The sequence below is a fragment of the Oxyura jamaicensis genome, chromosome 1, assembly GCF_011077185.1.
Source record: "Oxyura jamaicensis isolate SHBP4307 breed ruddy duck chromosome 1, BPBGC_Ojam_1.0, whole genome shotgun sequence".
Classification (NCBI taxonomy): domain Eukaryota; kingdom Metazoa; phylum Chordata; class Aves; order Anseriformes; family Anatidae; genus Oxyura; species Oxyura jamaicensis.
Genome location: NC_048893.1, coordinates 94,994,732 through 95,055,679, shown reverse-complemented (window position 1 = coordinate 95,055,679; position 60,948 = coordinate 94,994,732). Strand labels below are relative to the sequence as shown.

General features: G+C 42.2%; 3 protein-coding genes across 4 annotated transcripts; 2 read left to right on the top strand and 1 right to left on the bottom strand.

Moving 5' to 3' along the window:
• The first annotated feature begins 1,484 nt into the window (after window positions 1–1,484).
• MAEL (maelstrom spermatogenic transposon silencer) lies at window positions 1,485–13,714 on the top strand. The gene is made up of 12 exons (XM_035315259.1): window positions 1,485–1,700; window positions 2,359–2,442; window positions 4,474–4,576; window positions 6,388–6,543; window positions 7,067–7,108; window positions 7,726–7,853; window positions 8,860–8,914; window positions 9,433–9,574; window positions 10,792–10,854; window positions 11,739–11,871; window positions 12,125–12,203; window positions 13,081–13,714. Exons 1-12 carry the CDS (start codon window positions 1,569–1,571, stop codon window positions 13,194–13,196), a joined length of 1,233 nt encoding a protein of 410 aa, XP_035171150.1. The 5' UTR covers window positions 1,485–1,568; the 3' UTR covers window positions 13,197–13,714.
• A 7,592-nt stretch (window positions 13,715–21,306) lies between these two features.
• Window positions 21,307–34,465, bottom strand: GPA33 (glycoprotein A33). Its single transcript, XM_035315260.1, has 7 exons — window positions 34,183–34,465; window positions 29,766–29,917; window positions 28,655–28,865; window positions 27,942–28,100; window positions 25,546–25,659; window positions 22,601–22,724; window positions 21,307–21,957 (listed from the first exon to the last, which is right to left on the bottom strand). Exons 1-7 carry the CDS (start codon window positions 34,214–34,216, stop codon window positions 21,876–21,878), a joined length of 876 nt encoding a protein of 291 aa, XP_035171151.1. The 5' UTR covers window positions 34,217–34,465; the 3' UTR covers window positions 21,307–21,875.
• A 1,784-nt stretch (window positions 34,466–36,249) lies between these two features.
• STYXL2 (serine/threonine/tyrosine interacting like 2) lies at window positions 36,250–51,538 on the top strand. Of its 2 annotated transcripts, none has more exons than XM_035315256.1 (6): window positions 36,250–36,402; window positions 37,007–37,136; window positions 39,233–39,327; window positions 39,897–40,128; window positions 40,853–41,070; window positions 43,202–51,538. In XM_035315256.1, exons 2-6 carry the CDS (start codon window positions 37,024–37,026, stop codon window positions 46,027–46,029), a joined length of 3,486 nt encoding a protein of 1,161 aa, XP_035171147.1. In that variant the 5' UTR covers window positions 36,250–36,402; window positions 37,007–37,023; the 3' UTR covers window positions 46,030–51,538. The 2 variants fall into 2 exon arrangements, with proteins under 2 accessions (XP_035171147.1, XP_035171148.1); XM_035315257.1 differs by having other exon boundaries at window positions 36,258–36,402; window positions 37,004–37,136.
• The last annotated feature ends 9,410 nt before the right edge of the window (window positions 51,539–60,948 follow it).

The following is a 60,948-nucleotide window of genomic DNA, read 5'->3' as shown; positions in this document are numbered from 1 at the left end:
ACTATGACAAGTCAGGATCACTTACTTTTTGAGAGAGATTGACAGAAAGCTTAAGGAGGGGAGCAACTCATCCTGCCTATCAAGATGACGCAGATCAGCCTCTATTTTATGTGAACTGTGGCTCAATATGCAAACTTTCAGTGAAAGAATCATGTCAATGAGATAGATGAAAGTCTGCACAGCTTTCCCAGTTTTGCACAATATGAGTTCCCAAAGTATTTTTTAATAAGCAAGTGCTAGTCTGCCTTTCCAAGCATATGCATGCCCTCTCACCTCCTCCACTCTTCTGCTACAAATCTCAAAACTAAACCCAGTCCTCTGGTGTGAAGCTGGTCTTCACTTGAGAGCCTCCACTCCTGTTATCTGTCACCCCGCATTCTCACCCAGAAATCCGGGCCCTGGCAGCACTTTGAGCACTACTGGATGTGTCAGAGCACGCACATCACCCTGACCTTGTCTCATGGAGCACCGGCTCCTCCTGAGGTCACTGTCAGGGAGCAGCAAGAGCCGGGCTGCTCCAGGAGGAAAGGCAAGGCAGGAGCTCAGGGCAATCCTGCAGGCTGCAGGGCAAGCACCTTGTCAGCAGTGCCCATCCCTACAGGACAAGCTGGTGTGCAATAGCAGCAAATGCTTGCACCAAGTTCTTGCAAACATTCGAAAGGCAGGCTCCCCACCCTCACAAAGTGGCAATATACTGATTTTTTCAAATGAAAAGGGTCATACTCCCCCATACCCTCCCACTCTGTATAACGTTATGTATTACATTTAGTAAAATCCTTACAAAGAGTCACTACGCTCATTTATGAATATAGATGTTTGCACACGTATAAATAGAAATAAAAGAAACAGAACAAGAAGACTTGGATTACATATGCGTGGCACCAGGAGATGTATTTGGGACGTAGAATACGCAGAGATCATTACTTACTACTGGTTGCAGGTACTTCCCCCAGGCCACAACAGGCCTGTTACTACACCACGCTGCCAGGAGGCTGCACGAGTACGGCTCCGCCGGGGGAGTTTGGGCCAAGGGCTGGGGGTGACCCCAGCATAGGCAGAGCAAAGTGCATGGCGGGGAAGCCTTCATTTCCGCACAGGAACGCAGTGCCATGACCAGACGAGGACCGTACGTGGTCGCTGGCAATAACAGACTGCATTTTTATTGTGTTTCCCCCTCGGCAGATGCCGGAAGACCTATGGAACCGGACATCAGGGAGAGGAGCGCTCACAGCCCCGAACGATGCAGCAGAAAACAAGCCATAACAAAACAAAACGCCACCCGCCACTCTGCGCTGCTGTGGCAAGGCACTAAGCCCCTTGGCCCCTCCTCGCCCCGCTGCCGGCCATCCCGGGGCTGTCACCGCCTCGCGGGGGAGCGGCTGGGCATGACGGCCACCTCCCCTGCCCGCCGCCCCCAGGCGACGCCCACCGCCCCTATAAGAAGCGTGTTAGGAACCCACCCCGCTCCCCCAGCAAGCGCCAGCAGCGAGGGCAGGCCAGGAGGGCGAGGACAGGCCTGGAGGCTAAGGCGAGGCCGGGAGGACGCGGCCAGGCGGGTGGTGGCGGCCATGTCGTGCCACAGGGGCTCCCGCAGCCCCTACTACTTGTTTGCCCGGGACCAGCTGCCCAAGCTGCAGCAGCACGGGCTGCCCGTGGCACGCGTGGTCGACGCCATCCCACACTGCGCCCAGGACTGGGCGGTGAGGGCGAGGGAGCCGGGCTGAGGCTTTCTTTTAGGGGAGAAGGGCTTTGGGTTAACGCTGCTTTGTTGGAAGGGGGTAGGAGGGAGGCCCGCTGCCCGAGTTTCGCCCCAGCACCTCTTGCTGGTGGCAAACTGGCACACATGAGTTGATGGTGGAGCGGGTGGTGGTGAAAGCCCAGAACGGTACTTGTGAGAGGGGGAGTTAGCTGGTGTCCCAGCTGCTGTCTGCTTAGCACAACCTTACCTCTTCAGATGGGTGCCTTGCACGGCTCTATCTGATTTCAGTTAAGAATTACTCTCACCGTGTCCTCCGCAGCCGCAGAGGAGAGGACATCTGGCTTGTGGGCAGTGGGTGGTGGCACCCTTGGCTGGTGAGGAGGAGAGGTCTTCAGGAGACCTCTGTGCTGTGACAGAGCCAGCTTGCCCTCTTCTGAACTTCCTCCAGATGCATGTGCTCACCAGGTGTTCTGAATCAAAGCTTGATGGCTTTGTAAGGGAGAAAGGTGCCCAAAATGCTTCACTTGATGACACCAGTTAGCAATTTTTGCTAAGTATTGATAGCTTCCCTTTGAATAAGGGTGTGTTACACACACTTGGTTTGTGGAACTACTAGAAGGAAGTAGTAAAAACTGCTTAATGATTTGCTTTCCTTCAAGTTGCTGACAGAAGAGGAAAAGATGGCATATAATGAGAGGGCTCAGAAGTGGAAGAAAAAGAAATCACAGAAGACAATAAAGGAGGTAAATGCTCAGAAATGACCACCTTTCGGGAAGTGGTGCTTGGGTTTGGCAAGGTGGGATGCTGTAGGAGATTACCTGTACTCGTAACGTCAAACTTTTGGAGATTATGGCTGATGTGGTAGCCCCAACTGTTGTGAAATTTAAACAGAAAATTGTTCTGGTGTAATTTGCTGGTGAGAGTACTCTGTACCTCTTTAAATAACCACAGCTTGTTCTTCTGTACTTTTTTACCTACTAAAATGTTGCTCTCTAACAGCTTAGTTTAATGTTTAGCAGTATTTTGCAGTGTCTGATTTAAAATGTGTTTTATTTATAATACAGTAAATTAGGATGTCTTTTAGTCACAGGTTTGTGTTATCTTTGCTTTGTGGATGTCCTCAATTAGGTCATTCTTGTCTGATGGCCTGAAAGTAAGTACACTTTACAAGCAGCTGATTTGGTGTTCTTCATGGGCTCAGTGGTGGACCAGGTCAATGAAATGTTACAGCCTGCACACACACAAAAAATTGCTTGCCATTAGTTTTAGATTGGTTTGATTATGGAGAAAATAGTGGTGAAGGACAAAATCTCCATGTAGGAGTTAGTAGTTAGTTTTCTGACAACAGTGTTCATGTAATAGTGCTCTCCCAGCAGGTCCCTGAAGTTTTCCTTGGAGTTTGAATTATGTGAGGTGTCAGAAAGCTTATTTTATTCCTGTCTTGGTTGTCAGCATAAAAACTTGTATGCCAAAGCAAAGAGCCTGATTCAGTATGTGGATAATACTGCATTTACTTCTTCATTCCGTATTACTGCATACAGGCCATGAATTACTGGTGAGGGTAAATCTTAGGACATGAAAGTGCTAACGTGACAGTAGAGAGAATGGTAGGATGATCGTAGCTTGGAGTAACTAGTAAATTTGGATTAGTTGAGTTAGTTAATTTGGGCTAGTAAGGAAGTGTTAAGCAATGTCTTCTCATTTGGGAGCCTGCGTGTATAGGAAAGGACTTAAAACATGATCATCATGTTATTTTTAGCAAGTGAGGGATGTATAATTAATGAAGTTCAATGTTCATATATAATGGAGAGCAACACGAAACGACAACTAAGTCATAAACGGAGACTTATGCATTTCATTCCACAAGAAGTAGCATTTTAGAAAGCTTTAATCAGGAAAGGAATAATTGCTTTACTAAGATAAAGCACATCATCTTCATTGCCTGCCAGTGCAAATACAGGACTGTGCATTTGAAATTGTGATCTCATTTTATTACTTGCACTTGGTTATACAGGAAACTACAGCTACTTTGCATAGTGAAAGGTCTTGGTCAACTTTTGGAGATGACCAAAGCTTACATGGGTGGGACTAATTCCTCCTTTTAAATAGCTTAAACTGATAACTGAGAGCTTGTCAGACAAAGATGATTATCTGGAATTTGAGTACCTACATATGGATGTTATTCACAATTTGGTCCTTGAATGATTGAATCCTGGAAGCCTGTCGTGTATCTAGGCAGATTCCCAAATCTCCCTGCCTTCTTAAAAGCTTACTGTTTGTGCATGAATGTGCAATATTTCACTTAACAGGCCTGTGAGCCCCTCTCATTTGCTTTGTACCAGAGCAGTCTGATGAATTGAGGCTTTACTGGGTTTTCATGAATGCCATTCCTAGTCAAAGACAAATAATGTACGTGGCAAACTTCTTCATCAAGTTTATGTATTGCTTGAAATTCCTGTTGGAAGACTTCCTCCTGTGCAACAAGTAGTTGAACCTAACAAAATTATAGTTTTTGTATTTGTATTACATTTTAATGAAATAGCTGTGGTTCTCTCCAGTTGTGAGTTAGCCAAGGTACTAAGACAACTATCCTTTGTTGGAAGAGAAGTCTTGCCGTCCCAGTCTGCAAGTACAGAGGCACTTGTACATAAATGACAGACTTGCTCCATCTAGCCATAACTAGTAATGGACAACAGATGTTCCTGTAATAGAAGGAGGTGAAGGATTTTATTGGGAGTTAGTAGATTGATTTTTAATTATTTCATCTTTTCCAGATGCCTAATCTGGATCATCCAGTACCTGGCTGTCTGACCACTGTGATGCACAGAGTCACTTCTTTTCCTGATGCCTCTGCTATGTCGTGGAAGAGTGATCAGGGTATACAGATCTTACAGTAGTTGATTTTGTTAGATAAAAGCTTGCTTTTTATAGATACTTTGAATGGTACCTATACAAAGGACATTTTCATTATTTTCAATAGCTCTCTATGTCAAGTGTGTGTTTATTTTTAAAGTAATGATGTAGGCCTGCAGAAAAAATAAAAAACTTTTTCATTGCGTTGAGAGAAGTCAGTGCAAATGTCCTTCTGCCTTGCCTGAAATAATTCTGTCCTCTGGTGTTTTTTTTCTTCAGCTTAATGGGTGTATAGCTACTAATACTATCTTTACAATTCTTTCAAGACTTTTAAGAAAAAGATACTCAGACATTTGCGACTTACAAGGCTAATCCAAGTTCAGAATAAAGGAATGCTTCTATCAAGTTCAGAGAGCGAGAAGTTGTTAGATACCAAAGCTCAAACTTGGTACAGGTGTTAGAGAAAATGATGACCTGGCCTCTTTGTGAGAGTAAGAGTGGATATGTACTTGGTCAATGCTTTTATAACATCCTGGCTTATTGAAAGAACTCCTGAAGCCTAAACTTTTCTTATCTTTACCTTGGCTTCAAGTGGATGTTTTAATTAGGTTTGAGTAATGAACACATCTGCAATATTTCCTCAACAATCATTTTTTTCTGAAAAATGATAAAATGGTAGTGCTTACAAGGTAAGTTAATCAGCCACTTACTGCAAGTTATTTCTGTACTGTTTGCTTATGTCTCTGCTCAAGCTTTTTACTTAAGAAGTCTCTTGAACTGTTCTCAATATTTTCATCGTTATAGAGGGTCAGGAAAGAGTAGCTCGAGTTAAAAAGTGTAACACCTGTTAGTTTCCTCTCTGCCAGAATCCATGCTCCCCTGACACTATAATGCAAATTTGAACAGGTTCATCGTGGTGACTTGGACTGACAACTCATCGTAACTGCTCTTATTCCCTTGAAAGATAAGGGACAACTGAGATGCACTTTATGATGCTGCTCCTTAAATATTTCTCAGTAAAAGTCCTGCATGGTTGCCCATACCTATATCAATTTTTTGATGAAGAAAGCAGTTGCACTCAAGAGGAGTTTGTAGAGATTAAGACCCATACAAGAGAGCACCAGAATTCAAGTTTAGGAGAGATGGTGTTGAATGCCATAAAATCTGGCCCACAACATCTTTTCTGTGTTAAAAACACAGATACCTCACTAGATGATATGTCACTATATAGTTCTCCCTATATAGTAGAACAAGTAAGATTTTTTTGGTAAGGGGCAAAATGTAAGCATAGGGATTAAATAGATATTTTAAACTTCAGTGGGAACATTGCATGGCATTCATTGAAGATTAAGCTTTAAGGTGTATTGTATTTTTCACAGTAGATGATAAAATTTATTTCTTATGCTTTCCTTGGGTATTCTTACCTTCTTTGGGAGCTCATTTAGTGAGAAGTGATCCTTAGTAGAGTTCTTCCCATCTCCTTGTACTGTAGGTTAGTAGCAGCCCACTTAACCCATCTAACTTAATGAGTTGAGCTTGCAATGCTGCTTTCCAATTAGCAGCATTTGTTTTTAGGTCTTATTCACCCTGTAGGAGAATAAGACCATCATAAAAAGGAATAGTCTACCAATATGCCCAACTCTTGCATAAGTATCAGTTACCTTGTCTCGCATGTCTTTCTCCATCTGTGTGCTTCACTACTTTGCTCAGTTCTATGACAAAGTGCACAGAAGCTTTCTCTGGATGAGGTGAGGCCAGGATGGCTTGCTGTAACCTCTAGTGATTCTTCTGAAAATGTTTTTTTCAGTTTCTTTTTTTTTTTTTCCTCCTATCAGCTGTGGTTGCAGACATCTTCTATTTCCTGAACATTTACAGCCATGGCAAGCTGCCATCCCACTGTGACCAGCGCTTCCTTCCTTGTGAGATTGGGTGTGTCAGGTACTCCCTACAGGACGGCATAACGGCTGACTTCCATCACTTCATAGATCCAGGTGATTTCCAAGGAAGGGTAGACAACAAGGAGTTCATCTTCTGCATTAAGAGGGAGGCTTTCTAATCTGGGCAGCAGCAACTGACACTAGATTTCTGGTATTAAGACAGGTTTATTTCTTTGTCTATAAGTGATTGGACTTCTACGCACAATATCTGAGCGGTGCTGTTTTCTGTTTGTTTCTGAAGATGTACTTAAGTGCTAGGACTGCATGAAGCTTCAAGGAGGGTAGAATAAATCCAGAAGGCACTTCTGATGTTTGTGATTTATATTTCATGCAAGGAACATTTGTTTTGGACCTAAACAAAAGTGCTATACAATATACTTTTTTTCTCAGATACATGCAACTGAAAATATATTTTTTTTCAAAAATAGTTGTGGTACTTGTACAAGGCCACAGGGGAAGATGAAGCTGTTCCGTTCTCTAAATCAAAATGTGGTGCGTAGTTTGGAGTTAAGGATCTGTCATTGTGGTGCTGGATGATGGTTGTTCTTTTCCTCCCCTCCCTCGTACTTTTCTGCAGAAGTACCACCACGTGGTTTTCGGTACCACTGCCAGACTGCCAGTGAGTATCAATGGGGAGAAAAAGTGGTATGCAAGGGTGTACAGTTTGAGACTTGGCTTTTCTGATCTGTATCTACATGTTTTGTACATCTCTCCTTCTGGGAGGTCCTCTTTCCTGGTTTCTCTTTCTGGGAACTTAATCTCAAGTTTTGACGAGAAAGAGGTGATAGAATAGCTTGTTGCGGTCACTTTGCATGTTTCTTGTATCCACAAATGGCAGAGCTCTTGACTGCCTTGTTTCCCTTGTGACTCTTAAGCGGTGTTTATGCATTCCAGCTTGATTTTGTTCGTACACTTCCTCCCCTTTTGTGCAGAAGGAAAAAACTTGGCCCATGTTACCCTATGTCAAATATTTAGATAATGGCCTTTTAAGAGGGAGTAAGTGTGCGTGTCCGCTCACAGCCCAGACCAACTAGTCTTCTGCTGTCGGAAGCAAGGTTTTGATAGTTTAATCACAGATATCACAGATGCTCCCTGTAGAGCAGAGGTGTGTGTGTGTTTGTGTGGTGTTTGTGTGTACATGCATGTATATAAAAAGATACAAAGGGAGGTTGGGTGGGACTGTATTGTTTAAAGAATGGTTTCTCATAACTTCCCCCCCCTTCCACCCTTCATTAGGCGATGCCACTCATAAGATCCCTATATCTGGATTTCATCTTTCACGTACCTGTTACCCAGTTGTATTACGTGAACTTCTTGAGTTTGCCCAGCCGGACGGAGGTGGTTGGCCTCGCTTTTTCTGCAGGGTATGGTCAAGGTCAAAGTAAGGCACTCTAAATCGAAACCTCTAAATTCTCTTCCACTGGATAATCAAGGGAGAGACTTCGCTCTAAACCATAACCAGCGTGTTGGGGGGGGGGGAAGGGGGATTTGAGTCCTAGTATAGGAAGAAACAGTCCCATTTAAGAATTTGAGTGATTTTTAACTTACGGTTAGTGATTACAGCTTTTTTCATTAACAAAAAGCAATAGGGAGCCTGAATAAGCAAAATTCCTTTTTTTGTTTTTCTCCCACACCCACCCACTCACATGTACTCCCACCCTGTTTAGGAAAAGAAGCTAATGTTTTTATAAGTCAGAGACTGAGTTTTTTGCCTTGTTATTCTGTCTGGCTCTAGTCTATTGATGAATATCTTCCATGGTCTCTGATACTGTTTTGACTTAGATATTAAGGGTTTTTAAGACTACTTAAATTGATTGTGCTGAATAATAGTCAAATAATTTGGCTTTTGTAGGGCTATTTTCACGTTTTAATGCCTTTTTTTTTTTTTTTCCATGAGAATACCATAAATCTTACTTTACTTGTTTCACTGAGTTGCCAGTGAGTGAAACAAAACATGGGGGTTCAGAGGAGTTTAAGCCTCATGATGAACATTTCTTGTTCCATTCAAGCCTGATGTTAATTCATAACAGGAGGAGAGGATTGAGATCTTGGGTTCCATCCATAAATACAGGACTCTGAAGAAGTGTGTGTGGAAAAAATACTATACAGCAGTTAGTGGCAATAGCTGTAGCATGGGTTAACTGTCAAGTTGTTCCCAAACATCGGTCAAATTTCTCCTGAGGTTTGGTTGTAAGTCTGCCTTGGTATTAGATTCCAATTCAAGGGAATTTTCAGGAAGGTTGTACACAAACATGGTCTTTTTGTTTTGGAGGTGACTTTAAGGTGTAGCCAGAAGTGTTGCAGATGTCAAAACACTGTACTGTACTTGTATATAGTTCTTGAATGTGACTCAAATTTTCTTTTCTCTAGTCTGATGACAGATTCCGAATAACCTGGTGTCTTGAACGAATGGCTAGTGTAGCAGGTGGGAAATAAATCCTTTTGGGCCGTATTATGTAATCATGAGTTTGAGTCTCAAAGTTTTCATAAAAGCTGGTACTGATAGCTAGAACTACTTGGTGTGCTACTCCCTCTTCTTTTCCTCCAAATAACTGCTGCGTGGTCAGTCAGCTAACTGGGTAATGAGCACATCCATGGAACAACACACTATTTCTTGCTTGGCCAGTTAAAGGAGCAGCAGAGTCGGTGAGACTACTGTGAAGATGTGCGTGGTAATAGATGGGAAAACTAACAGCTTCTGAGGAAAGGTGGCCTGTAGGTAGGCTATGTAATTATTGAGGAGGAGAAAATTGTGGGAATACAGGGCCTGCTTTGCTAGGAAGCCAAATGTTAGTAATACTACTGGTGGAATCATTTGAGGTTTACATGAGCTTTGTGGTTCAGAGAAGAGCCTGAATAGTGAACAAGGACTAGCTAAAAAGTGGGTGAACGTTCTGCTCAGCTGGATGTTCTGTTCTGACTTGGATCTCCTCTGAGCTATAGGCATTGAGAGCCATCTGGAGCTTCTTACTGTAGAAGACCTGGTAATAAAACTGTACCAGAAGAAATATCAAAAGGAGCCATCCAAGACTTGGGTGTGTAGAGAGCTAGATGCTGTCTTGTGGGATTTTTCCAGTAATACCAGGTATGTTGGCTTCTTTTTTTTTGTGGAAATGGGTATTATCCTGACATGTCTTGGTGTCCTACATACAGCTTATGCACTACTAGGCTAAAATCTTCAGCAAACTTCTAATCAGAAATGCTTCTTATCACAGTGTGACTCACAATAGGAAATGTGAAATCCTGTCTTTCCAAAAAAAAAAAAAAAAGTGTGAAGATTGATGGCTTTTAAATGCTGAGTCTGGGGCCTAATTTAAAGGAGGGTTAAAAAAGGGAATTAAATATATTGTGGTACTCAACTGGAAATCATAGAAGTGAGAAGATTCAGAATCTAAATTGTAATAGGATGGGAAACTGGCTGTTACTGTACCTCATGCTGCAACTGTAACGAAGGCCTAGGTATGCATACTAGTGGCAGTAATCAAATTCTTAAGCTTAAGAGTTAAGCTGGATCTTTCTTCCTGAAGGAATGCTCTTTATACAGCTCTGGAATGCACTTACTTTGTCAGATCGGTGTTTAGTTTCTTCCCCGCATGTCTTGAACAGAATTTTTTTCTCCTTTCGGATCCTTGTGTTTCTATGAAGAAATGATAGGTAGGTAGTGGTGTTGCAGGGGAATGTTTAGCACTGATGTAGTTTACTTAGATACATACCTTAACTTTTTCCTCTTACTGTTTTAAGAACTAGTAATATGATCTAGTTGTTTTTTTTTAAATCTACTAAAACTTATCCCTAGTCTGCTGATGCTGTGGATTTTGAGATCACTTGTCGTAAATCAGTGTCGCTCTTTACATTAGTATTGTCAGGCAGCTTTCCATTTCCGTGAGTATCTTCACAGTAGTGGGAGACCTTTTCAAGAATGGAGAAGTGTACTTTAAAACACACATTTGGAGAAGGAGGTGGGGTTGTTTATACTAAGAGGAACTATCCCACTTTAATGGGAAGCTTCTAATGGTCATCTTTAAATTCCATTTATCTCATAGGATTCTCTTTTCTTCCTTTTTTCCTCCCACCCCAGTGTAAAAAAAAAAAAGCCACTTAAGCACGGTTCTTGACTTCACGTAAACCACCTAGATTTTTGTTACTGAATGCTGATACTATGTGAAATTTAAAATGTAATATATTTTCACTGAGACAAAAGATAACATCTTGAATGTTGGCTCCTCTTCCTTCTGACCATACCAACTATTTGCATTGATTAAAGGTACTTCTGTAATAGACCCGAACTTCATTTTTATGTAGGTGCAGGTGGCATGAAGAGAACGGTATACTTTGCTGTGCTTTGGCATCTTGTAAGAAAATTGCGTGAGTATTGTACAGGACTTACCTACAGTATGACAACTCTTCATTTTGTTATAGACATGTGCTTATTGGCTCTGGCTTTTCTGACTGCTCTGAGCACCATGGTTCTAAATCTCAAGCTTCATTTAATCCTTCTGCCTCCAGGTCTTTTCTATTTGTAGCTTTATTTTTTGTTTGTATATTTTAGTAGTGTGCTGTATTAGCACTTCAATGTAATGTAATTTCTGTGACAGTAATGTCCATCACTTGGTTTGTATTTGTTCTGTCGCTACCTCCACTTGCTACTGGAGAATCGAGATAAATGCTATTTATGTTAAAACTTGCTACTTTTCTTCAGAGGTTTAATAAACTTCTGTTTGGTGGGAAATTCTCAGTTTATTTTAGTCCATCTCTGCTTTGGATATTTTCATACTGTTCTAAATATAATGTATCTGCATAAGCTTACCTAATCTCTAAGGTGTGGGGGGGGGGGGGAGAGCAAGTAAGTAGTTGTGGAAACAAATGCAATTAAAAATATTGGTCAATAGTAGTAACACTATTTGTGAGAAATAGTAATGAATAGTCTTTTTTTTTTAAAAAAAAAAAAAAAAAACCTCCTGTTACATATTGCTATGCCTTGCCAGAAACTTCCTTTTCACATTAAGTGGCTGCATTTGTTAGCGTAAGGAAGCAGTTGTGTTAATTTCAGGTGTAGTTGTAGAATAGGCTGATGGTCTTGGAAGGATGCAGGATCACTGTCTAGCTGCTGTGACAATACCCTGCCCTCTGTCATCTCCATGCATCACAGTCTGGCTGCTTTTGTTCATTGAAGAGCTCAGAATGCTGTGCTTCTGTAAGCACTACACTCCTCTTAACAAAGCTTTTCTTGATTCATTTTCTTGGTCAAGTTATTGCATCAGTAAATCTTTAGCTGGTGTGTATGGAGTCTCACTGACAGCCGCTCATCTACCTCTTCAAGACTGCGATTCCAGTGGAAATAGAAATATCAATTGGGTAATACTGGATGCTGGACGTTTTCAGGTCAGTTTCTTTAAATTAATGTCCTGTGTTATATCTAGTTAACTTGGGTGTTTTAGACAGAACAATCTTGCTAATTTCAGAAAATCCATTTTCGTTTTGGATGCTGTCTTCTGTGAGGCAGACTGAGAGAAGAAAATCTGTAGCTGAGCCATTTTTATGGTCATTTTTGACTGTAACTCCTAGGTATCACGAGTAGTTGGGCATATTTCATTTTGGAAGACACATCTATTTTTTTGCATGTTTATTTCTTCAGAAAATGAAGGCTGAGAGTTCTGGATATGACAGACATGCCATTTCTCCAAGTCAGGATCAAGAACACATCCCTTCTAGTTGTGAGTTTCAGATTTCTCCATTTATAAAGGGAAAGGTTATTTAAACTTAATTTAATTGCTGCTTTTTCAAATTACTGGGTAGAGAAGATGTCTGTCAGTGACGTAAAGGGTATTCAGCTCTGCATGAGCTGAGTTTATTATATAGAGAGCGTACCGTTGCAGATTTCATTTAACTTGTGAAGATGAAAGAACTGCCCTTTTCTTACTGGACAGAAACTTACGGTCAGAAAGTCTATCCAAACTTAGTTTTCTTTAAAAATGTTGCTATCTGACTTAAAACCTCTCATTTTCCTGTTACGTGAAGTCCCTTCTTAGGTTCTTAGAGGTAGGGGCATCTTTGTCCCTTTGTAAAACACCGTATTTTGCTCTTAAGTCATGCGTGCAAATTCAGTTGGTATCTGTTGCAAGTATTCTGTTACAACAGGGCTTTTAAAAACTGCTCATTTAAGGTCATCTTTTTGGAGCTAAGATGTTTCTAATATTATATAATGCTGCTTTATTATATAATGCTTTTTTTAATATTATATAATGCTATACTGCTTTTGCATGTGCACTCAATTCATTTGGGCAGTTCATGGTTAATCTTCAGGGAGGAACAGAAAAGAGTTTTCAAGACAAGTAAGAATTCTGAGTTTGCAGCTTATTTTCTGCATAGAAAATACATGCTGAATTAAATGCTGAAACTGTTCCCATTATAAACTGCGAGATCATGGACTTGATGTTTTTGGAGGACAGAATCCCTGTCTTTCATTTCTTGTGTTAGGACTCTTGAATACATTCAGCTTTACAGCATATGAAGGACAATTCCAATTAGGATAATTAGTTTATGCAAGCTTTGAGGGCTTATTTCATTTGTAAGCTTTATTTAATTCAATAGGTGATTCTCTGTGTGACATGAAGACTTCTTTTTATGGAAAAAGTACCACGCGAGGAAGAGGAGTTACTCGATTACTGGAAAGTACATCTGATCTATACAAGTCCTTCAACAATTGAAAATCATCTTTACATCCAGGACAGCTGCACGTTGTTTTTCTCATTTCCCTAAGACAACCAGCAGTTTCTCCAGACTGCAGTTAGTCATCTTATGTGCAACCCTTGACGGTTCGTGTTCTTGTTAGAATGATAAAATTGTTATTGAACGTTTTTAAAGATCTTGTTTATTACATACAGCAAGACATTCTGAAAGAACCTGGCAGTTTCATCCTCTAAAAATAAATGCCATGCTAGTTCTGTTTCTTAATGGATGGAGTACAAATTCAAGATTAAATGCACAATTGTCATTTGGTTAGAAGAACTCTGTAGTAGCAAGTGTGACTTGTAACAAGTGCTTTATTTCTTCTTTAACCTCCTTCCCTTCTTCTGTATGTGGAAAATACTGTCTCAGCGTATAACATTCCATCTCCAAAATGTGGTGGAGGGGAGCAATGGAGGTATGACAGGATGCTATAAGGGAATTAAGTGTAATGGTCTCAGAGGATTGTTCATAATCTGTCTCTTCCACCCATTAAGAATTTGAGCTAAAAAAAAAAAAAGATTTTCTGTGAAATGTGTTGGAAAAAGTATTGTGGCAATTTTATTGATCTGATAGTTCTTTTGTAGGCACAGTATGTATCAGGAACACGGCTATTTTCCCCTTTGCACTGGTTTTCAGTAGTTAAAAAAAATGTCCCTTAGACTCAGAAGGAGTGTAGGTGTTAATGGTTGGGTTTAGTGGATTTATTTTTTGTGTTTGCACAATTTTGTTTGATTTTTAGGAATGTCGAAATCAAACATACATTGATCAGCATATGCAATCTTGCAAGTTTAATAGAACTGGGACAGATACCAGTCATAATTATTTGAGGGGCCATAAAAACTGGGAGACTGACATATCGTTGGGAAGTTAGATGTCCCATTTCATGGAGATTCGAGTCTTGGACAAGCCCCTAAAAAGTTGTCTACTACCTTTAAGCAACTGATTCTCAATCTTATTTTCTGAGTTGTTTTTACATCTTGTTCCAATGGAGGTCCAGTTGTGAAATACTATTTCCATAGCAACTAACTGTAAGAGGAGATTTCATTCCTTGTAGGAACTGAAAATTAGTAGTTCATCTTTTTGGATGATAGGCAAAAAAAAAAAAGTGGTCAACACATTTATGAATAATCTCAAGCATGCTGATCGGTATGTTAAAAAGGCCAATTGCTGGTTTAGTTGGAAACCTGTTAAAGTTGCTGCAAGGGCATTTGAGGGCTGCTTTCCAGTATTACAGGATCACTGAGCCATTTTGATGACCCCTACTTAAGAGTTGGTTGTATCATTGAATTTTCTTGTATGATTCTGTATTTCCTTGCTTTGAGGCTGTTGTTCTACCTGCCAAACTTCAGCAAATTAAGGACAATAAACCTTGAAGACTGAGATTTACCAGTCTTAGAGGCATCTGGAAGCCTTGTAGCAGGGTCAGAGTGTCTACTTATTAGTGGTAAAGGCTTCTCTGCAGTGGAATATGGTTGAGTTTAAGTTTTGTAATTGACAGCCATTCCTGCATTGACACATCAAAATGTACAAAACTGTAACTTGGGGATTATTTTCAGAAGTCAGTGTTGCAATAGAAGTTTTCCATTTCAGCTCTTAAGAAGAGAATCTTAAAATACTTGTTATTGTACCAGTACAAGTATGCAGACGTATAAAAGCTTTTGCTACTGTGCTTCAAGACTGAGATGATGCATCTGACCAGAAATGGAGAAATAGTCTGTGTGTTCCGTGGTGTCTATACCTTATCACCTGTAACATAAAATAAATCACCTGTAACAAAATATGCATATTATGATTGTTACACACTGTAGACAGTGGTCTATAACTAGGGCAGTAACTGTATTATTGTAATAACCAACAATCTGTGGTGGTTTTTTGTAATGAAAACTAAAATCTGCATAATGAGAGCACTACCTAGATGTAGCCCATTTACTATCCTCTTTCTGTTTGAGGAGAACCCTGATAGCTACTGGATAATGGCAAGTTCTTTCATTTTGGAACTCTACTTCTCTGGCTGTTGAACAATTTGAAACTTCATCTTTGTTTTCTTGAAAAATAAAAACTGTCTAATAAGCAAAGTGCAGTTATACTTCTCTCCTTTAGAAAAGTAAAGATTAGGGAAAGATGATGATTTAAACCTTAGCACACTCCTTATGTCAGACATAGTTGATTCCTGCTGGCTCCAACGGCCCTACTGCAGGGCACAGCTGTGCCTCTGGGAAAACATACTCAGAAAGGCAAATTGCTGCACAGCAGATGAGGGTCAGGGGAAGCATGAGAAACAATCCTGCAGCCACCAAAGTCAGAAAAGGAGGAGAGGGAGAAGGCGTTTGATGTGCTGGAAGAGAGATTCCTTGCCAGCTTGTAGAGAAGGCCATGATGAAGCAAGCTTGCTGAAGGTGCACTCCAGCCCAGTGTCTAGACTGTAAATGAAGAGGTAAATAGTATTGGAGTCAGTAGGAACCCTCGATGGATTGGCCTTCAGCTGGACTTGGTGACTGTGAGCCTGGCAGTTCAGCTTGTTTTCTGTCCACATCATGGTCCACTTATCTGCTCTGTACTTCATCCATTTGTCTGTGAGGATGTAAGGACAGTGGTGAAGGCCTCGCTAAAGTCAAGATGAACATCCACTGCTTTCCCTTGTCCACCAAATGCTTAATACCACTGTAGAAGGGAAGGCTGCCAGGTTGGTCAGATAAGATTCCAATTTCCACTTCGTAAATCCATGGTAACTGCTAGTTACCTTCTTGCTTTTCACCTTTGGAAACAGTTTCCAGGTTTACGTTTCCAGGTTTACTTTCCTGATCGCTTTCTCAGGGATCAATGTGAGGCTGACCAGCCTGTAGTTCCCCCCATTTTCCTTATTTCCCTTCCTGAAGATGGGAGCAATACTTGCTTTCTTCCAGTTGTCAAGAACCTCTTTTGGTCACAACAACCTTTCAGAGATGATTAAGAGTCGCTTTGCAACAACACTGGCCAGCTCCCTCAGCACTTGTGGGTGCGTCCCATCCGATTTGTTTAATTGTACCCTACCGTGAACCTCCTCCACTGAAGGTAAGTCTTTCTTTCTCCAGACTCTTGCACTATCTCACAGACCTGGGATTGCTGGAGTTCTCTTACCAGTAAACATCAAGGCAAAGATGTCCAGTACTTTGTCCTTTATGACCAGGTCCCCTTTTCGATTCAGATGTACCAACAGAAGCCCTTCTTGCTGCCCTTTGTGTCCTTCAGCAGATTTAGCTTTGGGGGGCTTTGGTCTACCTAACCCCATTCCTGTGTGCTCAGACAACATCTGTATGTTTCTCCCAAACCATGTCTCTGCTTCTACCTTTTCTATGTGTGTTTTTTGCTTGGTTGGTTGTTTTTTTTTTTTTTGTCAGGGTCTCTTTGGTCAACCTTTGTTTGTTTTCCTGTTCATCTTGGAGGAGGTGATACTTGAAAAATCAACAAGCTCACCTGGACTGCTCTTCTCTCCAGGGCTGTCTCCTACGGGATTCTTCCAAGCCGATCCCTGAACATGCTGAAGTCTGCTCTCCTGAGATCCAGGTTTGTGATCCCGCTTTTTGCTTTTTCCTTTCTCTTAGGATCCTGAACTCCGTAGTCACGGTTACAAGTTTGCCCCCAGAGTTTGCATTCTTTCTTGTTTGTAAGTATGGTCCAGCAGAGAGCGCCTCCCCTCCTTAACCCCTCAGTCACTTGTAGCACGAGGCGCCTTCCAGTTGACTGAATCAGGTCTAATCTACTTCTTCCTGATCAGACTGTTCACAGCATACACCCACTAGAATGTCAACCATGTTGGTCTGCCCTTTAATCCTAACCCAGGAGCTCCCAGTTGGTTTATTGTCCATCCCAAGGCAAAGCTCCATGCATTCCAGTTGCTCTCCCACATAAAGGGCAACTCCTCTTTGTCTTCAAAGTGAGAAAATATACTAGGCAGTAAGAGATGTGTAGGTTCAACACTTGTGCCCATTTCAGCGTCTACATTATAACTAGTTATGTTATCAAAGAGGGTGTTTGCTGTATCTAAAGTAAGATTGCTTTTTATAATGCCTTTAGCAATATGTCAGTCTTCAAAATCTTAAAAGGCAGAAGGAGGGTTGTAACTTGGTGGGGACTGTCTGGGTGGAGTCTGTCAAGTATCAGGTATCGGGTTTTGCTGTTCAGGCAGATGTTAGACTGGAGGAAGCAGTGCTGTAACCCTTGTTCAAATGCCACGGTTCATAATCATTGCATGGGGCACGTTTTTTGTCAACTATCTAGAGTAAGGACCATACTGAGACATACACGAATCGAAAACTTGCATGCGTTGCCAGGACTCTGGTTCTTGAGCCATCGCAGTCAGATGGAGTTGTGCCAAAGGCCAGACTCTTGCAAATAAAAACTTGTGTTGGGTGAATGAAAACCTGTATTCAAAGAAGCCTTGTCCGTGTTGCTTTGCAAACTGGCTTTAGTTGTCTGTTCCTGACTTTTGTTTTTAATGAAGAATTAATACGGAGAGGCTGTGTTTTTGACCTCTTAGTTGAATTAAAAAATGTTAATCCTTTTCACCATCAAGAATTAAAATCTTTCCAAAAATGTGACTAAAGTAAATATGTGAAACTGAGTGCTTAGTTCCTGGCTGATAGAGGTAGATGGAGCTGACTGTGAAACCTTTAACAGTATCTTTCTATTTGGCAGAGTAAATGTAATGCAGTGGGACAGGGGAATAACAAGTTTGTTATATAGTTTCTGCCCTCTTAGTGTCTTCTGTAGGTTTACTGTCCTTTACTTCTACCCTATAATGAGACGCTGATTAATTTTTATTGCAGTGACTCAAGTAAAATGAAGAAATCAGCAAACACTGTTATTAGTCTAACCCTGTATTATCTCTGTTCCCTCATTTTTTCCTTGGTTTTGTCTTAGAAGCTCCCACAGGCTCCTCTAATTACAATTTTCAAATAATTCCCCATATTCCCTAGTGAACAGGTGAAAGGCAGGAGAGAGAAGTTACGAATTCCCTTATGTTGGGCTATAATAAATTTAGTACTAGTCCCAACGCATCCAAAATTAATCTTGACGGTTTGCTCATTGTACTGTGAACTTCTTCAGATAGAAGACTGCCTCAGTGTCTTTCCTGGAACCGATGATACAAATAAATAGAAAAGAAGTGCTGTTACTCTAGCAACAAGAATTGTGAGATAATTAACTCTTGTCTGTCTGATCAGTTCTGGGTTGTGCACTGTTCTGAATCTTGTAATAAGCAGTGGTGGCCTCTGCTTTTGTGACTGTAATACTGGAGCTCAAGATCTTGAGAAGAGTGAGGAAGGCAGTGAGAGGTATGCAGGAAATGGGTAGGTGGAATTCCTGGGAGACAGCTCTAAAGAATAAAGGAGTCTCGGAAGACTGGCAGATCACTGAGGATAGCATCTTCCAAATGCAAGAACAGTTCAAGAATATGTACTTTGACAAGGCTCTCAGTATGGTATGCTTGTGCCCAAGTTGGGATGTTTCATCTTGGTGGACAACAGATGACTAAAAATCTGTTTGGGCTCTGAAGGTGATGGTTAAGAGGTCGTACTCTACGTGGAGGCCAGTAACAAGTCTGGTACTGCAGGAGTCTATACAGAAGCCTGTTGAATGTCTTTAGCAGTGATGTGGGGGAGATGATGGTGTGCACTCTTACCTGTCAAAGACACCAAACTGGGAAAAACAGCTGATATGCTCAAGGGAAGGACTGCCATACAGAGGGACCTAAACAGGCTGAAGGAATGGGCTAATAAGGAACCTTGTGAAACGCAGCAAAGTCCAGCGCCCAGGAAGGAAGAACCCCTTGCAACAGTATAGACAGGACTGGTAGGAGACCGGTAGGAGAGCATCTCTGCTGAGAAGAATGCCCAAAACTGAGGGGAACAAACAAACAGGGTGTTTGGAAGGTGAAAGGGAAATAGGAACAAGGGTGTTGATGAGAATACTTGCCTTGCAGGGTGTATCAAAGGACTGGGAATATTGATTCCTTATCTCCATGCTTCTGCTGTGTTCTGGTCATCTGTGTCTCCTGTCAGATCACTTAACTTTTGTCCCATCTCTTTGTCACTCATAAATCATAGCATTTTGCTTGCCACATTTAGTAGACCTTTGAGTTACTTGGAGCAGTTCTATTAAGCAGTTGCAGTTTTCTGAGACAGTACTCACTTTTAAAAGAAAATGTGATAAAGTTCTGGTTGCAGGGTGATCCAATTTTTCAAATTGCATATGAGGTTTCTCTCCTACCTACTTTGCATTGCTAGACTGTTGGAGTGGACTTGCTTGCTCCCTTCACACACTTCATTATACAAGAAGTGGCTTGTTGCAGATTGCTGAGGTAATGTCAGGAGGAAAAAAAACACGTAACTTTTAAATATCTTCGTAGTATGCTTGCTGAAATAAATCTTGCTAAGCAATGATGTATCAAAATCTTACTGTGGCTGTTCTTCCCACTTGGGGTAACAGATCTCAGCAGTCCTACGAATGGGAGAATTATTTTGGAGCACTTCAATTCTTGTATTCTTTTTTTCATGCATAGATAAAGCTTATACATTCATATTCTTCCATGTGCAAATTGAACACAAATAAATGGTAATATACCATAGACTGTATGGATTGTCACTCTTTTTCTACCTATTTCCCAACTTTTGAGGGATGTCAGTATCAAAGTTGAGTATGAATACATTAATTCTTGGGAATTCATTAAATGCTGATCACTTTTCCCAATCTTCTCCATAAATGTGTTAGCGCTGCTTTAGTTTTCTTTAAAGTTCTGGGTATACTAGAGGCTCTTAGAGCTATTTCTGCTTCAAAAGACATGTAAGTCACAGAAAACCTTGGAGTAAATTAGGAATTTGAGTATGTAGCATTCTGATAAATACACAACTTTCAAGATACTAGTCTTTAGAAAAAAGTATGAGAAGCAGTGAAATATCTTAGCCCTCTCTCTCTGTGTGCTCTGTTTGTCAGGGAAGAACTGAGCTTAACATTGCAGAACATAAGTAGCTCTTCTTTAATGGTTGTCATGGTTAACTCTCACTTTTTCATTGCTGATTCTTATGGAAACTACTTAGGATTGAATTCATGTTTCTGGGGGGTCGTCTTCTGTATTTTGCAACTTTGTTTTTCTAAATAGCTTAATGCAGGTTTGTTAATCTGAATTTTTCTTTACATTGAAAATGATCAATGTGCAAATGTTATTTCAAGACAATTAAGCTTAACATATCCTGAGAGTGAAAAATATGGAATAGGTAACACAGTGTTAAAATGTTCTAGAGGCCAGAGCCAGTTTCTGGCTACAAATACTACTGGTAACTGTCATGTCTGTTTGCTGGACTTCCCAGTTAAGGTGCTTGATGAGAATCCATACTATTATCCCTCAGCAGAAGTCTTCTTCAGCTCAGGGATATAGGTGTTTGTGAGGGAACACGGAGTGGTGACTAATGTCTGTAACAACCATAAAAGAAATAGCTTTTGTTTCACAGTAAAAACCTGTTACAATGCTAATTAGATTATTCATACTATACTTTCTCATTGTAAAACAGAATAAAATATGTATCTTTTTTAATTTGTTCCTCTATTTCTGCATCTTGTTTTTTTACCTGCCTCCAGCTTCTGTGTGCAAAACTTGTTGGGTTTCTTTGGTAATCTGTATTTGCAATGTTCAGTCATACACTGAGCACAGGAAAAAGTTCTCAGAATGCTTTGCTGAGTTGTGCTTCAGACTGTTCGCTGCCAGAGAGATTTGGGTTTGTATGTACTCTGTAAAAAACACGCCTTCCATATACATGTTCTCACACTAACAGTTTTTTCAGAAGCCACAGGCACAATAGACCACTTGACTCACCAATACAACAGTCAGCAGGAAAGGGTAATGTGATGAGATTTAATATTTAGGAATTCTTTGAGCTGGAATTCATAAGTTCAAAAATCTGAAAGTATGCAGGCTCGTAGACTGTTTCCAGATCTTTTCATCTGTCTGTTCTGAAACCGTCTAACTTTTTTGAAACTCAGCAGCTTACTTCTGTTACCTTAGCCAAGCCATTAGTATATATTGTTGCTTCGAACAGATTTTGATCGGTCATCTGTTTTTTTTCCCATATTTTTATTCATATGTGGGTGTATAATATATACAAAGAACACACTTAATAAAATGTCTTCAAAAAACAGCTTGCTTCAATCTCACATAAAATCATTTCTATACCAGACAATGCTGCAAGCTGTGAAACTTACATAACAGCATAAACAAGACCACCCTTTCTTGACAACTTGCAATTAGTGACCTTGAAGCCTTCTGTGGCTCTAGGGATAAAGCAGCAACTCTGTATCCAAATAGACTTAACTGTCTTCCTTTACAGAAAGGGGGAAGTCAAGACTTGATTTTTGCATGAGTGGGTGAAGCAGATCTTCATATGCATTATTCTGCTATGAGGTTATATATTAGTACCCATGGTATTTTAAATAACTCCTTTCCAGGGAAACAAGGATATTCTCTTCCAGGAACTAGAAGACAAAGCCATTAGCTTTTACTTAATTATTCTAAAAAAAAAAAAAAACAAACCTTCTTTCAGTAAGAGAGAGGGATTCGCTTGCTTTTCTACAGTGATGTCTGTGCCTCAGAAAAAAATGAAGATGGCATCGGCCTCCCTCTTCTTTCTTCATTCATCTTCATTATCATCTTTTGCTCTCTGATTCTCTGTAGGATTTCTCTGGGAGAATTCATTTGCATCTTTTGTCTCCCTAAAACATTATTCAGGAATAGGGATGTTAGTTAAAGGCAGCCAGAAATTTTTCTGAAGAGATTTTGCATTAAAATAGTTTTAGATTGCTCTAAGCTGATCTAGAAGTGTAATAAACCAAACTCCATAAATTGTCTTGCTGATGATGCAAAAGGTGTGTGAGCTACTTTATTTTTTTTCCATTAAATATATATAAAGGATGACTGGTATATCTTTTCTCATGCCATTCTTCTTACAGCAGTCTTACTCTCCTTACTCTTTCCTTACATAAAGGAAAAGTTTCTGTCTTGGAGTGATATTTCTGAACACAGAGCATGATGGTGATTTAGGCTAGCAAGGACAGATACAGCTATAGGCACTAGGAGAAATGAGAAACAATCGTGATTTTGTTTACCAAGTGGCTGTGCATGCCAAGGTTTGGATGTTTGAATTCTACACCAGAGACCACAAAGGCATCTGGTGATAAGGGTATATTCTGTGAGAAAAGATGGAATCACTAGGGTAGAAACAGAAAGAAGGAAAGCAGCGCATACTTTCCTTGGTGACTTCATTTCTACTGTGCTCTCCACTCCATAGGCTGATAACAGAGCGAGAATGTGTACCCTTCGTATGTTCCATTCAATTTTCTAGTGAAAGGTACTTACGTCATCTCATAGTCGGTGTTCTTGTCCCCCCGACAGCAGCAGCAATAGGCTATAATACCAATAACTACAATTGCAGCAACAGCTCCTCCAATGATGCCAGCGTAAAGGGCAATGTTCATGGATGCTATAAAGGAGGAGAAATAGAATCACTGAATAGCCTGAGTTGGAAGGGACCCATAAGGATCATTGAGTCCAACTCCTCTCTCTAGACAGGTCTACCCAAAAATCAAACCGTATGTCTGAGAGTATTGTCCAAACACTTCTTGAACTCTGGCAGGCTTGGGGCTATGACCACTTCCCTGGGGAGCCTGTTCATTGCCTGACCATCCTCTGGGTGCAGAACCTTTCCCTAACCCCCAGCCTGACCCTCCCCTGTCCCAGCTCCATGCTGTTTCCTCGGGTCCTGTCGCTGTCCCCAGAGAGCAGAGCTCAGCGCCTGCCCCTCCGCTCCCCTCCTGAGGGAGCTGCAGGCTGCCATGAGGCCTCCCCTCAGCCTGCTCTGTTCTGGACAAACCAAAGGACCTCAGCTGCTCCTCATACATCTTGTCCTCTAGGCCCTTCACCATCTTTGTAGCCTTTTCTGGACACTCTCTAATAGTTTTATGTCCTCCTTATATTGTGGTGCCTGAAACTGCACACAGTGCTTGAAGTGAGGCCACACCAGAGCAGAGCAGGACAATCCCTTCCCTTGACTGGCTAGCAAGGCTGTGCCCGATGCACCCCAGGGTATGGCTGGTCCTTTTGGCTGCCAGGGCACACTGCTGGCTTCTGTTCAACTTGTTGTTAACCAGAACCTCCAGCTACCTCTCCATGGGGCTGGTCTCCTACATCCTGTATGTATATTCAGGGTTGCCCCTTCCCAGGTGCAGGATCCTGCACTTGCTCTTGTTAAACTTGTTACCTGCTGTAACCCCATTTACTATAAACCTTTGTGCTCAACCCATCAGCCAACTGTTCACCCATCACATTATGTATTTGTCTAGCTGTATGCTGGATATTTTGTCCAGAAGGATACTGTGAGAAACAGCATGGAAAGCTTTGCTGAAATCCAAAAAGATTACATCAGTGGGTTTCTCTCAGTCAGCTAGGTGGGTAACCTTATCTTAGAAGGAAATTAATTTCATTAAACAAGACTTTCCCCTAATGAACCCATGCTGGCTGTGACCAATGACAGCATTGTCTTTCAGGTGCTTTTCAGTAACTCCCAGAACAATCTTCTCCATAATTTTATAAGGCACTGAATTGAGACTAACAGGTCTGTAATTATCAGGGCCTTCTTTCTTGACCTTCTTGAAAATCGGAACAGCTTTTGCCAGCTTCAAGTTGACTGGGACCTTGCCAGATTCCCAAGACCACTGAAAAATAGTTGATAGAAGTTTCACTGACATCAGCCAGCTCTCTGAGTACCCTGCGATGAATCCTGTCAGGCCCTATAGACTTAAATGCATCTAGTTGCAGCAGCAAATCCTGCACAGATTCAGCGTTGGCAGGGAGTTTATCATTACCAGTCACAGTTCTCCAGCTCAGGCCTTTGGGGGTCCCAGGGCCCATCATCAATGGTGAAGATGGAGGTGAAGAAGGCATTAAACATCTCTGCTTTGTCTATGTCCCTATCTGTGAGGTGACCATCCTCATCAAGTAAAAGACCAACGTTATCTCTGGATCTCCTTTTGCTGTTAACTTATTAAAAAAAAAAAAAAAAAATGTCCCCCACAGCACTGGCCAGCTTCAACTATAATTGAGCTTTGGCTGCACAAATTTTCTCCCTACAATGGCAAAGAGCATCTCTGTAGTCCTCCTGTGTTGCCTGACCTTGCTTCTAGCATCCATACACTTTCTTTTTCCACCTAATCTCTAGAAGATCCAGGCTTAGCCAGGCCAACCTTCTGCCCCACCTGCTTGACATTTTGGAATTGCCTGCATCTGTGCTCTTACGAAGTAGTACTTTAAAACTGACCAGCACTGATGGACACAATACCTTCAAGAGCAGTTTCCCAGGGGATCTTACCAAGTTCCCTGAGCAGCTTGAATTCTGCTGTCCCCATATCCAGGGTTGAAGTTTTAGTGGCAGATCTCCTCCTACCACCAAAGATTTTAAATTTGACTACCTCATGGTCACTGTGGCCAAGACAGCCACCAACCACCATTTCACCCATGAGAGCCTCTCTGTTTACAAGCAACAAATCTAGAAGGACACCTTTCCTAGTCGGCTCCCTAGGTACCTGTACCAAGAAGTTACCATCAATGTGTTTTAGGAATCTCCTGTACCTGTTTGCATCAGCTGTGTGGTATTCCCAGTTTACGCTTGGCAAGTTGAAGTCACCCATAAGGACAAGGGTGGCTGATCTAGAGGTATCTCTTAGTTCCTTAAGGAGTAATTCATTGGTGTCCACATCCTGGCTAGGTGGTCTATTGTAGGCTCCCACAATGATATTCCCTTTATTTGCTTGTCCCTTAGTCTGTACTCCGAGGCTTTCAACCGTGTCATTGCCAACTGCACGCTCCATACAGCCCAGCCTCTCCAACATATACAGTACCACCACCCCGCCTCACCTGCCCTGCCCATCCCTTGTGAAGAGCCTGTAACCATCCTTCATTAACACCCCAGCCACAGGACTCTTCCCACGAGGTTTTGCTTATGCCAATGATGCCATAGTTCTGGGACTGGGCCAAGGTTTCTGGATCCTCTTGCTTGCTCCTCATGCTATGTGCATTGGTGTAGAACCAAGTGGTGCTTCCCTGTTCAAATCTAGTTTAAAGCTCTGTCGATAAGCCCAGTTAGCTCACCCTGGTCATTAGCACTCCCGTAGGGATGCTTTTTAGGATCGCCCCTCAAGAAAGCAGAATTTTATAATTTTGTTTACACTGTCTTTGCTAAAGCTTTCACGTTTAGATTGGATACATCCTCTGGTACTATTCTTCCAATAAGCAACCTAGTCTCTTACGTGGCACAACGCTGACCGTCATGTTGCAAGATTCCTGTCCCACAATGTTTGTTGAAGTGCAGATGTAAAAGCCAGATGTATCCGCCGAGATGTTCTTCAGAGTTATTTGTTCCCCTGTTGCGAAACACAAACCCAGTCAGGAAAAGAATTACAACAGGGAAGGAAATGGGAACAGCAACCCTTCAATTCTAGCCCAGGAAGGCAGGAGCAATGAGAAGTTATTAAAGCTGATGGATTGCTCCATCTTGCTCAGGAGTTTCCATGCTAGTCTCTAGGTTTTAGTGTGATTTGTGGAAGAACAAAGTGTGCTGTTTTGATTACAGGGAATGTGGCATTTGAATGTTGTTTTTAGAAAGAAAACTGTAGGTGGAGGGGAAAGAAGTATGTATGCTTAGTGAAAGCTTTTTTTTTTCAGCAGGTAAATGGCCAAGAGCCCTCTTTGCCTACAAACATAAGATTGCACAAACCAGTGGTCTGTCTTTGAGAAGTGCCCATCCAATGAATTAACTTGTAAAACAGCAAAAAGTCATTAAATCCTCCAGCTCTTAGGATTTCTGATTTTAATTATCTAGCAGTTTTCTAGTCTGAGAGAAGACATTCAGGCTGTGAAAATAAATGAAGAAATACAGTGACATGGGAATTCTGTGATGCTAGACATTTCCTATCCAACTTAACAGAGCAGAGAACCATATATTAAAACTTAGCTCTGTCTATCAGAGCAGTCAGTTTTTGCTTGTCACATCTCTAGCTGACACTTGTGCAAAGAGTCTGTGCTTTTTCCTTCAGATCTACTGATAAAGGTCCAGATTCCTGCTCTAAAACCTAAAGGCTCCAAAAACTTTTGAGGGGCTTTCCTGTTATTTTCTCTGTAATCCTCGGTTCTTTCCAGCTCTTGGGTGGGACTGGGATTCTGTTTAGTCTTTGCTGACGCCTAGTGCCAGATAGTAAAAGAGCATGCAAACCAACAAATAACAGACTCCACGTGCTTCGTTTCTTAGTCTCAGCTTGCTGCGGAGCTTGCATCATTTTATTTATTTATTTATTTGTTTGTTTATTTGTTTTTTTCCAGTGTGACGTTTATAGCTCTCAGAATTGCAGTCTGTTACTGTAAATCCTCTTATATTAAAGCACAAGTAATTGACTAGTGAGTTGAATTTGAAAAATGCATGTCAGATACCATCAATCTGGGAGTGGCTCCTGAGGGACTTCTGCACAGTGTGCAGCACGAGGACTTGCGTAGCACAAAGTCTTAGCATATTGTTTGTAGTGACAGTAGGGCATCCAGCCATCAGGGGGGCGGGAGACAGCAGGCATGCTTACTGGACAGCAGTGCTGTGATGAAAACAGAAATAGTGTGGAAACGGCTCAGCATAGGCTCCTGTCCCAGGAAAGCACAGAATGAATGCAAGAGTGGGCAGACAGTTGTTGCTTTGAGAAGGCAAATCACGGTGTGTTCAGGGCTGTGCATGATGCATTGGCACCGCTTAGTGGCCAGTCAAGTGAATAAGGTTTGTGTTTCTGTGTACGTTTCATATTTTGCATAATTTATGCAAGAATCACTTGGTGAGAGTTGAATAGCCTATAGTCTGATTTTATTTAGTTTACCTCCTTAGCAGTGCTACAATAACTTAAACCAGGAATGGTAGGTTCAGACACATACTCTGTCTTTCTGGCATTGTATGTATCAGGAAGAAGGGAAGTGGCTTGAATTAATAAATCTGAGTCCTGTGACACTGCTACACTTTAAAGGCTATTAAACCCTTATTTCTGTGTGAATAGTTCTACCAAAGGTCCTGTTATGGAAATTCATATACTTTTTTCCAGATTCTGACTTAAACCAAAAGCAAATAAAACTTGTGGGCTTGTGTGACGGTCCTAAAGAACTGGAAGCCTCTTTTATTCTCAAAGGAGAAATGGTGCAACAGTTTCTCATACCCCCTTCCTCTACGTGAGGAGTCATCTCTGGAAGGAAAGCAGCTTTCAGAGCAAACTTTTTTTTGCCTTCACACTAGAAAGTGATCTGGTCATTGTCAAGAGAGAGGAGATATAAATACCAGTTAGAAAACTGGTTGTTATTTCTCATGCTATCCCACCCTTACATCCAGCAAGTGAGAAGTAATTATTTCTGTTCGGTTCCAAAATGAGCCGTCTTTCTTGCCAGGTAAGAGCTGAAATGAAAATCTTAGTGACTGCTGTTATTTCAAGTAACAGTTCTTTTTGCCCTGCTAAGTTAATGAGGTGTATATGCTGCCAAAAAGACAACTTCTTAAAATCCTAGTCAGAGAACTTCCTAGAAAACAAATTGAAGTTTTTTTTTTTATTATTTGCATTTCAAAATCTTTCCAGTCCTGAACTACAGAGGGCTCAAAGACTTGGCAACTTAGAAATTCCCATACCTTTTGTTGTTTGTAGTACACGGGGCTCATGTTGTACATTGAAGCTTTGCCAGCTGTATGTTGGTTTTGGAGAGCCTTCGTGAGAAATGCAGGTTAGATTGATTGTCTGTCCATATTCTGCTGTGCCCACAATCTTGCATTCTGGCTTGGATGGTGCAACTGAAGGAAGGAAAAAGCAGGAATTTTGTTACTCAGGTGCAGTATTTTGTTTCAACCCATCTCCTGCATTTTTTTTTTCTATTCTTGATGATCAGAAGCTGGCCATGCACCTACCACCTTCTTCAAGGAACTGAAGTGAACTCTTGTCCCTAATTTTTTTGTCCCTTCTTGACACTTGTCAGCCAAGAAGAAATTGTAAGATGCTTTCTGAGGTATCTCTAATAATGTTGGACAATTCACCCTTTGATAACTTGAGTGTGACAAGCCACAGGGGGAGTGGGGAATGACCTGTAATGAGGCAAGGGTTATCAGGAAAGTGAACTATGTAACTCTAAAAACTGTATTTTCTGCAGTCAAGTATCTAAGGGAGTCAGGTGCTTTAAGCCTTCCAACCCACTACTGTAGTAGTAGGAAAAGACCAAAGAGAATTGCAGATTATGATTTACTGGGAAAGGTTTTTTTCTGTTAGAAAATCTGTGGTCTAAGAAACAGTATGGACATTAGAAGGATAGTGGATTATCTAATGGATCTGTTTTTGCCTCCATCATGCTTACTGAGGACGAAAAGACTTGTGAGTGCAGACTGCCGAGGAGGGTCATTCCGTAGACGAACACTGCATACATATGTCCCATTGTCTTCCATGGTTACTTCATTGATGGTGATACTGATGTCCCCGCTCTCTAAGTTACCAGTAAATTGTATTCGGTTTTCATAGCCTTTGCCATACTGTACAAGTCCATCAAAATACCTAGTGACAGCATCATCCTGTCAGAGAGGGACGGAAGCTAGTCAATGTTAGTTTCTTCTGTGCAAGTCTATAGCCTAACTGCATGGATTAGCCTGCTCTTAAAATAAAAGCAACTTGGAAAAGAGCACCTTAAAACTGCCCCAGGCCGAGAGAACCTTGGAAGTTCAAAAGAGTCAAGCTTCCTGTCTGGAATCCCCTTCTACCTTATCTGGTCAGAAACAACTGATTTCTTTTGCTGGGTTATATTTACTTTCCTCTCCATGACAGGACACCATGAGACTTTTCTGACATCCATATGTCAATCAAATTCCCCTGTGATTACATACACTCCGTTGCTTTCTTCCAGCAAGGATCTTTGGTGAAGAAACCCTTAGCAGTTACTGCAAGGAGAGCTCCAAGTGCTGCTTCTCCTCTCAGTAATTCCCAAGAAGCTGAGGAGAACTTTAGAAGTGTTTTTTATCTTCAAATACTCCCTGTGAAAGTAAGAGATCTCTCCATGTACTATTATCAATAAAAATATTTATAAAATATCAAAGATATATATGTAGGTATACTACATACGCAAAAATATACATAGCTTTTTCTAAAGCATCTGAACATTTCATCTATGTTAATAGATGGTATATACAGTGATGTATATATGTACATAGAAGGTATATACAGTGATGTATTCTCCATATACAGCTGCAAGACCAAGAGAGAGGGAAAAGAAAGGTATGGGTTTGCCTAATACCACGCAATAGATTTGCATTAAATTGAATCAAGATTCAGAGTTTCTAATTGCATAGTGCTGAGATTAAAAAGTCTTGAAGGAATCCTTTTCTTCCAACTCACATTCCCACAGTCCCGTTTCCATCTCTTCTCCCACCCCCCTATTAGATGCTCTATCATATGTTTCTTAATACAACTTGATTTACCGCACTATTGATTTTCTTCCAGACAACAAAATCTCCTGAGATGACGGAAGCACCAGTATTAAACTGACAGCGGAGAGTAGCGTTGTTCCCTCGTGCCACCTGTAATTCCTTGGCAGGTGTTTCCACAGTAAGGGTATGAGCAGTCACCAGAACTAGGAAGAGAATACATTCTTTAGTCAGCAAAATTAATGGCATCTGATTTTCACGTTTTGTCTCTTTGGCTTTCTTACACGCCACAGTAACCCACAACTTCCCCTCTGATATCCACGACATTCCCCACTGAGCAGGAGGCAACATATGCTGAGGCTGATTGTCTATAGGAAGCTGCCTCACAGATTGGCTAAGAACTAAACTGTGCCTTCTTTTTCTCACTTCCCTCTTCTTTACCTGTGGATTTATGAGCCCACTTTCAGCGTGACTGACATGGTTTGACAGGTCCTAAATGTACAGAGGGAGACCGATAAACAGATAATACAGGTGCATCAGCACTCTTAAGGATTCAGACAAAACTTACAAATTGATAATGTCAAATTTCAGGGAGCAGGAAAACTGTCAAATAACTTCCACCAAACCAAGTTCATAGAGAAGTGACATTTTGTGCTAGAGAACCAGAACACATTCATGAAATGCCCTGAAACAAAACAAAGCAAGACCCAAGAAAGCAAAGAGAACTTGAAAGAAAAAAAAAAAAGGTGTTTAAAAATGAGTAGGGTGATAGCCACCTTTCTCCAAAAAACATCGCTCCTGCCTGTGGAGTACAGGAATAGCAGAGTTGCGTAGAACAGAAATCCCTCTGGGCCCTGGTGAAGCATGCAGGGTGCAGTCTAGGTGTTTATTGTATGCTGTATTCCTTTTGCCTTGATGCTTAATTCATCATACTTGAGCATTAGGTAGCATCAGCTCTTAGCTATTCTCAGAACTTTGCTGGAGGTTTTCCTCTGCCCTGGCCTAGATGACCTTCACGTCTGTGGGAACCTATGTTTAAAAACACCTGCTTTGTCCTCATAGTTTTTGTTTGTTTTTTTTTGTTTTTTGTGGGGCACTAAAATGAATCATCTGAAAACTAAGCCTGAAACTAGTTAGGTGGGGGGGAGCGAAAGGGAACGCTGCTCAGAGGCACTCCCATGACAAGGAGGAGCAAGGTCCAGTAGGGAGGAAGGTGGAGGAGGGCAGAGATGTATGATCCCCTGAGAGGGGCATGCTGTGGTGGTGATGGTTCGCTTCTGGAAGAACCAGGCTGAGTCAGTGTTCCCCAGAGAAGATGGGACTGAAAAGGCACCAGCAAGCCTTGGGTCCACTCAGCCATGTCTCTGTCCAGATTAGATCCATGAGGAAATGTGCGTGAGGGAGAGAACAAAGGACGTCTGGATTCCACTTTGAGTTGCCCATGGATTGTAAATACATGCTTTTTTACAAGAGGTGATCACAGACATGCCTTAGGTCAACAGCAACAAGCCATCAGCAAATTCAGCACTACAGATCATTGACTACAGCAGCAGTGAACTATAGTGTCCATTAAAAAATAACAGTGTAAGGACCCCAAAAATTTTGTTATCACTGTCTTAGAGCAACATAGGTCAGCTGGCACTGGGACCTGCTCCCCCTCAGAAGGGCAAGAGCTTCTGTAACAGCTACCTGGATCCAGTCTGTTCCCCATGGCAAATGGCCCTTCAAGCCCCCTGTTAGAAGTGGCCTATCCTGTCAGAACTGCTGCACCTTCCCTCTCCTGAGGTAGGGTGGATGGGAATTACCACAGCAGCCAAACTCAGTGGTGCCCTGGTAAGAAAAGATCTGGCCACTTGGCCAGGATGCCTCTAGCTGAAGTTGCCACCTTTGTGTGTTCTCAGCTCTCAATTGAGTTGTTCTGTGGGTTCATGCAGTTAATTATTAAATGTTCATTTTAGTTTCTTCCTCTGTGACATAGCAGAAGTGGTTTCTGTTCTCTCAGGGACTGATTCATCTATAGCTGTTGACAGCTATAGAGGAGAACCAGCAGGGCAAAGTATTTCCAATGTTCCTTTATTGCAGCCACTCCCAGGTTCTCCTCTGCTCTGGAGCAGCCAGTACAAGGGCGGTGTTTCCATAGCCCCAGGTTTTTTTTCTGTCTGTTTCTAGTGATTCCCTCTGCTTGAGAGACATCTATAAAAGCCATCTTGTCGCCTGTCGCGACTGGATAGAGATGCTTTCCTGCATTTAGGTGGAAAGTATCATAGTCTGTACTATGAAAAGGAGCTCAAACCAATTTCCTGATCCTTTTGTCACAAACTGACTCCAGTAGGCCGGGGTTCACTGACAGGTCATTAACTCAGCCCTGAGGCAGAGAAGAAACTGCCCAGCCCTAAGGCTTCAGTCAGAAGTGCTTTGCCGTCATCAAGTTGGATGACCGAAATCCTACAATAAATTAGATTTGGTTGGTTTTGTTTGCTTTTATCCCCAAACATCTTCAGTGCAGAGTCAGGGAACATCGATGTACTGGAGAAGCAGCTGATAACAAGCAAGATGACTTATTTGTGTGTTGCTGTCATCCTTGTGCCTGACATCTTCTGATGCTCTCCCATTTTTCATCTATTATATCTCTTTCTTGCTCCCATGTTGCCTTTGTTACATCTCCTTTTGGCTCTCAGGAAAGTTTCATGGCTTCATTCTGGAGTGCCATTTACTCGCACTGATTTCTTTCCATCCCCTTCTCACCACATTTTACTCCTTCACAAAGTCACCAACAGCCAGCTAGTTACAGTTAGCATGTCTAAAAATTGGGGTTTCTTTATCAAAGTTTGATTTTTTTTTCCTGAGCTAAAACAGAGTCTATTCAGAATACAGCTGAAGGATCAGGATGGTCGATTCTGAAAGAACTTCAGGAAAGGAGAGGGGACCAATAAACAATAGTGCAAAGGAAGAAGACAATCAAAGCAACATGTTTACTTTCACATTCACTGTTGAATAAATATTAATACATAGTATAAAAACACACTGAAGGGCAATTAGTAGAGCTGAAAACAATTAAAGGGATATTTTGTTTGCTGAAAAAATTGAGATTCTAACCAAACAAACTTATTTTCACTGAGTTGCCTTGATTGATTAGACTAGCGAGGAACTTAGGAAAAGTTGAAATGTGTTAATTCACTTTTAAAAGGAAATACTCTGATTTTTAACTTCCACTGAAAAACTTAGCTGGAATTTAACTCCAAAGTGGGAGAGTAGAAACCTCTTAAATGTGGTATTTGCAGTAAAATTAAGTATTTTGTTTGATTCAGAATGACCGTTTGGGATTTTTCATCCAACAAGGACACAGTATCAGTTATTCACACAATCGCAGTGAGAAGTTCAGCAGAAGTTAGCCTGCACTGAGAGCTTGACATAGGTCGTTCAAGGTAGCTCTTGCACCCCAACACTGCACTGCAAAGTGCTGTGTAGTTTCTCTGCTCTGGTCCACTGCAAGAATCTACTATAACTTCTCCAAAAATTGTTCACAGGCCAGTATTTTAACAGTGAATTATTGTTTGAGTCCTGCCCAAGCAGGCAAGAAGAGCCTCACACAACATACATATTTTTGCACCAAAAGGTTTACCATCCGTAGTTTAGATGGCATGAAAGATGAGAACAATTAAAAAGGAGAATGAATACCAATGGTGTTATGCAATTTACATATTGATCGCCAAATTATTACTCAAGTCATGTTTGTTATATATGGAACACAGCCACCTTTTCTAATTACATTAAACCTCACGAATTTCTTTCTTGTGGGTTTATTTGTTGAAGCACAATTTTCAGGATTTTTGATTTCCATGTGAGTAGCTTTTTTAGAAGTCTGCAAGATGGTGTATAAGCATTTGTATGAGAAGACAACAGGTCAAAAGCAGTGGAACTTAGAGTGCAGGTTCTGCAAGGCAGGATGAGAAAGGGCGAGTCTGACGAAGGCCAAGGGCGAGCTGGCTGATTTATATGTGTAGGTAGGGGTCGTTGTGAATCCCCTTGACATGTATAATATATAGAGATCACAAGTCATATCAGAGTATATATAAACAGTAGGATTTAAACTTATGGAGGCATATATTACATGCAGATTTACGTAGAAAAAAAAAAATAAAACCCATGGCCTTTTCCACTTCTGGTTAAGGAAGTGCTTTTTTTCAGAAATAAATGCTGTATTTAACAGAAGCAATTAAAATTGATTTCAAAAACATGTTTTTCAGCCTCCTGAAGAACAGCATTCTTTTCGTGTTCCTGAAATTATCTTGCAGCTTTAAGAGATGCCTGCAAGTCTGGACATTCAGCACAGAGAAAGTAAATAGACCCGCCTAATCATAAACATGCAGAAACTTTTACTAAACAAAGCCAAGTCCCCAATGCTGCTCAGGTTTTGTGGTGCTGTTTCCTTCTACCCAACCCTTGAGGACATAACCAAATTAGTACTCACCTGCACTGAAAACAAAGAGCTGAAGCCCTTTCATTGCTCTCCTCCTCCTCCTTTCCCCTTTGTTTCACCTCAAGGTGCTCTTCCTTCTAACTTGCAGGTGGCTAAAGAAGCAGTTGGCTTTAGCTGAAGGCTCCTTCACACTGGCATCATGGGTTCACTTCCTCCGTCTCTTGTAAAGTGCAATTCTACTACGCCACTCCTCCTGGCCAGACTGACAAGGCAGATTGCCAGTAAGCTTTGACATCTGTTGCTGCTCTCTGCCCCTTCCCTTCTTTTGAACGTCCTTCCTCAATTAAACTGCCCTTATGAGTCTCTCCTATCACGTAGAGACATAAAGCGAGAGAGGAGGCAACCCAAAGGGTGCGATTATTGGGAGTGTACAACACAATTGAAGTCATGCATGTTTTGACATGGGGGACAATACGTCTAATTCATCTTAAATATTTATGCGTAGGTAGCATAATGCTAACACCAGCTCCTGTTTGAGAAGACAGAGGAAGAACCTTCCGTCAAGATCCCATCTCTCCCACCTAAGAGGGCAGCACCCGGCCATGTTCAGTTTGAGTGCATCTATGAATGGGTGTATTGATCTCCAATGATAGATGCCAGACTTCTTCAGCTTGTTACTTTTTGCTATGTTTTCATGTACATACATTCATTAGCAAAGATTTCTAGCATCCTTGTGTCTTTTCTGCATGGCCACCGTAATCCCATAAAGCAGCAACTTGTAGCAAATAGTAAGGAACAGCTTCTAGGCTGCATGCTGTTTGTGTGTTCTCAAGTCTGTAACTTAGGCAGGTCCTATCTTCATGTCTACATGGGAACAGTTGTGATGGATTTTCAGGTCTGGCCATAATCCCCTGTTGCAGTTGTATCCTAACGAATCATGAACAGGATTTTCAGAAGCAATTCAGTGACTTAAAAGCAACACTTTTTATTGGGTGTCAATGGGGTATGTGCTCCTGCAACATTTAGGTCCTTTAAAAGCCATGTTCTCCAATAATATGGAAGTCCATAAGCAAACATTTTCAGGTCACTTCCTGCCTCATTTAGCAGTAATGAACAAGAACACATGTGATATTGCTTTTGAGAAGTGGCTAACAGTGGCATTGCCCAGAGAAGACAGCTGTAAGATCAATACAGTTCATCCCCTTTTGGTACATGAAACCATTAGGATCTGTTCAAACCTGTAATCCGAAATCCATTTTCCCTTTGGTGTGACATGCAAGATTCAATCTATCACTTTTTCTTGTTCTTGCTTGCCCACCCCAGTAACTGTTTAAATACAAGTCTGGGCTATGAGTACACAAAGACCTGAGTTCCTGTTTCATGGCTTTTCCCTGTTGTGATATAGCATCCCTGCAGATGTGTCCCCATCCCCAGGTAGGGATGCAGCACTCAAGTAAGAAGCAAGGGGGAGAGGCACAGTATGATGCAGCAGCAGAGGTATCTGTGGTATGAGGTAGATCCGTGTCCTTTTCTACATCCTTTCTTCTTTGCTTGTTTGTTTGCAAAATGAATCAACAGTGGGATGTCACTGCATGACTCAGAACTGGAGACACCGGTACAAGTAAATAACACTTCAGCTTTCATCATGTTCTGCCCCAGCTGAGCCTGGCCCACAAGATTTGCTGGGGAGTCAGCGAGTTGGAAGGGGAGGTTTCCTCTTCGAATTGGCATCAAGGGAAGATGCAGTGTACCCAAGTCCTTGCCCTTCCAAAATGGAAATTCCACTTGCTTCTAGTGAGCCTGGAGTGGCTCACCCTGCACTGCGTTTCCCAAGGACATCAGAGATCGTACCGGCCTCTCAGGTTGTGCTCGGCAAGGTCCCAGTTGTGTGGAGGCTGCCTGAAGTCAGAGACCTGGCCTCACTGGCCCCGTTCTCCTCTCTGTGTGCCTCCTGTAAGGAGGAAACGTGGGGGGACCCGTCCCACAGCGGGGAAGGAGTTAAACACTTGACCAGCTGCCGTGTGTGAGGCACTGAATTCTTTCCCCGTGCAGTCCAGCAGCCAGTGCTGGGACAAGGCTATATTTAGAGAGCTGATAAAGGTTTGGTGCCGACAGTTGTCCTGCCCCTTAATGAAGAAGCCACAGAAAGAGAGAGGGGGCAGCTGGTTTCTCTCTCCCTTGTACTATTCCCTGCCAGGTTTCCTGCCCTACTCTCTGGGCTCCTTCGCCGTGCCCCTAACCAGGACCTACCCCTTCATCCAGGCGCAGGCGGTAAGTGCCATTTCCTTGCTCCCACCCTCCCCACTTGCTGCCTTGTCAGCAGCAGCTGCGCCCACCCATGGGGGTGGCAGTGGCTCCATCTTCATGCTCCCGGCCAAGCAATGGCCCCCGGGTGGGCATGGCAGCCCCCTAGCTACAGGGACAAAGTCCTGAGGGTTAAAGCTGGCCGAAGCCACAGCGTTGGCCTGGAGCTTGAGGAGCATTTCGTGCTGGGGAGGCGAGGTCTCATGTTTCTTTCCCCCAGTGCTCTTTGCGGCCCCGGTCTGGCAGTGTACAGCTCTGTCCAGAGACCGTGCACTGGGGGGGATAGAGTTTCTGCCCTGCCACCCCTTCCCTGCCGGCCTTCCTGCGTGCTTACTCACGGGGAAGAAGAGCTCTGGCACTCACTGGGCACCAGCCAGGGAGCTTCACGAGGACACTGGATTGGCAGGCGCCCAGGCAGAGAAGTCATTATGGTCATCTCGTGGAGAGGGCTTCCCAAATTGCCTCCTGGCTCAGAAAGAGCTGTGAGCCCCCTCTGCCTGCCCCTGCGGCTGGGGGATGCCGCTAGCCTCGTGCTGCCCGTAACGTGTTGTGTTGTGACCCCTTCCAGCAGATCCTCCCTCAGCCGCCATGGCCAGCGGCGGAGACTCGGACAGCGAGCAGGTGGTGCCCGATGAGGAGGAGGAGGGCCCAGACGTGAAGGCGGTGCAGGCCCACTATCTCCGCAGCCCCTCGCCCAGCCGGTGAGTGTGTGGTGGCAGATCGCCTGCCTTTCCTTCCTGCTCTCCACGGAGACACTTGGGTCAAGCACATAGTCTGTCTTTCTGCCCGTTGTAAGGACCTGTGGGTGTTTTATGTCAATGTTGGGCCTTTGCTGCCCCAGAAAGTCTGAGGATCTTGGGATCTGCATTTGGTTCGGAGACATCTTTAGCTACAGGCTTTGGGCATTGAACAGGAGGCTGACACCACATGAGCAGGAATAGAGCTACTGCAAGCAAAACAAGCATGATTAGATGTGTTTTTTTCTAACGTGAGGAAATAAATCATCCCTTTGTACCCCTTTCCTAAAGCAAAATGCTCTGTAGGGCTTTCTGTACAAATTGAGATTCTTTAGCTGAAGGCAGGGAATAGGGATGTGTTTGAAAAGAACCCACCTCAGTTGCCTCACCAAGCAGGAGGCTGCGAAATGCTTCCTATTAGTAACTGTGGGGCAATGCAGAAAAAGGAAGATGAAATTCTTATTTAACTACACATATTCAAAAATTGCTTAGGAAGTTCACTGAGCTCACATAAAGTAAAATTAGTTTCTGATCCTCATAAATCACTCTCCTCCTGCTGACCAGTCACTCAAAATGAGCAGAAGCACCTCTCCAGTTTATTCACTTCCCCTTCCCCGCTCCCCCCCCCCCCCCCTTTTTTTTTTCCTTGCTTTCCTTTTTAGTACCAAATACAGTAATGAAAATGCCAAGGCCTTCTCCAAAGTGAAACCATTGAAGCATCCAGCTGTTTTGCAGCCCCATGGATGCTTCGGGCAGCTACTGGTAAAATCTGTGGCTGTGGTGGCAGATTATCACTGACTGTTATCTTTTTATTGAGCTTTGAAGAACCCTTTATAGTAAAAGAAATTGAGTGCTGCAAATTTGTCTCAGCTCTTGTAAACGAGACTCCCCTTGCTCATCTCATAAACTGCCTCGAAGAGGTAAGAAAGGACTACTTTCATTCACGGTTGACAAGTGCTGGAGCCCAACGAGCCAACATGGATGAGCCCACTGAGCGGTTTCCAGTGGCGGTGTCTTCCATTTTGAGTATGCAGAATGAAAGCAGTTTAGCTGTCTTGCTGCATCCTGTTTGCACATTAATCATCCTCCCTCTCCTGAATTAATTAAACACAAACGGTGCATTGCAAGTACAGAAATGCTGCATTTCCCGATAGCTTCTCTGAGGGCAGCAACCTTGCACTAATGAATAATATAATCTTTGTGGGAGAAAATGCAGAGGGTGTACATCAGGGAAAAAGCTGGGCAAAATATTTTGTTGAGACAGACTAAATAAGAGCAGAAGGTTTGCTTGGACTGTATAGGTGGACCCAGATGGGAATATATGTGTTTTCAAGACTGTGGTCCATTTTTACTTAACAAAAAATTGTGTAAATCACTCTGTGTGCCAAAAAAATACCCTCAAAGGTATTTGTGGGTTTCATAGTTGTTTCTGACCCTCAGTTAGGCAACACTGTGTGACTGGAGAGACTTAGCACAGATTCATGCTGTGAAGTAACCAGTGTACTGAGTACTCAGGTAGAGATTCATAGGCTTCAATCATACTGCTTGTACTGCAGTTTGAGATAACTCAAAGGGTGCTTGCAGACAATTAGATAACAGAAAAAATGCCATTTTTGTATCATAATTAGTTTTGAATTGCTTAATAAGTTCTAGTTAGGAGTGTTTATATCTGGCTGTCAAGGTGGGAGCTACTTGTGAGATTATTCCCTATGATCCATCCCTCTCCCTGTTTTGAAACCAGACATTGATCCTCTCTACCCAAAACCTTCTCCACCAGTCTATTCACTTGCACCCTCTGCTCACTGCAGCTCCTCTCACCTGAGACCTGTCTCTACATCCTGCAAACACTGGATGACAGGGCATATTTAAAGCCTATAGCACCCCTCTAGAGAGCAGTGTCAGGGTTCCAAGAAAAGCTGGGGCTCCCTTCTATCATCAGTGGATACTCTCTGCTCCATTTCCTTCTTGCTCTCCTCTGGAATGGGCAAAAGGGCTAAAGTCATGGAAATGGGATGCTGGTGGAGGGCATTTACCTAATAGGAAGTGTGGTCGGTTGGCAGGTATTCGATAATATCGGACACTGATACAGAGAGCATCTTCATGGATCCTATCCATCTGTCATCTGCTGTGGCTGCCAAACAAATAATCAATGAAGGTAAGAGGAGAAAGTGTAAAAGAAAGAGGTAAGTAATAGAGACTTGGGTTGAAGTTGTTTTGCCTTTTTCATTCAGAGACCTCAAAATGAGAAAAAAAAATCCCTTTATAAGCAAAATCATGCTTGAGGCAGAGGTGAGAAACACAAAGAAACAACAATATACAGAAAGGTTTGGTGATTTCCTTTAAACTTGTGCATGGAATCTGTGGCAGAATCATGTACTATGGTAGTGAATACAATTTGAATGCTAGTTGCTTACTGCAACAAGCTGTTCTCTTGCATTCTTTCGGGGCTAAAATGAGCGTGAACTTAACTCCCAGGTCCTTGGCCAGTGTGGGTCTTTGGACTGAGAGGAGAGTGAACTATGCTCTTCCCATAACTCGCTATCTTGAGGCTATTGGATAAGCATGCACCTGCATACATTTCAGACAGGACGGTGTAAAGTCATTGGGAAAAAAAAAAAAAAAAAAAAAAGAAATCTCCAAGAGTTGTTCTGGAAACAAAGAATGTCAGGTCACATATTTGCTTTGTTTTCACATCTTTTTAGTTACATTGTCAATTTATTCCAGAACTAAAGACAAAGGACATCAAGGTAGATGCAGTGTGTCCCAGGATGTTAGAGTCTGCACAGCAGTTGATGGTGGAAGACCTGTACAACCGAGTTAAGGAAAAGATTGATGACACCAGCTTGTTTAACACACCGTGTGTGATGGACTTGCAGAGGGCACTTGTGAAGGACAGGCTGGAGACCCCCAGAGATGCTGTGGATGAAGTCTGGCCTAATGTCTTCATAGCAGAAAAGTGAGCGTCAGCTTTTGTCATCTGTTGTGTGAGATTCCCAGTGAAGGGTCAGATGGAACCACTGAAAGCATAACATGTATTACATGCATCTAATACCTTTCATCCCCAGACAGCCCCAAAACGTTTTTTAAAACATGCACACAAAGATCTCTGAGTGCTGGAAAGTAAATACTCGTAGAATACATTTCAGCAGCTTTCCTATACTAGTTTGATGCTTCAGACGATTTAGGAAACGAAAAGGGAAATGAGTCCAAATTAAACTCTTCTGATTGGAATTTGGCCCTGAAATTGAGACTAAAGTCCTTCTAATGTAAAAGAGAGTTAAAAAATAAATTCCATAGCAAATACTGAGTGGAAACAGCTAGAAGGGGATTAGAAGGGGATATAGTTTAAAACATCAATTATAGGGAGATAAAAATGGAGAAATGAGTAAACAACTTGAACTTAAGATGGCAGAATAATTTTAAAATCAAGCTGGAGTTGAAACTGAGCATGCTGTGAGTGAGTGTGATACTGGTGAGTGCAGGTTTTTCATTTTCTTTTCCCGGTGAGTATTGGAGAGAAATATCTGCAGAACTCTCAAAGGACCTTAAGGTCTGAGAGGAGCCACGTATTGGATGAGTGACGCAGATTGGGAATTGGGTAGCACTTGCAGCAGACAGCTTCTTTCCTACCTGAAATAGGCACACTGATATCTAACATATTTTTTTAATCTTTTCTGAAGAAGTGTCGCAGTGAACAAAAGCCGTCTGAAAAGACTGGGGATCACACATGTCTTGAATGCAGCTCATGGTACAGGTGTATACACAGGACCAGGCTTCTACAATGGTCTGAATATCCAATACATGGGCATCGAAGTGGATGATTTTCCAGATATGGATATCTCCAAACACTTCCGTCCAGCTGCAGAGTTCCTGGATGAAGCACTGCTGACTTACAGGGGTAAGAAGAAAAGATTAAACTGGTTTGGAGTGCTTGGGAATGAATGGGTGGAAGTATTACTCAGATAAACAGCTGATGCTACATTTGTAATTGGGTAGAGGGGGGATGGATTGTTTTTTGTATACAGTTACGGTGAACACTTCTTGCCCATTTCTGCCATTCCTCATACAAAACAGAAAGGGGGCAGACGAGGCAGCTTGGCAGTCCCTGCTGCAAGCCCCTTTTCTTTGGAATCAAACTGGGTGCAAGCCACTTGCCTCAGCTGCTTTGAAATCACCCTGCTATTGCAATGAGATGAAGCACTGCTCCAAGTTGTTATATTACTGTACGCTCTAAGTCTCAATTTTGCAAGGATGCTTCCTACAAAAGAACAGGCTGGCTTACTAGAACAATCCAAAAAAACTGGGTTGAACCCCGGGGTGTCTGCACCCAGGCTATTTTATAATTTGCTGGACTCCAGTTCCATGGCAAATGATACTTCTGGGGACCTCCAGTGTAGACTGGTGATTTTGTAGCAACTTAAGCAGACAGTTAGAAAAGTCTTTATTAAAGCAAATATGAGAATTGAACACCAGAATCGGTGATACTACTGTTGTTTTTTATATATGTATTAAATGCATTTAATTTCTGTAAAGAACAACAGGTTCCCTCCTAGTAGAAGTGACAAGAAGAGAAATGAAAGTTTTGTTAGTTAAATTAGGATGGAGTTGCGTAAGACAAGTTGAGCCAATTTTTATAGTTCACCACTACCAACAAGGGGAGGGACGCTCTACTCTTCTATGTGCTTACTCATAACTCCCATTTCTTCTCTGGGCATATTACTGATGCTTACTTTGTGCCATTGCTGACATTCATCAACCATTCAACTCACTAATACAGCAAAACCAACTGCCCAGCAGGGAGCAGAGGGTTTTACACTGAGCTAGAGAGCTTAACCGGATCATCAAAGGGCCCACTGAGTACCAGAGACAACACAGGGGAGGATGCAGGGAGAAAGAAAAGAGGAATGAGATCTCCCCCTTTTGGTGAGCTGTTAGATAGGCTTTACTGGCTGTGAAAACACTGGGGAGGCATCTAGGGCTTTTGTTATGAAGAAAGGTACAAAAGACATGTTGGGATTGTAGGAATAGGTACATTAAGTAAATACTTAAGGTAACGCATCATCAGTCAGGAAGTGGTGTTTAAACTGGCTTCATTAAGCTTCTGTGCAAACAGCACATTGATAAATTGGTGTTTATCACACATCTGGGAACAGTAATTTCAGTTATTTGCAGTCTAGCAAAGCCGCATTTATGTTCTCTTCATATTTACAAGCTTTTCTTTAACTTTAGTTTGCTATAAAACTAACTTCAAAAGACAATTCCTTTGTGCCAAAGCTTAGTTTTCCTCAAGAGATGACTTCTGTGTAAATGGCCATGAAATACAGCAGATCCTCAACTTTGATTCTAGCTCCTGCAGTCACTGTTTACAGAACAGTGGGTCCGAGAAATACGGAGCATCTGTATCAGCTCTCTTCTGCTAGTTGTTTGGTTGTCCTAGTCCAAAATATGTTCTGGCCTCCAGCCAGTCTACATATAACTGTCTCACTGTACCTTCCAAACAGTAGATCTGGGTTCCAGAAAAAATATGATTAATTTAATATAAAATTGTATTTATGTCCTATAATGTGCCTTATAGATATTAACTTATTTACTTATCCTCCCAATACCTTCCTGGAGGCTAGTGCTAATATCTCCTTTTTCACATATAGGGAAACTGAAGCATGGAAAGCTTAAATGTCTTACCCCAAGTCAGCCAGGAAGTCAAGAACACTGCATCACTTGTCTTTCTAATACCTGTTACGAGATTTTGATTATTTGTGGCAGTGTATAGGTGAAAATACAAATATTGTTTGGCTTGTTTTAAAATCTGCATGCCCAATGCTTTTGAGACTAGTATTTTTTGTTCACATGTATCTAGATTTCTACTGAGATAAAACTAACAAAAAATATTTACTATTGGTTTCAGTCAACAAAACATACAATCTGTCTAATTTTTAACAGTATTCAGAGAATGTGTTTGTGCTACATAACAGAGCAACCTCTCTCTATTACTGGAAATAGTTAATTACTTTTATATTCAATGTCTGTAGGAAAAATCCTTGTCACCAGTGAAATGGGAATCAGTCGCTCAGCTGTGCTGGTGGCTGCTTACCTGATGATCTACCACCATATGACCATTCTGGAAGCTCTGATGACTCTGAGAAAGAAGCGTGCCATTTACCCCAACGATGGCTTTCTCAAACAGCTAAGGGAGCTCAACGAGCAGTTGTTGGAGGAACGAGAGTTGGATCATACTGGAGATGAAGATGTCACTCCTAGTCAAAGTCCTGTTGCCCACGCAGGGATGTCTTCCCGGCTGTCTGGAGTTGGGGACTCAGAAAGCGTCATGGGAGCCAAAGCCCATTCCATCACGGTAGAAGAGGAGGACACCAGCAGCATGCTAGGTAGTCTTAGGAGCTCTTCATCAGTGGGAAAAACCAGCTGGGCTTCAAAACACTCCACCTTCATCAGTGAGGAGGAAGAGGAACAGTTGTATGAGGAATGGAGGAAGAAAGAAGGTCTGTCTGTAAAGGAGTCAACAATTAACCATGGAAGAAGAACATCTCCAACGCTTCTGGCTCAGGAAGGGGAACAATCTGAGGAGGATGTAGAACAGAGAATCCACGACTGGCAGCGCAGAAATGAGAAATACCAAATGGGGGGTCCACCCAGGGAGGAGGATGGAGATTCCAGAATGGGAGGAAGACCTTCCCCATCAGCTGACTTTAATGATGTTGAGAGTGTGAGCAGTTTTGAGATCCGAACCCTAAAACAACAGCTAGAAGCCAGTAGCTTTAGCAGGATGAGGAGGAGCTGCACAGACTCTGTGTCTTCTGAGAGCACCTGGGACATGTGGAACCAGAGGCTCCTGGAGATTGAGAAGGAAGCTGCTCAAAGGTATCATTCTAAGAATAAAAATACTGGGGAGAGGCGATCCTCAGAAACAGGAAGAGAGGAGAGGGATGTGGATGAGGAAAGTGTGTTTTCAGACAGTAGTTCCTTTTATAATTTCTGCCAAAAGAACAAAGACAAGTTGACTCCTCTAGAAAGGTGGAAAGTCAAGAGGATCCAGTTTGGCTTTCACAAGAAGGATTTAGAATCATCCTCATCTTCTGCACCATCTCCAGCTGAAGATGGCAGACAGGCAGATGGAGAGGAGACTGAAGGAAAGAGTTTGTCAGATATTAACCTGAGTGCTTACCAAGCTTGGAAAATGAAGCGGCAGAAGAAGGTGGGCAGTGAAAGCAAGGAGGAATTTGTGGAGTTTGCCAAAAGTGAAGATTCTGCTTCAGCTAAAAAGAAGCAGAGGCGTATAGAGCTACTTGAACGTTCAAAGAAAATCTTAGAAGAAAGCCAGTCCATGTGCAGCTGGGAGACAGACAGTACAATCAGTGGGAATATCCCACTGTCAGCTTTCTGGAGCTCAGCACCTTCTGCAAATGGTGCTGAGGATGCAGCTTCTACACTGAGCATGCAGACAAATCATTCATCTTTATCCCAGACCAGGAGCAGCACCGGGGCAATGCAGCCGAGTACAATCCTTCCCAATCTCCAGGTTGGCCCAGGTGACACAATATCCATGGCAAGCATTCAGAACTGGATTGCTAATGTGGTCAATGAAACCATTGCTCAAAAGCAAAATGAGATAATGATGCTGTCCCGTCCGTCGTCTGCAATGGCCTCCAGCATAATGTCAGGAGACCTTGGCAGGCGTACAGATGATGATAAGGTTTCCCTTCTCAGTGCTCAGAGTGGCTCATCTCTTGCTGCCTCTCAGCTCCGCCAGCAGGACATGCAGAGGGCTGAGTCTCAGTCTGTCCTGTCTTGCAATTCCTCGGCAAGTGCAAGGACAGACGGGACTAGTTCAAACACAAAGACTACACAAACAAGCAAGCCACTGTACAGCCTCTTTGCTGATGATGTTGACCTAAAGAAGATCAGGAGGAAGGAGAAGGAGATGCAAATGGAAATGAGAGAGAAAATGTCAGATTATCAAATTGAAAAGCTGGTCAGAGACAATAAACGCAGCACTTTGTTTAAAAAAAAGGTGACCAAAGGAGAGGAAAATGAAATAGAAGATGACACAGAGAGTACAAGAAGTAGCCACAGGCAACCTTTGCAAGCAGATCTTGACAGAAATGATACAATCTTTGCTCTGTCCAGTCAATCTGCAAACACAGGTGCACAAAAGTCAGAACTAGAGACTGATATTACAAAGTGGCTCAGTGGCCTGAAAGCAGAAAAAGAATCATCATATCATGATCGCAGTGAGAAGTCTAGAGAGAAATATAGCAGGTCATCCAAAGTTAGAGAGATGGATTCTGAAACATCCAGTTACAGATTCTCAAGATCCCAAAGAGAAGAGCTAGACAGCTGTTCCTCCTATGAGTCAAAAGGAGATTCACTGAGAACCATGTCAAGATTTTCCTCTGCTTCTGCAAAAGAGGACAAAAAGTTGTACACATTCACAAGGTCAAGGGTTAGTGAGACAAGTTCTGGAGAAAGGAGCCCAGAGCTGCATGGTTTCAGCCAAACTCCTGAACCCTCCTTTGACTCTGAATCACCTGAACCATCCACGCAGAGTCGAGTCAGATCTCATCACGTGGAGGCGTGTGAAGAGGAGGCCAGATCAGATGTGTCAGAATTTGGAGCTAAGAGAAAGTTCACCCAGAGCTTTTCAAAGTCTGAAGAGGATGGAAAGAAAGAGGCAAAAGTGGAACTAAGTGAAGAAAGATTTGCATCTAGACAGTTCTCTCAATACAGGAGAAACATGCGTAAAGAGGAGGAAGAAGAAATGGATGATGATGCTATTATTGCTGCTTGGAGAAGCCGACTAGAAGAAACTACTGCAAAGCTCCGGCGGAGAAAGGAAGAGTGACCAAGAATCAGATTAGAGGAACACAAGCAGTCCCAGAGTCCCAGAATCACTCATCATTATATTTCTGATAATCCTTTGTGGTTTGTAGGGCATTTCCTGCAGATAGTTCTCTTCTTAATCAAAAGCGATAAAGGGAAGAGGTCAAGTTTTGGAAGTGTTTGTGGTTTTCAGAAAGAAGATGCTAGTATTAAATGATCAATGTAGGTAGGAACACAATGTTAGAAGCCATTAGGAGCCAGACGATGTTTCAGCAGTAAAGTCATGGTAGCATCTCAATTCAAAAGACCAATCAAATCCCATTTTGATTATTTCAATTTCCTAGTCTTGTTACAGACGGACATATTTTTTTCTAGGATTTTTTTGATCATAAAAAGTAGAAGCCAACAGCCTTTTCTAGGAACTTGAAGAATGTTCCTCTCTTAATCAGTTTTACTTTATACCGCTGAGAAGATATTGCTAGGTAGGCTCCATTTTCTACACCAGTCTTATGAATGTCTACAGAAATAAGATTGTTCTGGGGAAAACATGTACTGTTTTCTTTAACTGAGTAACTGAAGCAAAGTGAAATGCTAGAAAAAAGAAAATGCCTCCTTCTTTTCAGAAGTTCAGTGCAGTAATGAATGTATTCCTGTGGTACCATTGTTCGCATTAGATGGAGTCATCTTTGCTCCAGTATGATTGGTTCCTGCTAATAACTTTGGGTCAACAAAGCAAAAATGAAGTAGTACTATCATCTGTCTAAAACTTATGCTCTGATCTAGTTCAAGATTCAGAGTTAGGGCTAGGACTAGTGTTGGGTTATGCTGGGTTTCTGGAGTACTGGCTTCAGTTTGTTGTATGTATGCAGCTCAGCTGAGTCTGCTTTTATGTCTATAGTCAGATTGTCACGTCTTGATTTTCAACACGTTTGCCTTAAAAGAAGAGAGTGATACACAAACTGACCTCATAATAAAATGGTGTATAGCTGAAGTGTTGGCTGAAGGCACTGTGCAAAGACTTACCTAAAGGCAAAATGTATACCTACTGAATGTGGTACTTTGAAGGAGGTGGTAGGTTTAGTTGCCGTGTGACAGTTACGGTGCTGTTTGCATCATGTGAGCTACAGAACCCATTTTTCAGAGCGAGGGAAGGGAGCACAGCCTCTATGCAGCCTCCATGTTAACTGAATAGACTGCGGGAAGGGCTTTGGGTCTTCCATGCCCTGCAGAGCCTCGTGCACATGAGACGTGATGGCTCTGCTGGGGCTGCCACAGCATCACTTGTGGGGCCCATATCAAGACACTCTTTTTTTTGCACGTCAAAGCACCCAACTCTTTGTCACCAGTCTACTTCCTCTACCTCTCTCTTATAAACACCTAAGCCAGTTTCTCCTCTGGAGATATTTGTTTGTTCTTCTGTACAGACCATGCTTGGAAACAACAAAACCCTCCAGCGGAGCTGAATATAAAACAACAATGGAGGGATGATGCTACAGTGTGGCATTGCTCTCTCACGGGTAGTTTTGTCTTTTGCTTTCTCATCATCTCTTCTCCCCCTCACTGTGAAGCTTAGAGCTCACTATTAGCATTATGCTAGCACCTCTCACTGGTTTAACTGTGTAATATAGACAGTAATCTCCACAGGGCAAGGGCCTGGTCTTTATCCTTCTCTATGTGATACCATGCACATCAGCAATGCTATCTAAATAATGGTTACTGATAACAAAATGCAGCTGCCAATTTTCCTAAACTTAGAATCATCTATCTCAACTATAACTCACTGATTGGACATTATCCCTGCTTCTCTAAAGATAAAGATGACTTTCTGACAGCCAGGACTAGGCAAATGATAACTGCTTATCGTCAGGTGAAAGGAGTCTCAAAATCAGGTGATTGAACAATAACAGGGCTAGAAAAATAAGAAATAGAACATATTTTACTCGTGTCAGGATTTTTTAGAGTAAACTCAGATTACATTTTTGAGGTACATAAGGAACACTGTCCTGTTAATGTTTCAGGCATCCAGAGGTGCTGCAAGGCTTATAATGCACTTCTACTACAATATAATATATAATACAATATATCCTTTACTTCTGCATACTTCCGTGAGGTTTTTCTTTAAAGTAGTGACATTTCAGGCTTTGATCCACATTCTGAGATTTTATATTGAATTTCTGCAATGTGCTAGGATAGGCATTTTCTGCTTTTCTTTAGCTCTGGTAAAGTTGTTCTGTGCAAAACAATTTAATGCTTATGCATAACTGGAGCTTGCTTTAATTTCAATCTAGAAAAGGTCTTAAGTATAAGCATGTGATCCGTCCTCAGTCTTCTCACAACAGTAAGCAGTTACTTAAGTTTTGATGGATCAAAGTGAAAGCGCGCAATACCTTCTGGCAGTGAATTTCCTTTTTTATCAAAGGCTGGTTCCCTCTGAAAATCTCTCTCCTGCTTCCTAAGGCTGGCTGCTGTTCTCAACAGAAATGTCTGTCCTCTGCAAGTACTGTAGGGGGCATCTCTCACTGTAAAAGATGAGCATCATATGATGTAGTAATTGGTTTCATTTTGCACTGCACAGCACAGCCTTTGTTTGGGTAGCATTTTGATTTAAACAGTAATCCAGGTCTGCCGCACAAATAAATTATTCAAGACCGAAGGGCAGAATATGGTTCTGTAACAAGGCTGAGCCAAACCATCCTGATAGCGAGCTTTGACCCTTCTGGGAAAGGGTTAAGTGGGTTCTGCTGACTCACTGAGGTAGGTGGCTTATTAGTTCACTTGTCTAAAAGGGAGATAAAAATGGTTTGCCGGGGAGAAGCCATCTAGGATGCTGGCTGAGCAGTCATGAGGGAGAAGCCTTAGAAACAGCTGAACTTTATTTTCTTATTGCTTATATCCTTGTTAATAAAGCCAAACCCCCAAAGCAATAAGGGGGTGGGGATAATTTTGGACTCCGTTCAGTGTATGGCCTGTGCTTGAAAGCGAGTTGGGAAAGGCTCCAGCTCACAGGTATAAATTACATGAAACAGTGACATAAAGACCTTGCATGGTGAAAATATTAAAGCATTCAGTCATAAGACCAATAACCAGGAGAGACAGAAATGAAGAGGTTGAAGGCAGGCTAGAAAGTCAGGTTTTGAGATGAGAATTTAGAAGGAGGTAGGGAATCACTGCAAGAGGAGAGGTCTGCACAGACTGTTTCAGGTGACCAGAGCTGCAGAGGGAATGGTTTTTCAGCAATGACACTAGTCTAACGTTAAACTAAAAGAGCAGGTAAGTATCCAAATTTATCTCGGAAGGATTTTTCAGCAAAGATGCACTGGGACTGATATTTTTGCTCAGCCTTGCTTTGCTGCTGTAGGCAGGAGGGTGGTTTTTTGTTGTTGTAGTGTTGTTTTTTTTTTTTAGCATTGTATAGTGGAAGGTGAAAGTGCAAGGAGCATCCATACAGTCAGTCAAGAATATAAACACGGGAACATCAGAAAGGCTATATGGGGTCAGACCAAAGGTCCATCTGGCTCAATATCCTGTGTCTGGTGGAGACCAACAGTGAATACCTAGGGAAGAATATAAGAGTAGTGATATAAGTGATATTTCCCCAGGATGATCGCCCAGCTTCCAATCATTTGCAACTCAAGGACTTCCTGAGCCAGATGTGATATTTTTGTATTTAATAGCCTTTGATAGATTTTCCTTCCATGGAGGTGCCTAATCATTTTTGAGTTATAACCATTATAGCCTTGTACCTGTTAGCCTCCATGATCTCTCGTGGCAAGAAGTCCTGTACTTACTATGCACTGAATGCTTAACCATCTGCTTTTTTCTTTCTTTTCTGAACCTGCTGCCCACCAGCCTCCTTCAATGCCAAGATACTAGTCCCTTTTTAGTATCTACATGCTCCACAAGACTTTACCCACCTCTATCGTTACGCCCTATCCAACCCATCCTTAGCTGTCTGTTTTTCAACCTAATTAAGTTTCTCATTCCTCATTTGAGAGCTGGTCTATGTCTCCGACTACCCTGACCATTCTTCTTTGAACCCTTTCCAGTTCTACTTCATCTTTGAGATGAGGGACCAAGTCCTCACACAGTATTCATGGTGCAGGTGCAGCAGGGATTTATCCTGTGGCATAATTGCCTTCTTCATTTTTCTCTCTGTTCCTTCCCTGTTAACCCCTAACAGCTTGCATGGTTTTTGGCTATTACTGAGCACCATTTTCATGGAACTATTTATTATATCCGAAAAATCTTGTTGCGGGGTGGCAATGGTCAGCTCTGAGATCAAATTTTGATCTGAGGTTAAATTTTCTTATGTGCAATGCCTTACTTTTATTAACCTTGAACTTCATCTGCCATTTTAGTGCTCGGTCTCCCAGTCTTATTAAGTCCTGCATTTTTTCACACCTGGCCTCTCATTTATAGTATTCTGTTTCCTTAATGTCCTTTGAACAATGTAGAAAGTATATGGGAAGCAAAGAAGTTAAGGAGGGATACATGAGAGAGAAACACATTTGATGTCGATCCGAGTGAAGTAAAAAGTAAGAAAATGATGAAAGCCAGACAAAAGCCGGAGAGCTTGGACATACAAAGTATCAGAAAAGAGATGTAAAGACAATAGACAAATTAAGGAGCAGATTTGCAGTGGATGGAGAAAGCAAGATAGGTATGGAAGCCAAAGAGGCTAATGCAAAATATTCAGTTGTTCAGAAGTGTAAAAATCTAGGGGGAAAGATTATGGGGCAACCTCTTTGGGAAGGAAGGAGATGGTAGGATCTACAGAAACTATAAGTTTGTGGGAAATGGGAAGAGGACTGTGAGAAATGGTGACAGACATTGGTGGGACTTAAATGAAAAAAATGACATCTGCACTAGGTTGGGAATTCAAGTGTGGAAGAAGCAAATTTGCAAGGAAGTGGAAATGTTGCCAGAAAGAATTATTCCTAATGTATCAGCTGCATTCTGCATGGTAGTACTGATAGGGGTAGGGCCATGGCCCATTTCCCCCCCCCCTCCACTCTAGGATTTTCAGGGCAATTTGATTTATTGCATGTGGCATTAGTTTAGACTGGGTGATTTTAAAAGACGTTTAGCACCATTTTCTTTTTATACAGCTCCTTGAGAAATGCTTACACATTAGCTGTAGTGGAGAGCTAGCTGAATTATCAGATAAAAAGTTTTAGCTGGGCATGGTTATGTTGCACTGTCTGCCTTTCCTTAAAGCATTTAGCTGGAATATATTGGATATATACATTATAACATGAAAACATAGTATCCATGACCTTCCTAAATTTATAGACAATACAGCAGAGATGCAGAAAGCATGGGATTAATATGGTTTAGGGCTTGGAAACAGAAATCGTATGCTCATATGTTCCTGCAAAATCTCTTTGAGACCTACCTACCTATTCTATGGAATTTCACTTGTCATTTAGAAAAGTAAAAATGTGTTAAATTTCTGACTGTTTTAGTTGTGAAGGAACCTTCAAAAATGTGAACAATGTGTAACAAATAAACAGTTCTCTAGAGAGATGGGATCATAGCTCTGAATGGTGTGTGAATTGCCCCAGTCATCTCACCAAGGCGTTAAGTTGTTTGCCTGGGAGTAATAAGTTAAATGCCAACAAGATTTGTTATATTGTTCTTCATGTAAAAAGTGGAGAGAGGTTTAAAGTAGGTTGTACTGAGGTTGTTCATTAGGCAACTAGCGTTGCCAGTACCAGCATAATCAACCTAAATGAACACCCTGTCACTTTGCCTAACCCTATGAACATAAATTTTTTGGACACAGAATTTGTCTTTTTTTTTTTTTTTTTTTTTTTTCCTTCAGGACTGCCCTTTGTTCCTCGGTGCATTTCATTGTGTTCAAGAGCTGATTTCATGTCACTTCCATCTATCCCTCTGTTACAACCTTTTACTAGCTTCTGAGCTCAGGGGTTTTCTGTGACTGCTGTTCCTCTACCAAAGGGAGCACACACACGCACACACACACATCTACACATGCACACAGACACAAAGAGAAAACACCATTTGTGAGTCACAAAAGCAGGTAACAATAGGGTTTCAGTCCTTCACAGGACCAACAAGTTAAAGAAGATTTTGGAATGTCTACAGCAAAGTATCTAGGTGTAGTGGTGCCAAAATCACCTTAGAGTTAGGAGAAGGTACAGCCTGTCTGTGCTTTGAACCTTCCCCTATGAATTGTGTTTCAGGGGGTTTTATTTGCATGGATCTTTAAAATAGATAAACTTAATCCTTACACAAAAAAATGTAACTGCTCCCACAGATGATTCATACCTGGGAAATTTCAGACAGAATGGTTAACTTTTAGTTGTGACCTGGAAGACACAAATGAGTAGAATGGAAAACTAGCTTCATTGTTAACTGTGGAGAGAACAATGTCTCTCCATAATCAATCAATCAATCACTTATTTTTTTCCAGTGCACCCTTCATGCCAACATGCCTGAATGCTTTACGGTCATTAAATTAAATCAAAGAACACACCACAAAATGGACAAGGCCAGATCAATAAATCTTAAAACCTGATTCAAACTTACCAAGGACTCTGAACAAGTAACCATGAAAGGAAGAATGATTCCATTCAGAAGGGCATGTGTGTGGGTGTAAAACTGGACCAAGATGTAGGTGATGCTAGTCAGAAAACAAAAACATTTAAAGGAACTGATCATTCTTACAGCAACACCCAACTACCACAGGATCTAACCAGAGCACACAGTCTTAGAGTCTTTTTGGACTTCTGAGTGACACTACAGAATAACTGTTTACCACTGACCAGACAGCTATATGCTTCAGGTTACATACTGTCTAACTTCAAACATTCACCTGTGCCTGTTCTCTGCATTTGATTATTGCAGGGCGCCGTATCAAAGAAAGATGCAGCACATGCCATCTGGTATTAAATATCGTGTGACTCCACACATCTTCATGGACCATCCTAGCAATCTGATCTATGTAATGACTCTGTGCTGGATGCAGATCCAAGCCAAGGCCTTCAGCTACTTTGGCAGAACCTCTCTCTCTCCTTGTTTGAGAGGAGAACCACAACAGCCTTTATGAAACTACCAATTAATGGGAAGCTTTGCACATTTTGCTAGTTCGAATTTCTCAGTAGCTGCCACAAGCTATGAAGGTTCATTCACAGAGCGGATAAAATGACCACAGGCCTAACTACATCCCAAACCAAATGCAAAACCCAGTTCTTCAACTTAAACTTGCCTCCCTCCATAATTTTGCAAGGCATGTGCTCCTTAGTCTGTGAATTGGATCAAAAGTATTGCCTAGAGGCAAAGGGTCAGAGGAGATTCCACACATGAAAAGCAGGAGGCCCTCAAGAGGGTGCAACCTCAGTTGCTGAACAGACACCACAAATAGGATGGATAAAAGCCCACATGAGACTCTGGTACGTGAGCAAGCAGAAGCTGACAGTTGCCCCTCAGGAATACAGTATAAAGCTCTCACTTCTGCAGGAGACGTGATCTGAAAGTCTGCTTCCTGGGAGCAAGCAGGCCTGACCTGTTGCATGGTGCTGCAGTTGCATAATTTAGTAGTTGTCACGATTCATCCCAAGGTGAGTGTTCTTGGTTGGCGGTAGTAGACATAGAAAATTTGTAAGTCATTAGGGATAAAAGGGCCTATGCAAGAAGAGGTCAGACATTATCCTCATGACCGGCAGAAGGGGTCCATATTAAAACAAAGAAGGTATTTGATTTTCTTTTGAACGTGGGCAGATGATTCTGACCCACCTGCCCTTCACATGCTCTGTCTCTCCCCTTCCCATCTCCTCTCTTTTGAAACAGATTTAAGTCCATCTACTTTTATATTTTCAAACAAAACTCATAAAAGGGCCATAAATATCATGACTCGCTAAAATGAAAGCTGTTTTCTTCTCCTCCCAGGAGACTCCTGCCTGAGAGAGAGACAGAAAGAGTTCACCTCTTTGAAAATTCCCCCCTCAGTTGAAGTAAAGCTGGTATCTAAGAGCAGTCTTCAAGGCTTTGTTCTTATCATCTTGACCCGGCTTTGTACCGGCTTCTCTCTGTGTTGCTGGTGGAAGTGTGAAGGACGGGGTGAGGGGAAGGAATTTTGGCTATCACTGGCAGAGCAAGGGTCATGCTTGGAGAGGGATCTAATTGTGGCTTCAGAAAGTGTTATAAACTCAGTGCGCCGGCAGAAAGAAAGAAGAAACTCATTCCCCTGCTGGATCAGACCAGCGATCCACCCCTTCTCTCTCTGATGTTGGCCAGAACCAGATGCATCTTAGAAGGTATAAAGAAAGCTTAAGTGGGCAATTATGGGATAACCTGCCCTGAGTCGAATTTTCTCCCTGTCTGGCCCAAAGCCCTCCTTCATCTCTCTGCCTTGGTTAGAGTTCAAGTTTCTGCCCTGAAGCATGACGGCTTCTCTCCCTTCCAAACTGCTTTTCATCCTGGCCTGTCTAATGCAACTTCCCATGACAGTGTTGTGATGGGATGTGTAGGTCTTGTCCATTGAGAGTCCGTGACAGATCACAGCCTTATTGGAAAGAGAGGCAGAGAGGTGAAGAGAAGGTAAGGGAGGAGAGCATAAACTCAGATGAAATATCCATCAGGAAGATGGAAAGAAGAGTGAGTGGCTGAGAAACTAATTGCTGCCTGCTGACCTGGGTTGTGGAGATAGCTTGCAAGTGAGCATTTTTGCTTTTCAGAAATTTCAGCCTGGAGCGCGCTAGGAAATTCAGCTCTTGGTTGAAGCTAGTGTTCATCAATACTTCCCCTTTTATATATATTTTTTATTACAGCTGTAGAAGTATTAGAGTAGTGCTGAGAAAACTATTCTGTTACGTTCTGAGGGAGCTTTTTCCTCCACTGCAGTTCATTACTCATTTCTGAAAAGGAGTATTGGAGTAATTGGGAGCTACTAGACATTGAACACCAATGAAAAACAGGTTGTTTTTCTACTGCCTGAAAAGGATTTAGGAACCTAAAGCCGGGCATTCCTCTGTAGGACCTCATCGCCTTCATATGAACAGGGATGGATGCTCATATATCCCAGGTAGAGCAGAGAGCTTACCTGACGGGCCAGGGTCTCAAATGAAAAAAAGAAGAAATAGGAGGGTCATTAGTAAGATAATCTAAACCATTGTGTATTTTCTCATTCAAGCTCATTTCTTCCTCACAACAAAAAGGAATCCTAATTGTGAGATAGCATAATGTTGTAAACAATAAAAAAAGCTGTCTCTTGGAAAGCATCTCCTTTGCTAAATCCTAGGGATCAGCTTAGTAAACTGTTCTTTTTGTTTGTTTGTTTCTTTTTGTATTCGTCCTTCTTAACACTGGGAGCAATATTATTTTTCCTGTAGGCTCACTGGAGAGGTGGCTGGGACGTTTCTTTCCAGCAGTAGACCTCTGGCAGAGCTTTGCGTTTTCTGCTTCCTCGGGTGACCCATGCCCAGGCTTTCTCAGTGCTAGCTAAAAGATTTCCCCCCCACTGGCTGCAAGGGATGCTAGAAATGTAAGATTTTAGTGCTGGCTATTTCTCATGCCAGATTTTCTCTGCTGAGCAGATACATGGGTGAGGCTTTTACTTGAACAATCTAACAGGCAATCTGTAGCACGACAGAGCTGTTACCCTTTTAAGCTGCCATTTACAACTTCAAACAACTAAGTATTTTCTTCTAATCCCGTAACACAGTGCCACTGCCTGGTATGGATTGGGTGATAGGAATATTATTTCTCTGGACTGATCTCATACATGTGTCCACAGCTCGGTCTGATGACAGCTATATACCATAAAATAACCCCTCACGTCATCTGCAATCTCTCTCCTCTATCCACAACTAAGTCCCCTTTATAACTCCATTTCTGCCATGATGACAACAATGTAGCTATTTCAAGTGCATAGAAATTGTGAATAACTTGCCTATTATTTTCCCTAATCACCTTTCTCTTCATCTCTCCTTCAGTTATGAATGCCTTGGAGAAGAGAGCATCCTTGCTTAGCACCTGGAAATTCCTTAGCTCTTTGGGGGAGCTGCAGTAAATAAAAAATGATGCTAGATTCTATTTTCACTAAAAAAAAAATAAAAAATAATAAAAAAAAGAGCTGTGTTATGACCTGATTCGGTGTGATTATACTGTAAACAGGCCATAAACAGTCAAAGGGAAAATAACCCATGGTATTCTCACCATTTAGAGACTGTGTATTGGTAATCAGTTTTCCTCCCTGCTGTTCAAAATATTTTCCAAGTGTCCCTGAAACTGCATTGGCAGCAAAATGTGGCCCAATTCAAGGGCTTTAATGCTATTGCTAAGTGGAAATGATTTTTCTCCTAGAATTTTTCAGTGAAATAGTCTCTGTTTTGCAAAAAGGAAATCATAGCTATTCCACTACAAAAGCATTAGAAAAAGGATTTTACACCAAAAGTATTTCTGAGAACTCAGACCCGTGTTTTCAAAAAATTTGTCCAATTAAGAAAAAAGTACTAATGTTGAATTTCAAAGATAGAGTGGCATTTTCTATGGGAAGATGTCAAATATTTTCTTCAGTGTTGGTTGCTGAAGTTAATAGGGAGCATACCCTTCATTTTATACATGGGGAAACAGGAAGAAGAGTTTTTTTGTTTTGTTTTGTTTTGTTTTTTCTTCTAGCTCATTTCCCCCCCTTTTCCAATAAATGTTTTACTTTCTTTGCCACACAGAAAATGAGCATCTTAAACTCATGGATAACTTTACCCTTATAACCACAAACCTTCTTCATAAAGAGAACTGGACCACCTCTGCATATTGTAACACTATCAAAGAGCTGTGCCTGATGACCGTTTCTAGCCTTGATGCAGACAGATTTATCCTCCCCTTTGTGGGGAAGGTCTTTCGTTTTGTTTTGTTTTGTTTTCTGATAAACACTTCCAGATATTTCCCCTTTACAACCTCCTTTTATGTCTCAGCATCCTTTTGGACATTTCTATGTGATAGAGTAACAGCTAAGGATGTTATGTCCTGTTCCTCCATTAGCATCCAGAGGTTTTCACCAGGACCCGGGCTCCATTGTAATAATATGGCACACAGCACAATTCAAGATGTTCTCACCCTAAAAGAGTTACAAATTAAATGAATGAAATGGGCCCAGACTGGGAGAAAGAGACGCATCTGAGAGTATTTGAGACCCAGAAGCTGAGCCCAATGTTGTACAAGAATAGAGGAAGTCTGTTGGAAAAGTTCAAAAGATTGAAAATTCATCTCACTAACAAAGTCATTCTCCGTGAGCAATCACTCAGCTGTACGTGGCACAATTAAATACTCGCTGGCCTCAAGAGAGCACAAGCGTGACTCTAAACTAGTGATTAAGGTGTTCGCCGGAGAGGGGGAGACATATGTTCCAGGCCTTTTTCCAGAGAATATACAACGTGAGAGAGTTAAGGGTTCATTAGTGCAGGCTTATCCCCTCCCATGTGAGCGCTCCTGACCGCCAACCGCCAAGCCACGCTTCATCTTTCTGGCCCAAAGACCACTGAAATAATCCATTCCAAGGGAAATAGCTGATGTGGGACTTGCTAGCAGCACCCCAGAACAGCTGATAGTGAAGGAAAAGAGCCTTCTGCGTCCACACAGAGACAGATTTGGCTTCTCCTGGCACGTTAAAGCTCCATCTGCCATCTTCTGAGATGCCTGAATACTGAGCGCGAAAAGCGCCTGCTGCCAGCTGTTGCTCACGGGCCGTGTCCTGTCTGTGGGGAAGGGTCGGAGTCAGAACCTCAGGTAGAGGTCAGGGCTGTGGAATCAGGCTGGAAAGAAGCAGTCTCGTGTTTAGGAACTTTGTTGCAGTCTCATGTTTAGGACTAATCCAGAATAACATCAGGGCAGCACGCAGATGTCACATCTCTGACATCACACCTAGCAGTGATGTGGGTGTGGGGCATGTCGGATCAGCACGTTGATTCGACAGAAAATTAATCTTTTGGTAGAGGTGGGGGCATGGTGTTAGTGACCACCCTGCAGCCACCCACATCGCTGTTTCCAAGATGAAGGAGTCATCGGGATTCTGTTTCGGGCAAATCCTCAGATGCACCTACGTAAAACTCCACCTTAAGACTGGAGCAGACTCAGTCTTTTTGTTTTGCTTTATCCTGTTTTCCCAAAAGCCTGTGAATGCCTCTGGAGTACCAAAGTTCCAAGCCCAATGTAGACTGGCTTCTATTTCCCTCAGCCCTGAGCTTGGCAGCTGCAGGGCCAGGATGAATGCTCCCCCTCCAGAACATTTAAAACCAGGCTCTGGTACTAATTCTGTCATTTTGCAACTTGGGCAGTGACAGGACAGGATAGGCACAGCACATGCCAGTAGACACGTGAACGTTCTTCCTATTCCCTTATTCTACTACTCGGACTGAATTACCATAAAAAAGAAAAAAAAAAAAAGAAAAAAAAAAAAGTTCCTTGCCAGAAAGAGCAGAGTTAGACACTGTTTGGCTTAAACCTAGCCTGCTTGTAAGTTAAATCTATTCTCCGTCATATTTCTTTTGTTCTGTTGCTTTTATCTTGGTGAAAACTTTTCCTGGTGACTCCTCTGGGCATTCATTGGGCCCTGACTGGTGAAAACCATAAGCTCTTCTCATGTCACATGTCCTTGGTATCCTGCTGTCTCAAGCAGGGGCAGCATGGACTCAGAGAACCCCAACTAGCACATTGGTACAGTGTTTTTTCGTGTCCTTTCCTGCACAATTATTTTGGGGAAATCTACTACTCTAGGCCAGAGGGACTACATTAACAATACCCACTATTTAAGCTTTCCACTCAGATCTTTTCCTTGCAGCGGGGACTCACACACTGTCCAAGTTGACAGCACTACGCCGGTTTATTGCACCAGAAGACCTGGCCTTTTCTTCCCTCCCATCTCCTGAGCTCGGCTGCTCCCATTATACAAGCCCTGGTTCACGACTGCCCTTAATAAAATCTCTGTGCTCCATATGCTCCCTCAGCCTCACTTTGATTAGTGCTCCTGCAGTCTTCCTCACGGCTGACGTCGGGCGCGTGCACAGCTCTGCAATTTCCCGACAGCCCTTTTCAAACGCTGGCTTTTAATCAGGCTCTGTTTTACCAGCACTTCCTTCTTTCACAGTGCCTTTGAAGCGGTGCTGCCATTAGTGGTGGTGTTCCTTCTCCACTGCCCTTTTTTGTTGTTTCCATGCAGAATTTCTTAGCTTTTCAGATGCTCCTTTTTTTCAGATTTATTATTATTATTATTATTTTCTGTGTCATGATCCTAATTTCCTTCAGGATTTCTCCTTCCTCTCCTGGGAAATTTGTCTCTATTTCTGGCATCTGTCCTTCCTAAGCCTTCCCACTTTTTTTTTTTTTTTTTTTTTTTTTTTTCTTTCCCAAAGACAGGGGAAAAGAATCCATTTAATATTTCTCTGTAGTAACGTCTATCTCATCTGTCAATAAATTACCCTTTGCCATCTCTGGGAGACCCCTTTGTCTCCCTTCACTGACCTTATTCTGTACCTTGCCTGTTTTTTTTTTTTTTTTTAAGGGAGGATGCAATATCCCTGGGCTGTCATTCCATGAAGAACAGCTGTCATTCCTCCCATAGTGCCTGCGTGTGCATCTGAGGAGGGAGGGGAAAGGGAGGGGGGAATTAGGGGAAGACAGGGAGCTGCCACTGGGAAATATGTTGGCCCTGGTCACAGTGGTGAATGTTTTTTCATTCATGATATTCAGCTGGCAATTCTGTCTCTTCTAGCGGCTTTAGACATTAGTTTTCTGATTAACAGCAAACAGTCATACATCTGAAACACAGGGTATTTATTAAAGTGTTTATTAAACACAAAAGTCATTACGTGTGTAATTAATATGCTTATAATTGCTTTACACTCTCCACAACTGTGAATGCTCCATCAGTGTCAGACTTGCAGTCTGATGCTACAGAGTAGGATTCAGGAAGCGTATCCATGTGGCTAAGACACACGTGACTTACCCAAGCGTTTTCAGCGTTACAAACCCAAATGCTCGCTGATAGGGTTAAAGAGGAGGGTGTACTCCCGCATGCAACTAGCTAGCTGTGCAGGCCTGCATGAGGAAGGGACGGACCCTCGAACGCAGCGATTCCTGCCCTTTTCCTGCCCCTTGCGCTGTGTGAAGCACTGCAGGCTCCCAGGGAGGTCATCAAGCATGCTGGACACATGAAGCATGGATGCAAGTTGCTGTCTTTCTGCCCCTGCTCCCCTGCACAACATAAACTAGAACAGTCCAGAAAAGCAAATTCTGGCGTTGATCAATTACCCATGTCTTTTTACCCATATCTTTACAGAAACAAAAGAACGGAAAGACACCTACTGAAGATGCCCTCATCTCTGTAGCATCTGGTAATTACACTGCTAAATGCATTTATTCTCACAACATCTTCATGAAGTGATGAAATGCAGTTATTACCATTATGTAGGCATCCAGTAGAATCTCAGAAGCTCTGTCCAAAGTGACCTGAAGGCACAAAACACAGCACACGGCCCTCATTCTCCAAGCATCTGAGCCAAAAGCCTGGCATAATGCACTGTGACTCGTTTGATCCACCCTTGGTGTTTCCTTTGTTAGGAAACCATCACACAGCACCGAGTGTGTGTCACAGGAACATGGTTGGGCCAAATCCAGGCACAGACAGGTACCCTGCGGACCTGCGAGCCCACAGGTGGTCCCAGGCCCTACATTAGCCAAAGCTAAAGCAAGACTGCAGAACTCATGCTAAACCAGAAAGGATGTCTAGGTGTGATGTACACAGCAAACTTGCCATTTCCTTGTCCTGTGCTAGCAGGACATCAGAAGAACATCTTTTCTCTTAAAAGCACTACGCTGCTTGTTTTACAGCTGCTTGGTAAGTGCTGTCTGCTCTGGCCCTTTCTCTCCTATCTGACAGCTCTGACTAACGGTCTCTGTTGGATTTAGCTGTCCTAGCTGGCAA

What these genes read in the sequence shown, in the direction of transcription:
- MAEL (XM_035315259.1), top strand. Translation starts at nt 1,569, where the DNA reads ATGTCGTGCCACAGGGGCTCCCGCAGCCCCTACTACTTGTTTGCCCGG. An exon ending in ACGAATGGCTAGTGTAGCAG is followed by an intron (nt 8,915 to 9,432) that starts GTGGGAAATAAA and finishes TCTGAGCTATAG; the next exon opens with GCATTGAGAGCCATCTGGAG. An exon ending in AGAACACATCCCTTCTAGTT is followed by an intron (nt 12,204 to 13,080) that starts GTGAGTTTCAGA and finishes TTAATTCAATAG; the next exon opens with GTGATTCTCTGTGTGACATG.
- GPA33 (XM_035315260.1), bottom strand. Translation starts at nt 34,216, where the DNA reads ATGAAAGGGCTTCAGCTCTTTGTTTTCAGTGCAG. An exon ending in CACAAGTCTTTTCGTCCTCA is followed by an intron (nt 28,101 to 28,654) that starts GTAAGCATGATG and finishes TCCTTCCTTCAG; the next exon opens with TTGCACCATCCAAGCCAGAA. An exon ending in TGTACTACAAACAACAAAAG is followed by an intron (nt 25,660 to 27,941) that starts GTATGGGAATTT and finishes GTTTCGCAACAG; the next exon opens with GGGAACAAATAACTCTGAAG.
- STYXL2 (XM_035315256.1), top strand. Translation starts at nt 37,024, where the DNA reads ATGGCCAGCGGCGGAGACTCGGACAGCGAGCAGGTGGTGCCCGATGAG. An exon ending in CGCAGCCCCTCGCCCAGCCG is followed by an intron (nt 37,137 to 39,232) that starts GTGAGTGTGTGG and finishes GTCGGTTGGCAG; the next exon opens with GTATTCGATAATATCGGACA. An exon ending in AGCACTGCTGACTTACAGGG is followed by an intron (nt 41,071 to 43,201) that starts GTAAGAAGAAAA and finishes CAATGTCTGTAG; the next exon opens with GAAAAATCCTTGTCACCAGT.